This window comes from Phytophthora cinnamomi (assembly GCF_018691715.1).
Source record: "Phytophthora cinnamomi strain GKB4 chromosome Unknown Contig59, whole genome shotgun sequence".
Lineage (NCBI taxonomy): Eukaryota > Oomycota > Peronosporomycetes > Peronosporales > Peronosporaceae > Phytophthora > Phytophthora cinnamomi.
Window position 1 is genome coordinate 217266 of NW_027150992.1, and position 70039 is coordinate 287304.

The window sequence follows — 70039 nt, forward strand, 5'->3', positions numbered from 1 at the left end:
GCCTCTAGAGCTACCACTCGATGATTGCGTGTTCGCTTGCTCGATCTCGCCATTGTTGTCGTAGATCTTCAGCGACGTAGGAGCGGACTGCGCACTTGTGCCCGCCTTTTGGTAATATGTCGACTTTGACGTGGAAGACTTGCTAGACTCGCTGCTGGCCTCGTTGCTCGCTCGCTGTTCGACTTGCTGGTTACCTCGCTGCCAGACTCGTCCCCCACATCGACGTTGTTTAAGCTGAAAGTCTCGTTGTGAGTGTCAACATGACTCGCTCAAGAACGAGGTCGCCGCTATGAAAAGAAGGCAGCGGTCAGCACGACGCTAATGCACGACATCGCACAGGAGAATAAACGACTATCAGAGCCAGGCTGCTCGATCCTGGAGGTGGAGCATCTGAGGCACGAGCTCAAGGACGAACAGAAGGACAAACGCTCGCTGCGGAATGCCAAGGCGCGGTTGCTGCATCTCGCGCAACGAGTGCACAATCTCAAGCAGCGACAAGCTGATCTCACAATGAAGTACCGCACCATGGTGTCGGATCGCAACGCTCTCTATGACACCTTCGAGCACACTGTCCAGACCATCTACAAGAAGGGCGAGTGCACGAACCTCATCCTGTAGCGGAGTCTCGTCGCAATGGACGACCAACATGCCCGGAAAGGTACACAACTACACGAGATGTTGCTCGCTGCAAACCTTGATCCAGTACAGACACGTCGTGTGATCGAGACGCTCGGCACTTTGTTGGACTCGAAGAACACCAAGATCCGCAACCTGTAATATAGCGTGACTAAGGTGAGCTCTCGGCTTCAAACCGCTGACCTCCAACGTGAACGTGAACCCGGCTGGGCTTGTAGCGGTTTATTAGGTGGACAGTTGTTTAGATTCCCTTTAAGAAATAAATGTGTCACCGGGAGCTTGTTCATACCGATGTCCTTCCGGTCGAACTGCACGTTGACGACTCCGTTCTGGCAGTTGGTCTCCCACAACAGCGAGATCATCCACAGGTCGAACATCTTGATGTCGCCGTTGTCGTACCCGCCCACGACGCAGCGCTCCAGGTCGTCGTATGAGTTGCCGAAGCACACGGTTCACCGGTCGCGGGCCGTGTCCGTCCCCTTGGTCTCCAGCGTCACCACCGGCTCGGGCACGGGCACGTCCCAGACGCGAATGCAGCCATCGCGCCCGCCCGGCACGATTATCGGGTGCCGCACTTGATGCCGTGCGGCTTCTCGAACACCGCGTGCGTCTTGAGCTGCCCCTGGTTAAGCCTGTAAACGATCGGTACTCCCGTGGCCTTGAGGTAGATGCCCATGGCCAGCAGAGTCGTTGGGCGTGAAGCTGACGCTCTGGTTCATGTGCTCGATGAGCTCGACATTCGTGATACCGTGAGTTGATGAAGGTACACGTCCTGTAGGTGACGCTAAGCACTCATTTGGGTGGTTCTACCCCTCCTCATGGGTGGATACTCCAAATCGGTACATAGTGTGCTTTACCCATGTAATTTTGGTGTTTCGAGAATTATTTTTAGTGGTACTTCTCGTTTGTTTAGTGTTGAAACACCACCCTCTTCCTTGTGGAGTCTGTGCAGGGCACAGACTTGTTCTTGTTGTTCTTGTTGTTTGAGGAGTCTGCGCCCTCTGCCGCCCTGTGCGTCTTGTTCCTTGTTAATGCAGAAGGCACTATGCAGGTGTCAGTGACTTTTTGCGGCGGCTGCGCTGCAGTCACAGATCCTCCCCCACTTAAAGTGGGAGCCACCACTCCGAGTAAACTCGGCAGACGGGGATGCCGCATGGCATTCACATAAAACGGTGTATGCCCGGTCGAGGCATGCACCGAGTTGTTGATGGCGAATTCCGCCATCGACAAACACTCCATCCAGTTTTGGAACGAGTGAGCGTAGCTCTTCAGAATGTCGACGAGCGCGCGGTTCACGCGCTCGGTTTGGCCGTCCGTCTGCGGATGGTCCGCAGTCGACATTGAAAGCTGGCTCTCAAGAAGTGTAAACACTTCTTTCCACAGGTGCGCTGTGAAGCACGGGTCTCTGTCCGACGCGATGTCGGTCGGGATGCCACGGTGTTTGAACACCATGTCAACGAACAGATGGACCGTCTGCTTTGAGGTCACTTCTGCCGGCACCGCAGCAAGATGCACCATGTTGCTGGAGAGGTCGACGAAGGCCATAACACCGGTATTCCCTCCGCTGTCCAGGGGAATACCAAAGATGAAGTCCAAAGACGTGGACTTCCAGCACTCCGACGGAGTCGGGAGTGATTGCAGCGGAACCGGTGCCAACGGCGCAGGCTTTACGCGTTGGCACACCTCGCAAGCACGAATGTACTTGCGCACCTACTTGTACTGGTGGTGCCAGTAGAAGTTGCGCGTGAGAAGAACGTATGTCTTCTCACGTCCGAGATGTCCCACAGACGGGGCATCGTGATACTCGTACATGATCCTGAGTCGCAGGTCACGGTCGTTCGCACGACAACGCGGTCCGCATTCGACCGCATTATAAAGAAGCAGTCCGCCTTGCACCCGATATCGGTGTGCACTCGCACGAAGGTGCTTGGGCAGCTTCTGACGGGACTTGTCAGAAGGCGCTGTGCCATAGGCCAGCAAGAGCTTCGCGTCCGCGTCGTGCGCGTACGCGGCCTTCACGTCGTCCAACAGAGACGACGTGGGTGTGCTCGTTCGCATGGCGTCAATGGCATTGACGTCAGCAGCTTCTGCATAATCCGGTCGACGTGATAACGCGTCGGCCACCACATTCAATCTTCCGGGTTTGTATTCGACTCGGAAGTTATATTCTGCAAAGAATGAGAGCCATCTCGCCATTCTTTGGGATATGTGTGGCGACTTCACTGCGGTGCGCAGTGAAGCATGGTCGGTGTAGACCACAAATGGTCTACTCCCAAGCAAGTACACTCGGAACTTTGCGAGTGCATACTTCATGGCAAGGAGTTCCTTGTCATGCACCGGATAGTTGCGCTCAGCTGGCTTCAGCTGACGCGATTGGTGGTAGACGACACGATCACGGCCCTCGTGATCGTGCTGCATCAAAGCACAACCGATCGCGAAATCGGATGCGTCACACACTACGTGAAATGGGCGATCTTGGTCAGCCACTGCCAAGATCGGTGCCTCAGTCAAGCCCCGCTTGACTGCATCGAATGCCTTTTGGCAATCGGTTGTCCAATTCCACACAGCTTCTTTCTTAAGAAGCTGTGACAGCGGGCGGATCTTGCCCGCATAGTCCTCCACGTACTTGCACAAGTACGTGGCCAAGCCAAGGAACTGCCTCAGTTCCTTGACACTTGAAGGCGTTGGCCATTCATTGATCACTCTGACCTTTTCCGGGTCAGGGCGAACACCATTCTTCCCTACGAGACACCCGAGGACGGGTATCTCGCTCGCCCCGAAGATACACTTCTTCAGGTTCGCGTAGAGCTTATGCTTTCGCATAAGCTCAAGTAGCTTCCGGAGATGCACCCTGTGCATCTCTACGTCGGTCTTCCCGTCCACAGCCTGGCTGTAGATGAACACATCATCGAAGTAGCTCGGTGCGAAGTCGCGCACCGAGCGCAACAAGTGCGTCCCGCACCTGTTGAGGGTCGCAGGGGCGTTCTTAAGCCCCTGCGGCATTACCAGCCATTCCCAGAGCATGCCGCTTGGCGTGCTCACTGCCGTGAGAGGGATGTCGCTCTCACGCATTAGGATCTGATCGAATCCGTCTCGCAAGTCGAGAGCACTGTAAACGGTGCTCCCGGCCATCGAATCGATGATAACATCTTTTCGTGGTATCGGCGCCTATGCCGGTACCGTCGCATCGTTCAGCTTGTTGTAGGCATGAACGATGCGCCATCCGCCCTGTGGCTTCTTGACACAGAACGTCGGAGCACTGTGCGGGGACTTTGATTCCCGCACTTCTCCTGCTTTACGACGACTTTCAAAGAAGTCGTCGATCGCTTTCACTTGCTCTCGCGGCAGTGGCCACTGCCGCGTGACACAGTACTTCGTGCCCGGCACGAGATCAATCTCGTGCTGAATGCCCTTATCCTGCGGAAGCTCCGCAGGAATGTCTTCCGGGAGTACGTCTTTGTACTCCTCAACAATTCGTAATAGGGACTCGACTTCAGCGAGTCCCAACCTTGTTCCTCGAAGCGCTCTCGCTTCGTCTTCGCACTGAGAGTGTCTTCACTCTCAGTGGTACTTCCCATGAAGAGCTGCCTCAGCTCGTCCCTCTCGCTCGCCGTTCTTTCGCTGTCCGAAAGAACGCAGACTTGCTCGATGCGTCCATCGTGCAAGTCGCGCGTGAAGCGCTTCCAGCTCATGGCTGGAAGCGAAGTCAACTCCGACGCCGTCGTCGGAGGACTAGCGAGTTCCATGTCACGATACTGGAATCCAGTATCGGTGCGCGTCAAGACGCTTAGCGTCTTGACATTCGGTGTCACCGCCGCAGTCTGCCCAGCAGACTGCTCTTGTTGCGTCTCGGTCCCGGACCGAGACTTGCGCAGCGTTTTTCGCTTGCGCCGTCTTCTTGTTGTGCGGAGCCCGGCTCCGCACGGTGGTTCTTCTGGTCCAGGCCCGGCCATGGACGGTTGTTCGCCGGCGGACCCTGTCCGCGGGCGCGCGGTATCAAGCCCGGCTTGACCGCATGGCGCTTCGTCGTGCAGCCCGGCTGCATGACAGCATATAAATTGCGTCAATACGGGACGTTTGCAACCGTCCGTACTGTTTGCAGCGTCAACCCCCGGAGTTGACACGCCTTTGTCACCTCGCCATTCATTGGCGGAGCCCCTCATGACCGAGGGTGCGTCGACTCCCGGAGTCGACGCGTCGTCATCGACCTAACCACTTAGGGTCAGGGACTGTCCCATGCGTACTAGAACGCGAGTGTTGGTTCCCGGAACCGACACATCTTTTCCTTCCGACATCGGCAGCATTGCCGACGTGGATCCCACTTGTGCGCATTCCCGCGCACCCCTTGGACACCCCGGGACAGCGGCATTAAGCGCTGTCTCGACTGGTGAGCCGCGCGCACCTGCTGGTGCGTGCGCTGCGGTAACAGGGCCATCGCTCTCTGTTTCGCAGTCGCGACCGATGCGCACAAGCGCGCACGTCTTTCAGTCTATCACCGGATCATGACGGGCAAGCCACGGCCTGCCCCTTACAATGTCGAACTTATCGTCCAGGTCCAGGACGATAAAGTGTTCGACAAACACCCGTTGTTTGTACGAGAAGCGCACGTTCACGACGCGCTTCTCGGTCTTCACGATGGCACCTGTTGCCAATCGAACTTCCAGAAGACTTCGAGATACCTTTACCTCCTCGAAGTCGAGACTCGGTAAACTCCGCAGTCGAACAAAGTTGTTCGACGCGCCCGAATCTATCAATGCTCGAAGAGAGTCGCTCGCTCTCTTCGACGTTACCTTCAAGACGACCAGGTTCGGGCTGTCATCTTGCTTCTTGCAGCGAGATCTGGTCTCACTGGGGGCTGCAGTCCTCAGTGTAGTGGGTCTAACTTGACTCACTACTTTAGCTTACACGTTGCGCAACGTGTATGAGGAAGCGTAAGTACTTAGTAATTACTTAGGTTAATTATATTTGAGTACACAAATATAAGTTAACTTAGACAAGACTCCAAGTAGCTAGTTTAAGGTAAAATGAGAACTGTATTGCTTGTAGATTGATCTTCCTCTAAAATCTGCTAAAAACTGTTTATCATCTATGAAAGGGTTGACAGCGGCTGGCTGTCAGAGCCCCGCGAATATGCATGTCTCTGATTGGTAGAAAGATGCTGCTTTCTACCAATAGGATCTTTGGGTATGTGTGGACCACTCACTGTGGTGGTCCACTTCAATGTATCCATCGGTGTGTCTTACACCAATGTGAGGAAGTATCCAAAACGTTTAACAGATAACCTATCTGTTAAATTCACAAATGGCTTGCAGCCACTTGTACGTGTAACCCCGTTACACCATCCCCCCTTATAGGTTAGACGCGCGGGGTCCCCGCACGTCAATCTTTGGAATTGACCATTCGTCAATTCTCCGCGTTTGGAGAAGAAACCCGCGCTCATTCAACGATGAGCGCGCCTCAGAAGAAGTCCGCAAAGTCGGTGGGGAGTCATCTCTCCATCGACGACTACTTCGAACGCCAGCAGGCGAAGTACGGCGACGTCGTTGACTTCGACGACGACGATGAAGACATGGAGGGCGAGGAGGACTCGCCCTCAAAGCGTAAAGACTCAGTGTCGAGCGAATCGCTCGACCCTCACGCCAAGAACGTTCGCCCGCGTGAAGGGGACGAATCGGACGCTTCGAGTTCGAAGCGTTCGCGTACTGAGAGCGATACCCCACTCGCTTCAGCTGGGGCTCTCAGTACTCCGCGCGCTGCTGCTGCAGCGCGTGATGTTAAAGCTCAAGGCTCTCCGCGCGCTACGCCTGCAGCGCGCGATCCATGGATACCGTCCGCGTCCGAGATCGCGGACCGGTTTGGGAACTCGGTACCTCCGAATGAGGTCCCGCTGTACGTATGCAGCGCCATCAAAGGTGACGCTGTGGCTGCCGAGCTGCACTTTGATGCGGAAACGCATCAAAGGCGCGATTACTACATCGGACTCTTTCATGAGCTCCGATGGTTTCAAAGCAAGAAGACCTCTTCTCGCAGCAAAGTGCCCGAATGGCAGGCACTTTGTCAAAGCTGGAACGCCTTTGTTGAGAACTTCAACAAGAGGCCGAGTGCTTACCGTGATCGGATTAAGCAAGCGCGTGATCGCTTCGAGACGTACTCGAAGCGTGGAAAGCTGGAGCAACTTCATGTTGCTGCTGAGGAGGCAAATGTGCCGTGCGCTGTGCCCGAGGGCTTTCAGTGCACGAAGTGCTTCCCGGGCGCGGTCCGCTTGAGCGACCGCGACTTGAACGGGTACACGTCGTTCCGTGTGCCCGAGAGTCTCAAAGAGCTCCGTGCTAAGTTCTTAGCACGTCAGGGTTCTGGCGGTAGCGATGACCGCAGCGCTCGTGCTACTTCCGCTGTGCCAGTGCGTACTGCTCCTCGTACACCCTCACCATTTCCGGAACGTCCTCCAGCAAGACGTTCCGCGGCTCCCATGTATCTCGATGGGGAGGAAATCCTCTCCAACGAATACGAAAACGAGCCCCTTGAGGGTTCGTTTTCGGGATACTATGGTCAACAATCCGCTAAAAATCCAGCGGGTTGAGCCGCGGGCGTCACGGATCGGCGGTGGCGGGGGTGGGAACACGCCCCGGGTATGATCAGCCCCGGGCTGATCAGTATGCGCCTCTCCACGACCGGGTGGCCGTCGTGGAGCGTCTGCAGGGCGCTGAGTTCGCCGCCCTGAAGCAGGAGCTGGCGAACCAGAAGGCCCAAGTCGCGGCGGTCTCGCAGACCGCCTCGAATATCCAGGTCGAATTGGGGAGGGGTTGCTCTAGCGCGTCCGCGCGCTGGAGGAGAGGCTGCTCGTCGCCGAGGCCAAGGCTTCCGCTTCTGCCTCGGCTCCTGCCGAGGCTTCGGGTCAGCCGAGCTAGATGGCTCGTGCTGCCGGTATGGTTTCAGTCGTCCGACGTAAAAGGTCGGATGGAGGCGCATGCTAGACGGTATGTCTAGCGTGTATGCGTTGCCGTGCCGTGCCAACACAGCGAACGGCCCGATGAAGCGCGCAGCAAGCTTGCTTGCTCCGAAGTCCGAAACTGCATGTTTAGGCAGGTTTTGAGTAGCTAACAAAACCAATGAACTAACTTTGAATTCATCTGTGTTGCCTCTGCCCACATTGTCTGCGTTCAGCTTCTGTTGATCAACAGAAGCTGCTATTGTGTCTTGGACAAACCGAATTACGGCTTGTCGTTTGGTGATGAAACTGATTGCATCCGGGCTGAAGTCATTCAGCTCGCTCTCCGCTAGAGGCCCGGCCTCTGTGTGGTTCTTTGCGGTGGCTGCGCCCTGCGCAGACCCGTGGTCCTTGCCCTTGTTGTTGGAGGTGTCTGCGCCCTGCGCAGACTCATGTGGTTTGTCCATTGTTGCAGCTGACACTGTGCAAGTGTCAGCGGTTTTCTGCTGCTGCTGTTTTGCAGTCGTAGATCCTCCCCCACTTAAAGTGGGAGCCATCACTCCGAGTAAACTCGGTAGACGTGGATGCCGCATGGCATTCACGTAGAACGGTGTGTGCCCGGTCGAGGCACGCACTGAGTTATTGATGGCAAACTCTGCCATCGATAAGCACTCGCTCCAGTATTGGAACGAGTGAGCGTAGCTTTTCAGCATATCGACGAGCACGCGATTCACGCGCTCGGTTTGACCGTCCGTCTGCGGATGATCCGCAGTCGACATGGAAAGCTGGCTCCCAAGAAGTGTAAACACTTCTTGCCATAGGTGCGCTGTGAAGCGCGGGTCTCTGTCCAACACGATGTCGGACGGCATGCCATGGTGTTTGAACACCATGTCGACGAGCAGACGGGCCGTCTGCTTCGCGGTCACCTCTGCTGGCACCGCAGCAAGATGTACCATCTTGCTGAAACGGTCTACAAAGACCACAACACCGGTGTTCCCTCCGCTGTCCGGGGGAAGACCAAAGATGAAGTCCAAGGACATGGACTTCCAACACTCCGACGGAGTCGGGAGTGATTGCAGTGGAGCCTGCGCGAATGGCGCAGGCTTTACGCGTTGGCATACCTCGCAAGCACGAATGTACTTGCGCACCTACTTGTACTGGTGGTGCCAGTAGAAGTCACGCGTGAGAAGGACGTATGTCTTCTCACGTCCAAGATGTCCCGCAGTCGGGGCATCGTGATACTCGTACATGATCCTGAGTCGCAGGTCATGGTCATTTGGCACGACAACGCGATCCGCGTTGTCGTCGACTGCGTTGTAAAGTAGTAGTCCTTCGTGCACACGAAAGCGGTGTGCACGCGCTCGAAGGTGCTTGGGCAGCTTCTGACGGGACTTGTCAGAAGGCGCTGTGCCATAGGCCAGCAAGAGCTTCGCGTCCGCGTCGTGCGCGTACGCGGCCTTCACATCATCCAACAGAGATGATGTGGGTTTGCTCGATCGCATGGCGTCAATGGCATTGACGTCAACAGCTTCTGCATAGTCCGGCCGACGTGATAACGCGTCGGCCACCACATTCAATCTTCCGGGTTTGTATTCGACCCGGAAGTTATACTCCGCAAAGAATGAGAGCCATCTCGCCATTCTTTGTGAAATGTGTGGCGACTTCACTGCGGTGCGCAGTGAAGCATGGTCGGTGTAGACCACAAATGGTCTACTCCCAAGCAAGTACACTCGGAACTTTGCGAGTGCATACTTCATGGCAAGGAGTTCCTTGTCATGCACCGGATAGTTGCGCTCAGCTGGCTTCAGCTGACGCGATTGGTAGTAGACGACACGATCACGGCCCTCGTGATCGTGCTGCATCAAAGCACAACCGATCGCGAAATCGGATGCGTCACACACTACGTGAAATGGGCGATCTTGGTCAGCCACTGCCAAGATCGGTGCCTCAGTCAAGCCCCGCTTGACTGCATCGAATGTTTTTGGCAATCGGTTGTCCACTTCCACACAGCTTCTTTCTTAAGAAGCTGTGACAGCGGGCGGATCTTGCCCGCATAGTCCTCCACGTACTTGCACAAGTACGTGGCCAAGGTACTGCCTCAGTTCCTTGACACTTGAAGGCGTTGGCCATTCATTGATCACTCTGACCTTTTCCGGGTCAGGGCGAACACCATTCTTCCCTACGAGACACCCGAGGACGGTATCTAGCTCGCCCCGAAGATACACTTCTTCAGGTTCGCGTAGAGCTTATGCTTTCGCATAAGCTCGCGAAGCTTCCGGAGATGCACCCTGTGCATCTCTACGTCGGTCTTCCCGTCCACAGCCTGGCTGTAGATGAACACATCATCGAAGTAGCTCGGTGCGAAGTCGCGCACCGAGCGCAACAAGTGCGTCCCGCACCTGTTGAGGGTCGCAGGGGCGTTCTTAAGCCCCTGCGGCATTACCAGCCATTCCCAGAGCATGCCGCTTGGCGTGCTCACTGCCGTGAGAGGGATGTCGCTCTCACGCATTAGGATCTGATCGAATCCGTCTCGCAAGTCGAGAGCACTGTAAACGGTGCTCCCGGCCATCGAATCGATGATAACATCTTTTCGTGGTATCGGCGCCTATGCCGGTACCGTCGCATCGTTCAGCTTGTTGTAGGCATGAACGATGCGCCATCCGCCCTGTGGCTTCTTGACACAGAACGTCGGAGCACTGTGCGGGACTTTGATTCCCGCACTTGTCCTGTTTTACGACGACTTTCAAAGAAGTCGTCGATCGCTTTCACTTGCTCTCGCGGCAGTGGCCACTGCCGCGTGACACAGTACTTCGTGCCCGGCACGAGATCAATCTCGTGCTGAATGCCCTTATCCTGCGGAAGCTCCGCAGGAATGTCTTCCGGGAGTACGTCTTTGTACTCCCTCAACAATTCGTAATAGGGACTCGACTTCAGCGAGTCCCAACCTTGTTCCTCGAAGCGCTCTCGCTTCGTCTTCGCACTGAGAGTGTCTTCACTCTCAGTGGTACTTCCCATGAAGAGCTGCCTCAGCTCGTCCCTCTCGCTCGCCGTTCTTTCGCTGTCCGAAAGAACGCAGACTTGCTCGATGCGTCCATCGTGCAAGTCGCGCGTGAAGCGCTTCCAGCTCATGGCTGGAAGTGAAGTCAACTCCGACGCCGTCGTCGGAGGACTAGCGAGTTCCATGTCACGATACTGGAATCCAGTATCGGTGCGCGTCAAGACGCTTAGCGTCTTGACATTCGGTGTCACCGCCGCAGTCTGCCCAGCAGACTGCTCTTGTTGCGTCTCGGTCCCGGACCGAGACTTGCGCAGCGTTTTTCGCTTGCGCCGTCTTCTTGTTGTGCGGAGCCCGGCTCCGCATAGTCGTTCTCCTTGTCCAGGCCCGGCCGTGGACAGTCGTTCGCCGGCGGACCCTGTCCGCGGGCGCGCGGTATCAAGCCCGTCTGCACGGTAATGTGTCCCTTCGCCGGCAGACCCTGTCTGCGGGCGCGCGATATCAAGCCCGGCTTGGTCGCATGGCGCTTCGTCGTGCAGCCCGGCTGCACGACAGCATGCAAATTGCGTCAGTGCGGTACGTTTGCAACTGTCCGCACTGTTTGCAGCGTCAACTCCCGGAGTTGACACGCCTTCGTCACCTCGACGCCATTCATTGGCGGAGCCCCTCATGACCGAGGGTGCGTCGGCTCCCGGAGCCGACGCGTCGTTGTCGACTTGACCGCTTCGGGTCAGGGACTGTCCCTTGCACGCTTGAACGTGGGTGTTGGTTCCCGGAACAAAGTTGTTCGACGCGCCTGAATCTACCAAAGCTCGAAGAGAGTCACTCGCTCTCTTCGAGTAAACCTTCAAGATGACTAGGTTTGGCCTGTCATCTTGTTTCTTGCAGTGAGAGCTGGTCTCACTGGGGGCTGCAGTCCTCAGTGTCGCGTGCCCGATGTCGGCACGCGCGACTGCATTACCAGTAGGACGCCCCGCGCCTACTGGATGTTCGTGTTTTTTGTTGGTCCGCGGCGATGCCTAGCATCGCCACGACGGCCATCTCCAGGGGGCATGGGAGCTGTGCACTCCCGTGCAAAGTGACCGATCCTTCCGCAACGGAAGCATCGCACGTTACCTCCCTGCTGCTGGTAACCAGCAGTTGTTGCATTCGAGAGGTCCATTGGTTCCGGACCCCCCGACCTCGCTACCGGGCGCGGTTGCGGCCTCGGCACGTTCACATGCAGTTTAGCCTGCCGCAGGCTAAACTCTTCTTGCATGGCAAGAGTGATCGCAGCTTCGAGAGTACTCGGGTACTCTCGGAAGAGATAGGTCTTCACAGGCCCATCTCTAAGCCCTTTCATGAACGTGACGACCTTGGTCGCCTCGTCAATTGCGTTAGTCACGATATTTGATACCAAATATCGTGCACGCTGCGCGTAAGCATGGACGTCATGCTTACCCTGCTGAAGGTCGAGGAACTCCGCCCTCGACCGGAACTCGTTTTGCGGGGGCTCAAACGCTTGTTTGAGCTCCTCTTTGAACACTTCGTACGTGCTGAAGCACGTAGGATCTGAGAGTCGGTGTCCGCACGCCCAACTCCTCGCTCGTCCGCCAAGCCATGACATAGCGAACGCAACCTTTGACAGCGGGTCGACGATGCGTCGAGCCGCTATGGCTGTGTCGAGTTCGACAAGCCATCGGAGGAGAGGTTCGCCCTCTCTTCCCACGTAATTGCTTACGCTCAACTTTAATGGTTGAGCACGCGGTGTCGTCCCTGACGACGCCGTCACTGAGGAAGCAGCGTCACGCTGCTCCTTCATGATGAACCCCAGAGCAACACCATGTTGCTCCGTCGGCGATAGCGTACGCAGCATCGTAGCTATCGCCGCCTCCCCAATGACTGTTGACAGTCGTTGGAGGGCCTCCCACTCTGGGTCAGACAGGTGGGGGCAGTCAGCGCGTGCAACATGCGTTGCAGGCATATTGGAGCTCTCCATGGGCACCTCCGTGCTCATGGGGTTCTCGACTCCGCGTTCGTACACCGCGTACGAACGTCAAGTAGTCGGTCGTTGGACGGACTACAAAGTGCTACCAGGTGTAGTGGGTCTAACTTGACTCACTACTTTAGCTTACACGTTGCGCAACGTGTATGAGGAAGCGTAAGTACTTAGTAATTACTTAGGTTAATTATATTTGAGTACACAAATATAAGTTAACTTAGACAAGACTCCAAGTAGCTAGTTTAAGGTAAAATGAGAACTGTATTGCTTGTAGATTGATCTTCCTCTAAAATCTGCTAAAAACTGTTTATCATCTATGAAAGGGTTGACAGCGGCTGGCTGTCAGAGCCCCGCGAATATGCATATTCTGATTGGTAGAAAGATGCTGCTTTCTACCAATAGGATCTTTAGTATGTGTGGACCACTCACTGTGGTGGTCCACTTCAATGTATCCATCGGTGTGTCTTACACCAATGTGAGGAAGTATCCAAAACGTTTAACAGATAACCTATCTGTTAAATTCACAAGTGGCTTGCAGCCACTTGTACGTGTAACCCCGTTACACTCAGTGTCGCGTGCCCAATGTCGGCACGCGTAACTGCATTACCAGTGGGCGCCCCGCGCCTACTGGATGTTCACGTTTTTTGTTTGTTGGCGGCGATGCCCGGCATCGCCACGACGGTCACCATTGTAGTGCACGGGAGCCGTGCACTCCCGTGCAAAGTGACCGATCCTTCCGCAACGGAAGCATCGCACATTACTTCCGTGCTGCTGGTGGCCAGCAGCCGTTGCATTCGAGAGGTCCATTGGTTCCGGACCCCCCGTGCTCACTACCGGGCGCGGTTGCGACCTCGGCACGTTCGCATGCAGTTTAGCCTGCCGCAGGCTAAACGCTTCTTGCATTGCGAGAGTAATCGCAGCTTCGAGAGTACTCGGGTACTCTCGGAAGAGATAGGTCTTCACAGGCCCATCTCTAAGCCCTTTCATGAACGTGACGACCTTGGTCGCCTCGTCAATCGGGTTAGTCACGATATTTGATACCAAATATCGTGCACGCTGCGCGTAAGCATGGACGTCATGCTTACCCTGCTGAAGGTCGAGGAACTCCGCCCTCGACCGGAACTCGTTTTGCGGGGGCTCAAACGCTTGTTTGAGCTCCTCTTTGAACACTTCGTACGTGCTGAAGCACGTAGGATCTGAGAGTCGGTGTCCGCACGCCCAACTCCTCGCTCGTCCGCCAAGCCATGACATAGCGAACGCAACCTTTGACAGCGGGTCGACGATGCGTCGAGCCGCTATGGCTGTGTCGAGTTCGACAAGCCATCGGAGGAGAGGTTCGCCCTCTCTTCCCACGTAATTGCTTACGCTCAACTTTAATGGTTGAGCACGCGGTGTCGTCCCTGACGACGCCGTCACTGAGGAAGCAGCGTCACGCTGCTCCTTCATGATGAACCCCAGAGCAACACCATGTTGCTCTGTCGGCGATAGCGTACGCAGCATCGTAGCTATCGCCGCCTCCCCCATCACTGTTGGCAGTCGTTGGAGGGCCTCCCACTCTGGATCTGACAGGTGGGGGCAGTCAGCGCGTGCAACATGCGTTGCAGGCATATTGGAGCTCTCCATGGGCACCTCCGTGCTCATGGGGTTCTCGACTCCGCGTTCGTACACCCTGTACGAACGTCAAGTAGTCGGTCGTTGGACGGACTACAAAGTGCTACCAGGTGTAGTGGGCCTACTTTGGCTCACTACTTTAGCTTAACCGTCTCGCTACGTGTATGAGGAAGCGTAGGAGTTTATTATTAATTTGAATTAATTATACTTGAGTCCACAAGTATAATATAAATCAAATAAAACACCAAATAGCTAGTTAAGGTAAAATGAGAACTGTATTGTTTGTGAATTGATCTTCCTCCTAAATCTGCTAAACGGTTTATCATCTATGAAAGGGTTGACAGCGGCTGGCTGTCAGAGCCCCGCTAATATGCATGTCTCTGATTGGTAGAAAGATGCTGCTTTCTACCAATAGGATCTTTGGGTAGGTGTGGACCACTCATTGTGGTGACCCACTTCAATGTATCCATTGGTGTGCCTTACACCAATGTGAGGAAGTATCTAAAACCTTTAAAAGATATAATCTGTTAAACCACAAGTGAGAAATGTCATGCACAAGTGACAGTTGTCACTTGTGACCGTTGTTATGCACAAGTGACTGTTGTCACTTGTGTGTGTAACCCCGTTACATAGGATCTTTGGGTAGGTGTGGACCACTCATTGTGGTGGCCCACTTCACTGTATCCATTGGTGTGCCTTACACCAATGTGAGGAAGTATCTAAAACCTTTAAAAGATATTTATCTGTTAAACTATAAGTGACGATTGTCATGCACAAGTGACAGTTGTCACTTGTGACCGTTGTCATGCACAAGTGACTGTTGTCACTTGTGTGTGTGTAACCCCGTTACAGCGAACGCCACCTTCGACAACGGGTCGACGATACGTCGAGCCGCACTGGCTGTGTCGAGTTGGAGAGCAAGCAGAAGGAGGGAGGGGAAGCTAATGGCGACGATTCTACTGCTTCTGGATCCGCTGCGCAGTGGGTAAAAACAAGCCAATGGAGGAAAGGCTCGTCCTCTCTTCCTACGTAATAGCGTACGATCAGTTTCATGACAGAGCACTTGGTGTCGTCCCCGACGACTGAGGAAGCAACATCCCGCTACTCCTTCATGATGAACCCCAGATCAACACCATGTTGCTCTGTCGCCGATGGTGTTCACAGCATCGTAGCTACCACTGCCTCCCCAATGACTGTTAACAGTCGTTAGAGGGCCTCCCACCCTGGATCTGACAGGTGGGGGCAGTCAGCGCGTGCAACATGCGTTACAGGCGCATTGGAGCTCTCCATAGTCACCTCCGTACTCATGGGGTTCTCGGCTCCGCGTTCGTACACCCTGTACGAACGTCAAGTAGTCGGTAGTTGGGCGGACTACAAAGACCTATCAGGTGTAGTGGGCCTACGTTGGCTCACTACTACGGCTAACACGTGTGCGAACGTGTTTGAGGAAGCGTAAGGTTTGTCTTTAACGTGAAGTAATTATACTCGAGTCCACGAGTATAATTTAAATCAAACAAAGACACCAAATAGCTAGTTAAGGTAAAATGAGAACTGTATTGTTTGTGAATTGATCTTCCTCCTAAATCTGCTAAACGGTTTATCATCTATGAAAGGGGTTGACAGCGGCTGGCTGACAGATCCCCATTGACATGTATGCCAATATTCGGTAGAAAGGTGCTTCTTTCAATAGAACCATTGGGTGTGTGTGGACCATCCATCGTGACGGTCGATCGTTGTATGCAGCCATTGGTGTACCTTACACCAAGGCGAGGAAATATTTAACCTTCGAACAGACAGAATGTCCAAACAACTGCCACGTGTGCTGCAGGATCGATCGGAGTCATGGTCCAGCCCACCATCCTCGGTCCCGAGCTACCGCCATGGATGGAAGCCTCACTTGATCCAGGTAATGTGATCGGAGAGCAACAGAATGAACAAGCAACGCATGGCGAGCCGCGCAGTCAAATCTGCAGTCAAGACCCTATGGTGGCAGAAACGCTACCTCCTCAAGAGGAACAGAGCGGAGGTCCAGAGGTGGAGTGTCAAATATTGAAGAGGTAGCCCTCGTGACGCGATTCAATGAAAACTAGTTTCACCAATTAAACCAGCGAACGAGACGAAGCAACAGACGGTCGCACTATCCAACGGGTCACGTCCGAAGCCAGAAGAGACCATCGGCCCGGAGAAAATATTTCTGTCGGAGGTAAAGGATATGAACCAACTCTGAGAGGGGAACTTGTCGACCCATGGATATTAACACTGGGGGAACTGTTTGCCGACCCGTTCAACAAGGTTAAAGCCGACAAAGACCGTGTACTGACATGGAAGAAGAGGCACCCCAAGCTTAAGAGAGACGAATCTGTGCAACTGCTGCGGTTCTTCAAAGAGGCCTTCATCAAGGACAAAGGCACATACGGTGATTGGGCGAAGTATGCTTCGGTCATGTCGCATGATATCTACAACACGAGTTGGAACTTCAAAACCATCGTGCGAAGTATGCTTAGTAAGATGGAGTGGGCGCGAGCACCCGTGCTCAATCAGTGGGTGGATAACGTCAATCAGGGCTAGCAAAGCGAGGGCCAATTACCTCAGAGCGTGTACAAAGCAAGTTTAAACAGTTCATGTTCAACCCAGCAGTCTTCTCTCCGGCGGATATCGAACACCTCACGAGGATATGTCTGCAGCGAGACGCCTCAAGTGTGGGGCGTAGAATCCGTGAGTGTACAGAAGATGAGTGGTGGACTGGTAGAGGGGAGTGTTGTCGGCAGGAAAATGCCAGAGTTCGTCAAGAGCATTCTTCACTCGGTGGGGAGATTGAGGCTGTATCGCACGATTCCAGCTCAAGTTGAGGACGAACTTATGCTTAAACTCGTCGGATATGGAGATATTCCGACCAGTAGGCACAACACGATGGCGCTGGACGAAGATATTCTCTTGGCGGCCGAGTTAAAGTCAATTTAGCGGAGCTCCACACGCTGCTCAGTCACACTAAATCCATCGGTTACTATCGGGCCCAGAAGTCGTTTCTTTTGTTCATTTTCAATAGGGAGACGGCTTTGAAGCACCAGATGACCGTTGTATAGGGGAAGCGCGTACCGGCTAGGGAATGCGCACGAACCGACCTCGGGATCGGTAGAGGCAGCTAGGAAAAGACTAGCACCACGGGTGGAGTACGATATGAGACTGTATAAGGTCACAAGGTTCCTTGATATTGGTCGATTAACGGCCTTCTTTCGGTAGCATCTGGAAGCAGAATTCGACTTCAATAACTTGGATATCTGCAACACCAACTCCAGAACGTCGAAGGTGTGGCGATTAACAGTCAAGCAACATGGGTGTCCTGACTTTCTAAAAGGGATCGTGCTGTTACTCTGGATTGGAATGAATATCATCCTCAGCCACCCCGATGTTGGGTGGCACCTGGAATGTCGCGCGCTACGCGTATGCCGACATGCACTTTCAAGGCCCCAGGAGCCTGGTGGCACGTGAGCAGGATGTGGTGCATTTGGTGTGTCGTCCGTGGTTTTCATCAAGAATGGTTTGATCTTGGTTTTTTGCCGGCATCGCTCGCGCGGATTCAGAGATTGGGGGTTCCTTTTTGCACGACGCTTGCGTTCCGTGGGAGCTTGACTGTGGTTGAATGGTCGAATTACCGGTAGCTTCTTGCACTTGATCGAGGTGTCCGAGGTGTCACCAGAATTTTCATCAGAGTCGGACTGCGGCTTGAGGGAGCCTCGCTTTCTTACTTGTAGTCCATCGCATCCGAGCCGAGATCGACACTCTCCAACGGCTGGACCGTCGGTGAACCGTCGGTGTTGAACATGTCGCTCTCGCTTTCGTCTTCTAGTTTCTCAGAGATACCATCGCAGTCGTGCTTCATCATGTACCCGAGTAGATGCTTGCCGTCGATGGTCGCATACGGGGTCTTCCACGTAACGGAGTTCTCAGCATCGATGAGGCGTGGGAAGTCGCCGTTTGAGGCTTGGCTTGGGCTCATAATCTATGAAGATTAGAGTAAGAGCGTAGGAACGTAGGGAACACGAAGTAAAAGAGGGGAAGCTGTCAAAAAACCAAGTGAGCTTTATTAAAGACTAAGAATTCCTGCATGAGTGTAAGAGATGGCTGGGGTCGAGGCCAAGTGAACCTAATGCTATGGTTCAGTGTATATCATAGTAAATACCAGTCTAACAGCTTTAGCCTGGTCTAAGATGACTGGTCATCGGCGTTAGGATACAGGGTACCATCGGTCAGAGATGTGAAGTATTGGGGCGCGGCAGTTGGCTTCTGGCGTGTCCCTATTCCTCGTCGCAGTTGAAGTAGGGCTTAAAGGCCTCGAGATCTCTTAAGTTTTGTATAGCCTACTCTAGCCTATATGTAATAGAGGCTACGCCTGGGCGCAGTTCTCTCCCAAATACGCTCAGTGGGCGATCAGTGTTTTTGATCGGTCTTCTACGTTCAATCAACAAGAGGGGCTATTTCAACACCCAGGACCAACATCAGACACACACGTTGGCCGTCTCTTCAAACATTCGGTGCGCATCAGCGCAGCCCGGTTGCACCGGAAAAATACGCCCGCGACGTACCCAAATAAAACGACGTCTGTCAGCTTAACCTGGCCATCCGTACGCGCCAGCCTGTTACTCAGCTTGAGGTCATCATGCACGATGCCCTTCTTGTAAATGTAGTCCAACCCGATCGCAGCCTGGTGGAGCTTTCCCCACGCGTACCGCCGTTCGTTGTCTTCCAAGCGAGCGAGAAAGAGGGTCAATTTGCCACTTGCAATATTTTCATACACAATGAACGGCGCCAAGTTGGCATGCGATGCACCGAACATGTTCAGAAGGGTTGGGTGTTATGGATATCAAAGTGAAAATGAGTTTACCTTAGCTTGCCACACCTCGCTACTACTTACAACTATTGGTTGTCGTTGCCAAGGGCAATGTTTACTCTATTCTTAACCGTTGGTAGTAAACATGCCCTTTTATCATATGGTGCCCTTTAACGGTAAGTGTTGTTCTTCTGCTGTAAAGAGTCATAACGTGTATCACTTCGGATATGCTCTTATATCCGTTACACGACCCCGTTTCAAAAGCTTCGTTACCTTGCTTGTGAAGACAGTCAGGTGCAATGTGCCCTACCTCCTTGCAACGGTGACACGTCGCCGATTTAGTCCACGTGCGGTCGACATCGTCGCTGCCCGCTCGTACATGGTGCGATCTCAAACAGGGAGCCCCAGTCAATGGCTTCTTCTAGGGTTCCCGGACACTTCTCATTGATGAATCAGCACGTATCGCCGCGCAGACCCTGCTGAAAGTAGAACCGCTTCTTAAGAGGTGAGATTGGCTCTATGCACTAGATTAGCAAGTTCTGGAACTCGGACATGTAGTCGTGGTAGGTGTCGTGTAGGAATTCACGAATTTACGAGCCCTTGTCCCATCGGCTTCGACAAATGCGACGAGTCCTACCAACAACACACGCTTCCCTCGAAAGGTAGGCGAAAATATTGTCGGGATAAAACCAGAAGACCAGATCTGATCCCTTGCACCGGGCTGAAGTTGTGCCGGTGTCGAAGTCTCGGTCAGGTAGGAAGAGTCCACACAAAGGCACCGCCAACGGGGGGATGCGTAATATAAATTCTTTCACGCTTAACCCATTGTAGTCCCTCAGAAAAGAAGGATACCGGGTCGTTCAAGGCCTATTACAAGGGTACCAAGGTGGATCCTCGGTGAGAAATCAATACACTGGGAGCACCGCCACACACCCAGGAACACGTAACACGTACAGGGAGGACTCTTTACCTCCCAACACTCGGCCACTACTCACTCTTGACCTTATCAGGGCGAACGCTCGGTTAGTATGCCTTAAGTTCACCGGCAGAGATACCCCGCGTCGGCCGATTGTATCCAGACTCCACGGAGAAGCTAGCTAGACTTGCCGTGGACGGACTTAACCTTGTGTGGCTTGGGGAGAATATCATGCTCTGATTTAATAGTTAGTGGCGGTGAGGCCTCGACTATAACTAATCCATAATGTCTATACAAATATATAATGCTAACCGAGCTTTCGGTCTGATCCTACATCCGGACAAGTTTCGCCTTAAGTACGGATTCCTAATATGAGGCAAGATGTGTAAGCTCTATGACTATCTGGAGAGCTTGATGGGGATTTATTAGGGTCCACAGTCACTAACTAGCCCCCGTCACCCTAGAGCGGTAAATGAGTGCAGCCGATAGGAGATCTCGGTAAAATTTCTCGCAAAACCTCGATACCGTTAGTCCTCAGCGCGGAGCTCTTGCTCCACATCCAAAACTCAACATCACATAGGAGCCGTGTTGGCGCAGCTTGCACACACGACGCCTGAAATCAAACTCGAAATCGCGGGAGCGGAAATGCTTCCGGATATCGGTTTTACACAGACCCCCGTCCGTGGGAGTCCGTGCGCCTGGTAGTGCTTGCTGAAAGCCCTATACCAGTTCATAGCCAACAAGCCCAGATTGCCCGCGACGATGGACACGAAGGTGTCATCTTCCGGGTCTTGCGGGATGCCGTAAATTTCTTCTATGGCAAGCAGGCACCAGTCGAGGTCCTTGTTAAGATTAATTTGGTAAGTAAGTTGGGGTCCATGTGCTGGACGGGATATTTCTTTGGGAATTTCTCCATGCGCCTCGTGCCTCCGTCATTTGCGCGGCAAAGCTCTCTTCCTGGGCTTACATTGATTGGACGATGTGCTCGATAGACACAGGGTGTTCGATAACATGAGTAATCGAAGGCGGGAAACAGCGCGACGGCGAAAGCGGGCTCAAAGACTCGATCGGGAACTTGGTGTGCGCGATGGCGATGGAGAGCCTGAAGGCTGGGCATGCGGGATCTTGGGCTTGGACGCAAGTGCTTCTATGTTATGGATATCAAAGTGAAAGGTGAGTTTGCCTTAGCTTACCACACCTCGCCGCTACTTACAACTGACGGAAATTACGGAATAATACCCCGGGCACTATTTAATAGTACCTCTCACAAAATCTCAAAAGGTTACTCTGTATTACCAAAAGGTTACATCGCTACCTTAGCTTACTCGTCGATCAGCGCAACATCATCAAGAGCGTCGTGCAGCTCGTCCAGGTTAAAGTCGTCCATATCCTCGTGGTCCTCGTCAGCGGCTTCCCAGCTTGTACAGAATTGCTCACCATACACGTCGTGCTTCGCAACGTGCCAGTCCAGGTAGCTGTCTGCAAACCCAGCAGCAGAGACTGAGTTAATGACAGTGTTGCTGTCAGTGTCGCGCCATGCCTTCCTTACCCACTCACAAACCACAGCCACCGCCGGCATGCGCGGGTTGCCGAAGCGAGTGTACTCGACCTTGTCGCTCTCCTTCCAGGCGTTGATCTCCATGTAGAGTAGATCCTTGAACGTTTTGTAGATACCAATATCGCCTGCTTGTAGATAGGGCGTGAGGCCCCAGGAATGACGAACATGTTGATCTTGCGAGTCGCGCATTTCGCTTTCACATCCTTGGAGATGTGAGCGCGCATCGAATCCCAAACCAGATGTTTTCTTTCGCGCATGTCGACCAGCGGAAAAGCCAGATCAATCCAGCGCTTGAGCAACGTGCTGTCAACCCATGCGCGCGGCTGATGAGCCACGTACACCCCACCAATTTTAGCAAAAGTGGGTGAGGCTTTGCCTTTCCAAATCAATTGAGGTGGAAGTTTTCTGCCTGTGGCCGATACAGCCAGCACCGCCGTAATGCGCATGGACGAAAACCCCGTGGAGCGTACCACAACGTGGCGACTGCCGGTTATGTCCACAGTCTGGTTGCGCGCATCTTCGAAGTACACGGCCGTTTCATCCATCAGGATGGTGCGGTTCAAGCCCATGGCAGGGACAGCGCTGCGTAGGAACTTCATGTAGGAAACCGCGCGCTCCACGAGCGTCTCGTCCGTCAGGGTGGTGAGGTTCGTGTGTCGCCGCAAGGAGAGGCCGTAGCGGCGCATGAAGCCGGTGATCCAGTGTGGGGAGGCTGCAAAGCCACCGAACATAGCATCGTCATCGTGGTGAGAGGCATATGTCACCCTGGCCATGTGACCAATCCAGGCGCGCGTAACCTTTTCCTTCCGTAGCCGCTTGGCGACGATCTCGTCGTACAGGGCGTCCTCCATGGCAACCGAAAGGGGACGCCGACCACCACCTGGAAGCCGGCGCATGCTTGGGTCTGCTGCTAGCAGCTTCTCACGATCGCGCCACCACCGTCGCACGCTGCCACCGTCCAGCTTCAAACCCTGCGCACGGAAGTGCCTGATGGCTCGGGTAGGAACTTGGCCGCTTTCGCTCTCGATCCAGCGGAGAACCTGCTGCTTGCGCCAATTGCTGATGGAGATTCTTGATGGCATTTTGCCGAATGAGGCGGTGTTGGGGTGCTGCGAACGTGTGCAGGCAGCGCTAGTGAATGGCTGGGGCTGCGTTCTATAGTGAAGTGAGGTGTAACAAGATGACTGGTCATCAGAGCAGGGTAGGGTACGTGAGTTACTGTAGGGTTACTACCGGGTTACTCTGAGAGGGTACTATTTGGGTAGAGGGTATTAATCGGGAATTTCCGTTACTGGTTGTCGTTGCCAAGGGCAATGTTTACTCCGTCCATGACCGTTACTAGTAAACATGTTCTTTCACCGTATGGTGCCCTTCAACTGTAAGTGTTGCTCTTCTGCAGTAAAGAGTCAGAAAGTGTATCACTTCGGACATGCTCTTATATCCGTTACGTCGGGTGGCTCATTTCGTACAGCAAACTCAACTCCTGCTTCATCTTCAGTAGGATGCCTTCGTCCGCAACCACATCATCACGACGAAAAAACTTGACTAAGCTTACCACCGGAGTAGATGTCAGCATCAGCACTCCACGAAAAACAGAGCCGAGGGACCCGCGACCAAATGGTTTCGTCTCAACGGTGAATTCTGTGGCGGGCAGGAACCATGAGGGTAGTGGACCTAATGTTATCGTTGATATCGCATCGATAGTCTTCAACATCGAGCTCATTTGCTTCATTGACTCCTCACAGTGCTGGTCACTCCGTCGCTCGATTTCAAACTTTAGGGCCAGCCAAGCTTCGACTTGGGCTCGTGGCTCTTGAAGCTCCTGATGAACAGCAGCGTTGTCGCTTGTCATGACAGAGAGCAATTCTCTATCTTGCTCCAGTTGCTCTTCCCAGTCTGTATGCGATTCCACACCAATCGAACGGAATAGCCCAGAGATTTCTTCTGCGTTCAGCACGCGCGGCTCGTCGACTAAAAATTGGTGGGTAATGACCCGATGAACGAAATCCTTCGTACGATGACAGTCAAGAAAACGCAGATACCGGAACACTATTTCAGCGTACTTATCAACCAGATCCTTGGAGGAAAGCGGCCCCGTCAAGAGAGTTAGGTGAAAAGGGTCTGCAGTTTGCCGTACAAACGTTCGCACGAAGTTTGGCCTTCTTCCATTTGACTGCAGAGCTGCGGGATAGTTGAAAGCACTCGCTCAACCGAGGTGACTTCGCGGGCAAGCTGTGTGCGCGCCTCGCTCATGACTTGGGTGGAAAATATTTGCTCAACGGTAGCGCTTAAGCTTACGAGAAAAAACCGATTTGGCTTTCAAGGACAATGCCAACTGGAAATGTGGGATGCGTCGTGCTAACGGTTCAAACTGTAAGTAGCCATCCATTCATCGTGATGCAATCCTTACCCTTAACATGCAACAGAACTTACAGCCACCGCTTGTATTTGAAAAACAGCACGATGAGCCCCGCCAACACGATCATCACTGCCCACCAGATGAAGTACCCGTAGTGATACCTGGTCTCGGGAATATAGGGGAAGTTCATTCCATAGACACCAGTGAAGAACTGCGCCGGCAGGAAGATCGCTGCAATGAGCGCCAAGATGTAGCTCACGTCATTCTGCTTCGACGATCGGTCGTTGTTGAAGTCATCCACGAGGCTCCGGCAGCGATCTAGGTTGTGCTCGCACTCCTCTTCGATCGACGCGAGATCCTCCTGCACGTCGGTGAAGTACTGCAACGTCTCGCCTTGGTAGTCGTTGGACGCGATCAGCTTGGAAATGACATCTCGCATGGGTTTGCAGTGCTTCTGAAGGCCCTTGATCTGCTTCGAGCAATCTGCGATGCGGCTCAAATCAAAGTATCGCTGGTCCAGCGACATCAAACGCTCAAGCATGAGTAGCTTGGCGCCGAACGTTTGCGAGATCGGCGACAGCTCGTGCACACAAACGTCCATGATCGTGTACACGAGGAACGCAGTGCTGTGCTGACGCACTTTTGAGTAGGACACGTGCAGCCGCTGCTTCAGAGCCGACCACAGAGTATCTCCTGAGCCCTGGACACTGATGAGGACGCCTTCCATCACGTACAGACTGAGCTGCTCCGGTGGAGTCATCACTTTGCCGACATCCAGCTCCTTGAGTCTCGTTTCGAGCTCGGATTGACTCATATTATCGAAAGGCGAGTCATCCTCGGGCAGCACGAACTGCGAGGCGCGGTACATGTTCTGGTACGTCTTGACCACGGACCAGTGGCACGGGTACAGTATCTGGAGGATGAGGAACGAGTGCTCGTCGTACTTGACGTACTTGGGGCGCTTGAAGGCGGGGCCGAGCGTGTCTTCAATTGCCAGCGGATGCAGTCGATAGCGGACGGAGAGTCGACGCATAAGCAGCGTGTTGATCCCTTCGACATTGATCCAGCGGACCGTAGCCCAGTCCGGTTTGGTGGAGTAGATGAAACCTTTGACCTGGTTGATCGGATACACGCTGCGGATCCGGTCCGGAGAGTACTCGATCGAGCCCAGCTTCACGGGAGACTTCAAGCTGTCGTGCAGAGCTGGCATCGAGCGCAGAAACGAATCGTTGAAGAGCTGAGCCAGCTTGATCTCCTGGATGGCGCACACGAACTCTTCGTACGAGATATCGCCGCTCTTGTCTTCGTCCACCACGTCCACGAAAGCTTGGAACTGTCTGTCGTTGTCACAAGCGATGCCCATTGCCTCCAAACCACACCGGAAGCCTTCGTACGATAGTTTTCCCTGATCTACATGTAGAAGTACAAACGTCAGCGATGGGCACTTGAATGAAAAAATTGATCTTCTTTTCACGTACCATTGGGTTTGGACAGCGAGAAGAGCTTGGTGATCTTGGCATTGGTGAGGTCGAAGTGCGGGTCGCGGATGGAGAAGTCGTCTTCGGTGTCCACTGCGCCGAGAGTATCGGACCACTTCACTGGGTCTGCAGCAGACTCGGTACTGCCAAACGGGAAGATGTGGAGGATGTCCTTGCCGTAGAGCGTGAGTGGGTGCACCGTCGTGTTCGCTGGTGGAGTGGCCGGTGTGTCTGTCGATTTCCCGGGCGAGACGTCCGGCTTGGCACCGGAAGTGCTGCGAAAGCTGTTGCCGCCTCCAGTGCTGCCAAGCAGAGGAGTCAACTCCGAGTCTCTGGTGTTGGCGACACTGTCACCGGTCAAATTGATGGCGACACGTCGTGCACTGCCGTCCACCCGAGCCCCATCGTCCGAGCCCCAGTTTGTTGGCTGGTAGGTGGTGGGGATGTCAGATGCTGCGCTTCTCAATGGATTAGGCTGACGAGAATTGGCCGACGATTCTTCCTGCGCTACGATGGCGATCGTGTCGGTGTCTGCGGAGTTGCTACGCTGCAGCAACGCACTTTTCATCTTGGGGGATGCTGGGCTTGAGCTGGTACTTTGGCGAGTGCGATGTGGCAAGCGCCGACCATGTTACTGGATACCCTCGGATTCTTCTGCCATGATTCACACGATTTTCATTTTGCTCTTTCGTTGTGCTATGCGCACAGGCGTGCAGTCCTCGATGCAGGAGCCTCGCCTTCGTCTATCTGTTGCCTTAGCGCTGACATGGGGCAAGATCCCACACAAATGGGCTGAGAGACTTTGGGTGGATGGCAGATCGTCGAACAGCACACTTGTGTATCGGATAGCAGTCACTATGATAGCAGTCACAGTGACTCACACAGTGAGTCATCCGTAGCGCGCGACTACTCGAGGCTGCAAGCACTTGAGCACGAACAGCCGATGATCTCGAGGCGCTCCATGGCGTCTGCGTGAACAGCTCCGAAAGCAACTGGGAAAGCATTGCGAGCTGTTCGCGGTCGTGCTTGGTGGTTGGAGACTCCAACTACGGAGTCCAAGCACCAAGTGAACCGGAAGCAGACACGCTGGTGCATTATTGGCATCGACTTCAACGTGCTGGAGACCAGCGGCCCTGATTCTTCCGTTGCCCAGGCCAACTGGGACCAGGAATTTGCTGCTGTGCAACCCGTTGCTTGCAAGCAGGACGCGTGCCCCAACGGCGAGGCGACCGAAACGATTTATGTGCGGTCCGCCTGCAATCACCTGCTGAGTCCTCGAGCCTTTGCGTGGCACGGTGACACCATTGCGTGGTGGCCGACAGGTGCACGAATCACACTTGATACCTGGGCCCAAGATCGCGTTTCGCACCGAAGATCGTTGAGCATGAGCTGAGCACGCTGGCAAGTTGCAGTGCGGGGCCAGCACGACGAGCAGAAGGCAATCGCAGGCATTGTCCTGGCAGTGCCATAACGTCGGAGAGCTCGTGCATGCTGCAGGCAGCTCTGCTGTTGCTCAGACGCGGTACTCGATGGGACATGAGTCACGTGGTCGGCCTGACCTGCTTGAAGTGTTCATCGCCGTGATGACCGAACTCGAACAGCCCGACGACTGGCCTTCGCACGTGACTCCACCCTTCAACCGGGACACTTCACGTTCCCCTCAACGGAACCAAGAAAAAAAAAGCTGGTATACTGTACAATTCCGTTCGCTGTCAAGGCTGACGAGCTGCTTCTTGTGCCCACGACAGAGTTGCCGACCGCCACCAAACGCCCTCGCCTCCAATGGAGGTATGGAGGCTCCCTATCTCGTAAACAACAACCAAAATTCTCCCAGAGAATTCTGGTTGTTTGTATGTAGACCTCCAGCCATCTACCGACATGAACACCGCCGCTCAAAAACACCAAACGTTGGCGACGACACCAATTACTGCAGGCAGACGGCGAAGCCGGCCGAACACCAAACAGCACGAGAAAACGCACTCGGTTTCACTTACGTATAGAGCAGTCGGTAAGCCATCGATCGACACGATGTGGCTCAACTAGACTCCACGTGACGCCCGCATCTTTGCCACCCCATCTCTTTCCGCAGGATATCCTCTCTTGCATCCATTTTCATCTGCAATCACTATAAACCCTTGTGTGGCTATGTGGCACGCACACATCGCCGGGTATGCGTTTCACTAGATCTTCACCAACCGTCTCCTCCTCCCTTCCATACCCTTCTCAAATCGATCATCTCAATCGATCCTCACAGGTTTGCATTGACTTCCGCACGAACGGCTTCCTCTCAAATTTTATCTGAACCCGTGCATTACTGCGTCCAGTTGGAAAGTTCGGAGCCTCCCACCGTTTTTCATGTCACTCGTGAATTCGCCTCACACTTAACACGCCGCCTCCATGACGCGCATGGGCGTCGAGGCGTCGTCTTCGGCGAGCGATTGCGCGGGCTCCAGGGCTCCTCCGCCTTCGCCGCCACCTGCATCGTACACAGCTGATCCCGCTCTGTCGCCCGGTATCTCTCGTTCGTCCTCAAGTTCCTCCTCGGGCGCCACAGTCGACCTCGAAGTCATGCATCAATCCTCGACGTCCCAGCACGCGTCGCAGGCCCCCAGCGCCGCCTCCAGCGGCAGTTCGGCGCCCCTGCGACTGGTGAGTGTGGGCGACGCCAAGAGCAGCTCCTCCGCCGGCTCCGTGGGCTCGGACGGCAGCTGCAGCGACGACGCCGTGGAGATCGAGCCCGTGACGCCCGCGCCCACGGACTGGACGGCCAGCGACCGCTGCCGCTACTACCCGGTGCGCAGCGACGGCTGCACGGAGCCGCGCAGCTGCCGCGACTGCCTGAACATCGAGTCGGGCGACGACGTGACGTGCATGGTGAACCAGTACGGCCGCTGCGTGCAGAAGACGCGGGCCTCGTTCGTGCGGGCGCTGGACTTCCGCTTCCAGGAGCCGTCCAACGGCGGCGCGCAGTGCGACGACCAGAAGGTGCAGTTCCCGGCCGACGAGGTGGACTACTGTCCGTACGGGGACCGCCAGTGCAAGGCGTGCAAGGACTCGGTGTTCGGCGACGTGATGCAGGGCCGCATCAACGGCTCGCTCACCAAGTTCTGCTACGGACAGGGCGGCTGCGTCTGCATCGCCGTGTGCGAGGCCCCCATCTGGAAGAGCACGGTGGGCCAGACCGTGTGCAACGGCACCGTGGTGAACAAGGACTTCGACAGCCAGCACGCCAACACGTACGGCGGCTCCAATGGGGCCGACGGACACGGAGGACAGCCGCTCGCCAACCTCCTGGTCGAGGTCGTGGGCGCCATCGCCGCCGTGGCGGTCGTCGTGGCCGCCGTGCACTTCGCCCGCAAGCGGCGCCGGACGAACGACGACGCGGCAGCCAGTGGCTCCAGCTCCGGCTCCAGTGGACAGACTGCCGGCTCGCAGGAAGCAGGGGAGGACGCTGACGGAGCTGTACCCATGGCGGTGCCCGTGGCGCCCCAGTTGAGCCTCTTCGGATGGCAGGCCATGAGATCCGAGCTCATTGAGCGCGAGCAGCTGCTGCTCGCAGGCGTCGAGGACTTCTCCAACGTGCGCACGGGATACCTGCAGCTGCTGGACGTGGACGCCTCGGCGCCTCCGCCAGAGGAGGACGACAGCTCTGCACCTGTGCTTTTGGTGCCGCTGGCAGGGGCGTCCGCGCCGTCCTTTTCACCTAGAGGAGTTGCGGCTTTTGCATCAGCGCCGTCAGCTCCGCCGGTGTCGCCGTCGGCCCCGCCGGCTTCCCCCACCCTCCTTGAAGAAGAACTATTGTGAAGTGTAAGTGCTGTGGATAGTATTTATTAAAATGCCACTTACTTTACTATGTATGCCGGGGTTGCTGCGGTGTTTCCAGCGGTGAATCGACCACCGACTTGCCGTCCGACGTTTGTTCGCTGTTCGTGGTTTCTGATGTGGGCATTTCGGAGCTCTTCGATTCCACGCGCGGCGGCTAACGGAAAGCTTACTCCCCCCGCAGGATTACATGTATGTACCGGTACACGTCGCGATTTATCAGCTGGAGTCGCAAATACGGCTGGCTTTCGCTCTTCGGATGTGGAGACTCAGCAGAAATGGGCCATCCGGCACATCGGGGGAGCTTTCCTGCGCGCCAGCGGTCTGGACGTAACATGCGCTCTTCCCAAGGTCTCCCATGTCTCGAGGTCGAGCGCTGCGCTGCTGTGCCCATAGTCAAATCCCGTGTACTTGCCCCGCGCATCGGAAGCAGAGCAGAACGGAAAACATCGGCTGACGCCCCAACGCTCCCTCTCTCCAGTGAAGACCGGCGCGCTGCGTGTCTGGAATGGCTCGCCTCCACTTCTCGAGGTACAGCGAGGACGCAGAGAGCAATCAGAGCGACAATGACAACGCGAGCAGCACAGGTTTCAATCAGAGCCGCGGACTGCCGACCTTGAACCGGAGCGCGTTCGAGCACAGTTTAAACCGCAGCGGCGTCGATCAGGGCTTGAACCGCAGTGGGTTCGAGCGCGGACTACGGATCGACAGTGTGCAGGTCTCGGCGATCCCGATCCTCAGTCGAGCGGACAACCCCTTTATGAGCTCAGTTGTGATAATGAATGGAGCAGAGTCAGGTTTTGACAGTCCCGGATGGAGGAAGGCGGAGGCAGAGAATGAAAGAGGAGCAAGGCTGCCGTTTCCAGCTCTGTCCAGGAAGTTTGAGGTCAATTTGTTCTCCCGCTGGCATATCGGGTTGCTGGTGTCCACACACTTTGCTGGCATCCTGATGATGTGCTTGAAACGCGGCGTTATACCGCTGCTTGAGCACGAATTGAGGATGAAGCCGTACCAGTCGGACGCGGTTACGGTGCTGGTCATGCTGCCGTGGTCGTACAGCTTCATGTGGGGCTTTATATCGGACGCAGTGCCTATTCTCGAGTCCAGACGCAAGGCGTACATTATTCTAGCGTGGATGCTAACGATGTTGGCGTGTTTCGGTATGGCTCTACTCGACCAGTTTGTTTCGTACCGAGCGGAGGAAAACGATGTCACCACCGCGGATATTCTGAAGCATTCCGACTCGCTCATGGACCTGTACATGCTTTTCCTCATGCTCGCGAACTTCGGGTGCATTGTAGCGCTGGTTGTCGGGGAGACATACGTCATTGCGCAGTCTCGACGCGAGCGCATGACTGTCCGAGGAACAGCACTTGCGACGCTGCTTATTACTCAATTTACTGGCGAGTTGGTCGGTCAGTTGATTTCAGACTACGCCATCTTCGACATCTCGAAGCGTGAGTCCACGGCGAAGGTGACAATCCGCCAGACCATGCTGTTTTGCGTGTTCTACACGGTCGTGCCACTGATAGCGCTCTGCACCGGCTTCTTCGAGAAGGCCGACCCGCCACCGATTAACATCGCGCGTGACCGCTACAACCGCGCCACGGTCGGGAACTTGGAGACGTCAGCGTCCGAGCTGCAGCGAGCGTACATGACCGCAGCCAATTCCTATCAGCGTTTGAAGCTTGCGATGCGTGGACACTGGATTAGGTTGCGGAGTGCCCTGGGCAGGGAGTCGACGTCACGCGTTACAAATTTCTTGATCGGCTTTATTTTCCTGGCAGAGTTTTCGCTGACATACCCGACGAATCGACTGGAGGACTGGTGCGGCATGACGCCCAAATATGATTCGATAAGCCGCACGTGGATGGAAGTGTTCTCGCTACTGCCCGCTATTCTGTGGAAGTACTGCTTCCTCAACTTCGACTGGCGTTGGAGCGTTTTTGGCAGCTTTGTGATCATTACATTAACGCCTCAGCTCGTGTTTTACCTAATGGCGACGCTCAACCCCGCCGCGAGAAACATCTCCATCTACGCTGTTGTGTCGGCGCTCACAGGCTTCATTCGCAGCTCGCTCGTGATTCTTGAGCTGGCTATCGCCGTGGAAATTGCGCCAGTTGGCGGTGAAGGTGCCTTCGTTGGTATCATCGTGTCGATAGCCTCGAGCATGCGTCTCCTGGCCAATACGTTCTCGAACGCCATCGGCTTCATGTTCAAGGACGTCCAAACCTCAGCCAACGGCAGAATCGACCCGGACAGGATGCAAGTGGCGTTTGCGTTGGTGCTTTCGCACATTATTGAGATCCTAGGTCTAGTCGCCCTCGTCTTCCTCCCCAAGCAAAAGCGTCATCTTCAGCGACTGCATCGCTTCGGCACCAAGGACGACAAGCGAACGGTGTGGTGGATCCTCGGGTGTCTGGTCTGCTCCTTCATCGTCAGCACGGTATTCAACGGGCTGGCGCTCGCACCCAGCACCTCGTGCATGGTCATCGTGGGAGGAAGTGGGTGTTGATAGAGAGGTAAATAGCATTAAATATCATAATGAATATATACAATACGCGGCAAATGCTTGGCAGGTTTCAAGGTGAACATGTTGGCAAACTTAACTTAGTCGGTCATTGCACGACGTTATCCCGCTGCGCAGATTGACATCTCCAGTGCGTCTTTCACGTATCCGCTCCAGAACTGCTCGTCGTTATTCGTGATTTGAGCGTCATCAGTGAACTCACGGTTAAACGCGCAAAATGCCCCAAACTCGAAGCCATGAAAGGTAACGAAGGAGTCACGCTCCGCCATTAGATTTGCTGGGACGTAAGCAACCAGCGCTTCTGGCTTGGTCTGCACAATAATGTGTTTGTAGAGTAGATCGCACGTGGTCGTCTTCCCAGAAAGCGGAGGCGCACGGATGAATAAAACCGATAAGCGATCTAAATTCCTTTTTACGGTGGTCTCTCGCATTGTCCTGAACGTCGATGGAACTCCTTCTTTGGTCTTCAAGACGGAATACACCACTGATGCGTTGAACCCCTGCAAGTCTCCTCGGCTTGCGCTGACGGACTCAGAAGCCGTAGAACCCCAGCGCATCAACATGGTAACGTACTTAACTCGTGTTTATATTAGAGCGTCAATTCACTAATTCGAAGTACTACTTAGTTCTATGGGATTCTAAGCTAACTACAGCCACCACCGCCGACGATAGCCAGGCACGCTGTGCTGGGGATAATTGCCAGCAAATTGAACACAGCACTAATCAGGAAGGCGAATCCGAGCGAGCCAAAGACCCACCAAGTCGTGCTTTTGTCACCCTGGGCACCAAACCGGTTCAATCGCTGGAGTTCCTGCTTCTGTCTGGGTAGGAAGATGAGAGCCACGATGCTGATCAATCGGATCGAGTAGCACAAACCGAGTCCGAAAACCACTTGCCCACTCTGCTCTGCCGAGTCGAACAGGCTAGGAGTGTCGAACATGTATCCCAGCACGTTGGAGAACGTTGTGGCGAGCAGTCTCATGATGCTGCTCATTGACACGATAACACCTACGAAAGCTCCTTCACCACCGACCGGGGCGATTTCAGCTGCGATGGCGGCCTCCAGGATGACCAAAGCACCGCGGGGGAAGCCTCGAAGTGCCGTGATGACCAGGAACGCTTCTTGGCTACGCATATCGGGTTCCATTGCCGCCATGAAGAAGAAAATGACTTGAGGCAGCATCATAACCAGCAGCAAGCTGGTGGAGATGCACCACCGCCACTTGCAGTTCAACGCGCAGTACTTCCACGCTGCTGCCGCTAGCACGTACATCGCCTCCATCGTGATGTTGCTCGATGACTTCGCCTTGTCCGTGAAGTTGCACCAAATCTCCAGCTGAGCGTGAGGGTACGTGAGCGTGAACTCGGACAGGAGCACGAAGATCATGAAGAACCGGATGACCCGCGTTGAAGCCTCTTTCGCCAGAGCAGTCCGCAGTCGAATCCAATGAACACGCAGTTTTTGGAAACAACTGGAAGACGTGCGTCTGATCTCCTCTTGAATGAAGATGTGCGATTCATCCACGACGTAGTTTGTTTCTCCATCGTCGATCGGCGGCGGGTCCGGGTCTTCGTAGAATAAGGAGATCAGCATGAACAGCGGCACCAGCGAGTAGAACATGAAAAAGAGCGCCGTCTCTCGGAACGAAACCAGCGGGGTGAGCCCCAACTCGGTGATGTTGAAGATGGCCATGTCGGACGCCAACTGCCCCGCCAGGTTGCCCATGAATTGCGTCAATATCAACGTCCCTAGCGCTCTTCCTCTCTCCTCGAGCGGCTCACGCCGAGTCTGCGCGACAACATAAACCTCTGCGATCACTAACGACAAAATACTCCCGAAACTGGCCAACATGAAGAGTGCAACGTAGCCGTCGATCAACGCCACGCGATGTTCGAGCGCCGCCTCCGTCGCCTCCAGATCAGTCGCCGAATTATATTCGAGCGTGTAGTTGAGAATCGCCATGGAGAAACACGCCACAAGAATCATTGCCCAGCCCGCGATAATGTACGCCTTCCGTCGAGAACCTAACAAGGGCATCGAGTCGGAAAAGAACCCCCATGCGAACGTGTACGACCACGGCAGCAGCATGAGCACGTTTGTTGACTCCACCTGATAAGTCTCGAGCTCCAACTCTGCCTGCAGCAGCGGCAGCAGTCCTCCTGTCAAGCACGTATGGAAAGCTCCAGCGAACAGCGTCGACACTAAAAGCCCCGCGTGGCGATACGAAATGAAGTTTATCGAGCCTTTCGTGACTGCCCCGTCCTCCGAGGGCACCGAGCTGGTCGCTCCATTGATCGAGATCCCCTCGCCACCGAGCCTTATGGTCTTGGAGTTGATCATGGCTCCGTCGTAGTCAACCACCGCACAGGTGCTGTCGAGCGGGTCGTTCTGCCTGGAACTACTGATGATGGGGATGTCGAATGCGTTGTCGCCTCTCCTGGTACTGCCGGGCACCGTGGTCGCGTACGAGTCGTCCATTGCGGTATTCCTCCTCACGTCATAGTTGAACCGTTCGCGACGATGCCGTCTACCGGTGGGTGGTTGATGTCTGTGTGGGGTGGGGGCTTCCAGACTCTTTTTACTGCTCGGAGGTCTTCGGAGGCTTGTTCTAGCGGGTTTGGAAAACGAGTCGCCGTTGCTGCTGCCACTGCCACCGCTAAATAACATCCGCCGAACCATTTTCGACGTTGGCTCGTTGCAGTTCTGCCACGCCGGACTCGTTCAGCCGGAACCCTGGCGATTGCAGACTGCAGCAAGTCGGAATGTGGTCAACAGGACACTCGGTGCGCTAGAAGAGACCAACGGCTGCTGCAGATGCTCAAGCCAACGTTCGGTCCGTAATCCCGCCACCAGCGTGGGCTCATCGTTTCTACATCCCGAGCTACCGGCTTGCGATTTGAAACCCGACACCGGCCAATGTGCACGCTGGTCACCCCTTCATCTGTTGCGGCGGCAATTACGCCAATCGAGACTGGAAGCTGCCGTGAAACCAGGTGCCTGCCCCACGACGCATTGAACCGCAGCGCTGGGAGTGCAACTTGGGGCCACCGAAGTGGTCGTGACGCCCGTGGCACAGTGATGTAATGCGGCACGGGCTGTTGTGTGCCGCATTACATCGAGAGTTAAAACGTGGCTTTGGTGGTCGTCCGGGTGAACGGTGAACCACGCGAGGGCAACCGCTTCGGAGACCGATACCCCCGACGGCGTCAGCGACGTAAACTTTCTCGGCACCAAAGGTTCATTCAATGCCCGCTCCATGGCCAAAGTCGACCGAGGCATTTGGACTCCGGCTCGCGTTCGTCTTTCGTCGATCCAGACCGTATCACGAGCATAGGTAAAGCCTCCCGGCTCCGGCCGGAGATTCGCTGATCTTTCAACAGGTACATGTGCGCGTCGTGAAAGACTTTCTTATGATGACCGTAGTGTCGTCCTATTCGTCGTTGTGGATGACAACGGGCAACCCCTGACTCACTGCAGGACACGATGGTAAATTTTTGATCTGCTTTGGATACATACCTACCAGGCTGCCATTCAGCGCTGTAGCTCAGCAACACTGGAGATGTGAGCTCATCGGTGTGTATTTCAATCATACTAGCTTGTTGAGTTCGTTTCTGTATGTGTCTAGAAAGAGACTGCCTCTTCTTGGTCAGTAGGTGGATGTACGCCGGCATCTCGATCGATGCCAGGCGCTTATAAGTTAGGTAGGTTGTTGATACGGTAAGCATGGACTACCGTTCTTCGAGCACCGCGTAGTTGAAGCCGCGCTCGATGGACATGCTGGAACTGGCGATGCTGCTGCTGTAGACGCTGGCCAGGTCCTCTCGGGTACCTAGGAACGAGTTCTGGTCGCTGATGCTCACGTCGTCGCCAATATCGCTGACTCGGCGCTCGCGCTCCAGCATCGCTCGCAGTCTGTCGGCGACCTGCGCTGCCGTGGGTCGCAGCGTCGGCTCCAGCGTCAAACACTCGTGCATGAGCATCGCGATGCCGCGCGGACATCGATCCGACAGCGACGGGTTGATCGCTCCGGTTCGCAGCAGCTCGAGCACTGCGCTCTCGGGCAGCGGCTTGCCGTTCGACAGCGTCACCTCGGAGAACGGCAGCTCGTGGCTGTCCAGCTCCGACAGGATGACGCCGAACGAGTACACGTCCACTGCCGTCGAGTACTGCGCGTCTCCGGACAGCACTTCGGGCGCGATCCAGCGGTTGGTGCCGATGGAGCCCGTCATGGCAAACTGCTCGACCGGGTCTTCGTCGTCATCCTCGCCTTCCGATGAGTGAGCGATGCCGTAGCGACTGACGCCGAAGTCCGCCACCTTGGCCGTGTACGTCGAGTCCAGCAGCACGTTGCGAGACTTGAGGTCGCGGTGCAGCACCGGTTTCGGCTGCCGCGAGTGCAGGTAGGCGAGCGCCTCCGCGATGTCCAGCGCCATGGACAATTTCCTGGACCCCCACGCGCGCGCGCGGACGTCGCTGCGTGTGCGCGCCAGGTATTGGCGCAGGTCGCCGGCACTCATGAACTCGAGCACCATCTGCAGATCGGACGCGTTGCCCGAGGCCCCGCCGCTCGACTCGAGCTTGGACGGGGTCGACCACGCCACGCCGTAGAATGCAACGATCTTGGGGTGGTTGAGCGCGGCGAGGAAGCGGATCTCGGCCACGAAGCGCTTCATGGCGTTGCGCACCGGCGACCCCTTCGACTTGGACTTGGAGCGCGTCCGCGTGGTCGACGCGTTGGTGACCACGGTGTTCCCGAGGCTCAGGCGACTGTGGCGGCTGGTCTTGCGCCACGACTTGGTGCGGGGCAGCGCTGCCGGCATGGGGGGCGACAGCTTCTTGACCACGACGGTGTCGCCCATGTACGTCGCGAGCCACACGGTTCCGTAGGCGCCGGCGCCTAGCGGGCGGATGGGGGCGATGTTCTCGGCGTCGATCCGCCAGGACGTCAGCGCTTCCTCGTCCTCCTTGGTGAGCGTGGCGCAGGCGCCGGGGCCGCCTTTGCGTCTCGAGATGTGCTGGTAGTTCGGCATGGCCGCAACGCCGGACTCGAGGTCGGTGCCGTCCTGCAACTGCTTCCTCTTCTGGCGCTTGCAGCAGAAGAACATGACGACGGCGAACGCCAGCAGCAGGATGAGCGGGATGCTGATGCTCAGCCACAGCTCCAAGGCCCTGTCGTCGCTCGATTCGGAGGCGCCGCTGGAATTGCCACTGGATAACGCCGACGAGCTCGACGAGCCGGACGAGCCGGACGAGCTGGACGAGCTGGACGCCGTCAAGTCCAGCACGTCGTCGATCTGAGCTTCGGCCTCACCTCCTTCCAGCCATCTGCGCATCGCTCGGGGATTTCGGCTATGGCAAGTGGACAGGTGGACAGGTTGGTGGGTACTGTACTTTTGGTACGGAGGCAGGATGGACGCTCCTGGTCAACTGAAGCTGAAGCTGCCTGTACTGTGCGTACTGTTTCTTATTTGCGGTCTTATTCGCGCGTGGTGGTGGTGGAGGTGGAGTGGTGTCAGTCAGTTGTTTGCTGTTTGTGCGGTCGTTGGCTTCCGTCGGCCAGCGGCCCAAAGCCCGAGTGCGCCGGTCGGCTTTCTCACCAGGCGAGTGCACATACTGTACGTACGGCTCGAGCAGAGACCGACCGCGGAGACTTGACCAAGCGACATGTGCACCGTAGGGATTCGCGGAGGAGCATGAGGATTGGCCCCGTTACATACGGATAAAGTGAATCGCGGCGTTGCACGGGCGTCCGTTCCAAAATTCAGGAACTTGTTTTATGTCATAGAACTGTGATACTGACTTTAATCGAATAGATAGAACATATAATGAGAGTGCTATAGAAGGTAGTTAGAGGCATATTGCCTGCGCTGCGGCATATTTTGGAGTCCAACGATTTTTTCGTGCCGACGACTGCACAACTTCTCGAGTCCATCGTCTTTGACAGCACCCGCGGGGTCCGAATATGACGGCGGCGGGGCCGTGGCGGTCTGGCGCGAGTCTGTGTTGGCGCTTTGCGCATTCTTATCGTCGATCTCGTCCACGAGGTGCATTTTGTCACATGCGCAGCGTGGGTTGCATCGGGCTCCGGATCCGGCTTCGAGGGGATGGAAATCAAGATTTTAGTCGAGCAGCCACGCTTCTTCTGTGATTCAAGTCGCGGGTTTCGCCGCTCCATCTCGTGGCTCAAGTGGATAGAACCCCACTGCAAGAGTGGGTTTGAAAACGGAGGCAAATTTTTTTTTCGGACGACAACACCACACAGCGTCGTTCAGCGCGGGTGATTGATTCCGGTCATATCTTGTACATGTACTCCTGTCGTGGACAGCAGGTCGTTCGTGGCCGGAGGAGCCTGGAAGGTAATCCGAGCGCAAGTACACGCCCAGCTGGTTGCAGCTATGGAGCGCTGGGAGGACGAGCAGGCTCACACAGCCCCCTGGAAGATACTTGTTGGGGTTGGTGTTGCCGGCTCAGCGTGCAGCATGCGTGCACGTACCGTGTGCTCACATCGACGACGTGACATCGTGTAGATTCCGGTAGTGTGCGTCGCGATAGTCGGAGGAAAAGCGAGACGTTGCCCCCAATTTCGCAACGCGTAGAGAGGTTTTCAACTTGAACTGGGGCGGATCCATTTTTTCGACGTCGACCACCTCGCCGTCCACACCGCGTGGACGGACACCGCTGCCATAGAGTTCATCACTTCGCCGTCACCCGCCAAACCGAAGGGCGTGAAAATGACGGAGACCTGGTAACAGCATTCGCACGCGGCTTTGCGGGGGTCTCTTTGTGTGTGTGGAAAATCCGAGCACGCACTGTGCTCTCTCGGTGGGGAAGGAGCGAGATCCTGGACAGCGAAGACCAAGTCGAGCTGTCGCGCTGTCAGGGCGTGGCATTGCTAGCGAAACGTTCTCTCTTGTCCCCCCCAGCGACTGACAACGTGTTGTCGCCGAGTCCAAAGCCGTGAAGTCTGTGCACTGTACAGTTCGTGCGTTGTGGTCTCTCCTGGACAATTTAATTGTCCTTCGTGTGCAAGATTTGCCTTCGCTTCGCTTTCTTCATGGGTGGAGGGAGTCATTGCTAGATGTAGTGCCGCAGCGCTGTGATGACTGCGGTGCTGGACGTGGCGTGTAGTCATTTCGCTGGTGGGCAAAAGTTAACCTACGTCTTGAGATACGCCGGCTCGACCAGTGCCTGCAACGCAACGTTCCTGTCCTGGTATGATATCTCAAGTCGTGTGGTTCAAGTTCGCGCGGCGGTCAAGTGTAGACGCAGGAGAGCGATGACTCAAAGACCCTGCAACGCGGGACTCGCGCACCTGTGACACGAAGAAGTGTGCAAGATAAAGGTTGGTGTACGAGCGAAAGATCAGATTGAAGGACATCCAGCGCGTCCAGTAAACGACAGAGGAGACCACAGTCTTCATTCGCCAAGTCTTCACTCGCCAAGTTGCGGCTCAAGCACAAGAACCAATCCCCGACCAGTTCGACACCAATTTCAATGGACAGTGCGCTGCTACCGCACAGCGACTCGGGCGATGAGGACACGATCTCCATTGTGGCTTACGGTGCGACTCCTCCGCAGTCCGAAGCTCCCCGACCGGCGAACGAGAGTCGCAATTCGTGGAGAAGTTCTCCGTCAAACATCCAGACGAACTACCAACCACCGGACTGGGCCTCGGACGATGGATCTGTCGTCGACGGCAGTGCCAGACGCATCGCTCTCAGTGCGGGGACTGATGCCAACAGCGGTGCCAACTCCGTATCGGGACCGACTCCACCTCTGCCCGGAGACAATAGCTTTCGGAGCAACTCGGAGGCAAGACCAGATCCGACGGCGTCCACGAGGTCACCGGAACCTGCAACGACGCCACCAGCAGCAAGCACGACCATGCGCCCACTCACGCTGTACGGCAAGGATATCCTCCACATCATCCCATTCGGCTCTACGGCACACGAGGTGAACCCCGTCACATGGTCCGATACCCTCGGTGCTATCGATACCGAGGACGACTACTCAATTCGCGACCCGCACTTCGACCTCACTAACGGAAAAATCTCCAAGCTCTTCTCGCTCTCCAATCCCGATGGTAAGTGCCGAACGTGATCAGTTTGTATATCACTTTTCAGGATTTACTGACTTGTGTTGTGGATTTTAGAGAATGGGATGCTGTCTTACGAAGGTTTCCGCTGCGGGTTGGAAGCTATGGGCATCGCGTGTGATAGCGACAGACAGTTCAAGGCTTTTGTCGATGTCGTCGATGAAAACAAAAGTGGCGACATTTCGTACGAAGAGTTCCTGACTGCCATCCAGGAGATCAAGCTGGCTCAACTCTTTAACGACCCGTTCATCGGGACGATGCCAGCTCTGCAAGCCAGCTTGAAGTCGCCTGTGGCCTTAGGATCGATCGAGTACTCGCCCGACCGTATTCGGAGCGTGTGCCCGATCAACCAGGTAAAAAGCTTCATCTACTCGACCAAACCGAACTGGGCTGCCGTTCGTTGGATCAACGTGCAAGGGATCAACACGCTCCTCATGCGTCGGCTCTCCGTCCGCTATCGACTGCACCCGCTAGCGATCGAAGACACACTGGGACCGGACGTCAAGCGCCCGAAGTACGTGAAGTTCGACGAGCACTCGTTCCTGATTCTCCAGACACTGCACCCGCGCAACATGTCGACAGTCAAGAGCTACCAGCACATGTACCGCGCTTCGCAGTTCGTGCTGCCTGAGGACGACTCACCTTTCGACAACATGAGCGCCGGCGAGCTTGAGTCGCGACTGAAGGAGCTCAACGTGGGTCACGTCATGTCTCCACCACAGCAGCTCAGCCTGTACGTCATGGAGGGCGTGCTCATCAGCGTTCAGGGTGAAAACACGCTCTGGTCATCCTTGAAGCAGCGGCTACACGTGTCTTACTCCAAGGTTCGACAACACAGCACGGCGTTCCTGATGTACACGATCATGGACGTGTGCGTGAACGAGCTGTCGCCGATCTCACAGACGTTTGGCGCCAAGTTGCTCATGCTCGAGCGCTTGATGATGTTGCAACCTCGATATTTCGACTTGGGTCGAATCGCTGCCTGCTCAAAGCAGATCAAGGGGCTGCAAGTGCACTGCAAACCCATGCGCGAAGTCATCTCCAAGCTGATCACATCGGATGACTACCAGGGCGAAACTTTGCAGTACTTCGCCGACGTCCAGGAGCACCTCACGACGATCGAGGAGGAGTGCGAACGCAACCTCGATCGCTGTAACGGCCTCGTGGACGAGTTCAACAACGCCCGTGCCTCGCAGCAGAATGACGTGAGCTACATCTTGGCTCTCATTGCAGCAATTTTCCTGCCGGCACAGTTCCTCACGGGTGTCTACGGAATGAACTTCCCCTATATTCCCGAGCAAAAGTATCACTACGGTTACTTCGTCTGGTGGGCAGTGATGATCGTGTTGGCGGGGATCATCGTGCTGTTTTTCAAATACAAGAGGTGGCTGTAAGCTCTTCAGAGAAGATCCACATCCAAGCAAACGTATTACTGTATATCACTATGGCTACCTTGTCTGATGTGCAGGTTCTGGTCGTCGCCAGGTTCATCGTGCTGTCCTTTAAGTTTAAGTGGTGGTGGATACAGTCAGCGTTGCGTTAATTTACATTGAAAAAATGATTGAGATTATGTGTTGCAGTCCTTTGAGATAGTACTCGAAGGACTCATAGTTCAGGGCTGCTTTCAGCTCGTCCTCTTCCAAACCCTTCAGACCCGAGGAGTACTTTACATACTCCTCGCACTGGTCCAGATTTGAGACTTTACGTGCAGCTCATTTACAGAGGCTCTCTGACTGATGATGTTCGGGACATCGAACTCATCCTTCGTGATCTTGAGAATGTAGTCGTCTACCATGTTGACGTAGTCCTCGTAGATATCGAACAAGGGGGATTGCCTTAGCTGCGTTGGATGCACTCGGTTTAGCTCCAGCTTGCGCCACATATCGGACGTAGGTTTGGGTTGTTCATCAAGGCAGCGTCTGCCAGGTTTTCAAGACCCAATTCTGCCCTCACCTCCGTAGGTGGAAGCTGCTTCTTGGCCCATACTGGGGGTTGTGGAACTCACACAGTCGTCGTAGTACTTGAAGTTGGGGGCCGCTTGGAAGGCAGCTTCAGACAAGTGCTCCATTCCCAACTGCATCTTGACGAGGTGCGGCTTTTCATTCTTGATCCACACCTGGATCCTCGATTTCATCGGCAGCATTAGCGATACATGCTCGCTAAGCTTCTTTGTGGCTCGTGTCACGATCCGCTTTAGCGACCTGAATGTGTTGAGAGACTTGATTGACTCGGGCAGTACTCGCACCGTCGAATCTCCCCCATTGTTGTCGTCGCCAGCAGGGCCCTTGAAGGAGCCCTTGCAGAAATGCTGAGTGTGCCGTGTTCGTCACAAAATAGCCCGTGTAAGCCAACGCGCTAGCCGAAATGGTTGTCTTTGCCCCATTCCAGTCGCCTTTTCTTCTTGGCCGTCCCTCTTCCTGGGTCTTCTTCGTAAATGTGTGACAACGCATTCCACGCTTTAGTCCGTTGTCCGAAGGTGCCGGAGCGCTTGAGATTCTCTCACACCTCCTTCCGCCTCGATCTGCCTCTTGTTGTCGTCGTTATTAATCGCCAGCTGACCCAACACGACCGCCGCTTCTTCTTTTTGTCCATTTGTCCCTGTTGTCAGCAGACCGACAAAAGGAGCAATGGCCCCAGCGTTGGCGATCAACTTCCTCTTGGCGCTCGTGTTGGCTAGACGACCTAACACTGTCGCTGAAAACTCCCTTTGCATGTGCGTTCCTGAGCGAACAAGCAAGATGAGACTGGGGACGATGCCTCCCTCGACGATGGCCCTGACATTGGATCGACTGTTCCACGTGAGGCCCTCCGACGCGATCACGGCGTGCCCATGCTGCTCGGTTTTGCCCGTTCTAAGCAGATTCGCCAGCAATACAATCGCCCCGGTGTAGCGGATGACCATGCTGTGCTCTTTGCTGGCACCGCCGATGTAGCCCAATGTCGCCGCTGCGAAAGACTTTTGTACGCGAGACCCCAGCCGAAGAAGCTCCACGAGAGGCGAGATAGCTCCCGTTTTCGCAATGGCCAAACTGTCCTGTTTGCTGGCAGCACCCAGTTTTGCCAGGGCGCGCACCGCATAATCCTTTTGGGGTTGAGTTCTAGACTGAAGAAGCACCACAAGGGGAGAAATGGCTTCGTGACGCACAATTACCACATTGTTTGACTTGTTCTCGGCCAGAAACGATATTAACGCTGCGGCGCCTTCTTTCTGGCTATCGGTTCCACCTTGCAAGAGCGTCACCAAGTCTTGGATAATGTCTTCGTTAGCAATTGCTACGCAGTTGGAGCAATGTTTTCTTTTCTTGTAATCGTCGTAATGTTTGTCTCCGAACCTACGCTCACGCGACCTAGCACATAAGCAGCCAGACCTTTTTGATCTCCCGTCCCCACCTGCAGCAGCTTCAACAGGTAAGAAATCGTTCCGTCATGTGCGATACTACTCGTCGTAGCGAGATCGTCAGCAAGATTGCCCAGAGCGTCCATGGCCCAAATCTTCAATGCCTCGTTGCCAGTTTGAAGCTGCTTAACCAGAGGATCAAGGAATAAGCCTGTCTGGAGCAACTTGCTGCCGCACACTTCTGCAATGCACGCGCAATGCATGGCTGGAGTTTCTCTCGGTCAGTTCCATGAAGTAGTGACTCGACGAGCGAGGAGCATTGCTCGCGTGTGGCGGTAGGAACACAGGTCTGCAGTGCATTACATTCAATCTCATCGAGCTTTGCATCCAACTCGGTGATCCAAGCTAAGCACCCCAAGGCGCAAGCTTGGGATAAAATGCGAGCGGCCATGCTTCACTTTTTCGATCAAAAGGGGAACCCCGTTAGCCTCATAAATCATTTTACGACGCTCGTCATCGAGACACGCATGGAGGAGAAACTCGAGGCGTTCCTCATGATCATCAGGCGTCGCTGTCGCGAAGTACACGCACGAGATCAATAACGCTGGAGTTGATAGTGAAGAGTGGCGAGATATACCGAGATACATGTACAGGACTAGGAGGCTGGAATTTGCGTTCAAATCCTTGCTCAGTGGCTTGAACTTGAGCTCCGCACTGCGAGCAGAACCGAGATCCGCAGGAGATCATTGAGAAACACACCTTGCAATCTCTGCCCCCACTTTCCGACCCACCGTTCGATTCTCGGCTTGCAAGGCTATTCAGCGTGTCAATGACATGCTGGAGTGTAACTCGCATGTCTGGATCCATACTCGTCATGAGGATCACCAGCTCCCATGCGTCGTCACTCAAGTGATCTGGCTGAGCTGGAATCGCCCCCTTCCTGCTGGTATCGGGGATATCATCATCACTTAGATGAGCAAAGGGAGGCCCACCAATTATGCACATTGCGAGTGAATACACATCCGAAGCCACAGTCGGCGGCTGTTTCAAGCACTCAGGCACCATCGTAAACCTCTCGTTGCCAAACTATTCTGTTCCAGCTCGGAGAGAGAGGCACAGGCGCACATACCGCTCAGACCGACGTCAGACAACTTTGTGTGTCCATCCCCACCAGGATGTTGTTCAACTTCAGGTCGCCGTGGACGATGCCTTTCTCATGGATGTAGCCCAAACCGAGTGCTGCCTCTCCACATTCTCTTTTTATTCTCTTCCGAGCGTGCGAGGAACGAACCAAGGTCTCCATTAGCCGCGTCTTCACGCACAATACGGCGGAGAGCTAACGTGTGAAGCTCCGAATATCTTGACGACATTGGAGCGGCTGAGCTGATGAAGAAAGGTTAGTTCCTTTTCCATTCCAAGCAGCGCGCGCTCATTTACCACCATTTCATCCATAAAAACACATTTCACCACAATTTTCGTCCCTGACCCCCCCAAACCGCGATGTACCGATCCAAATGATCCACGAGCGAAAGGTTTGTCTTGGAGCTCCACTACAAAGCTGGGAAGAAACAAATTCGGTAAACCTCTCCGAGTAATTCGGGTCTCGATAGCAATCGTTTCCATCATCGATCGCATCCTCTCCACTGATTCCGTGTCATTCCTCGCTCTTTTCTGCTCAATCTCAAACTTGAGCGTCAACAACGCTTCGGCTTGAGCTCGTGGACTCTGAAATTCGCTAAGAACCACAGCGTCGTCTTCAATAGTAGCACGCATAAACTTTTCAAGAAGTCGACTGTCTTCAGTCCATTGCTCGCTCCAATTGGCCGGAGCTGCCACGTCGAGCGCCTCGAACACTCTTGCAACCTCCTCATTGATGCGACGAAGGTCCTTCATCACTTTAGCATGTTCCACAACACGGAATAGTAGTATTTTATTGCTGGAGCGTTGCAAGAATCGGAGAAATTACGTGACGACCTCCACGAAACTGGTTCAATTGCTGCCTGGACGGCGGGCGGCCTTCTCGTTCCATTGCACCGAGTTCGTGGAGGAGGTTCTCCAGACGATTGTGGACACGCTGGCAGGCAGGTAGCAGCTCGTGCATTTCAAGACATCGCTCCTGTATTTTGGAGAGGGCTCTCGAGACTGGACCCACGCCAGGGACGAACAACTCGACAAGCGGGCTCATTTTATCTGAACGGGGGGAGACTTGGGGATTTCACGCTTGGGGAATTGCGATCATCGAATCGCACTTTTTGTGCTGGGACTGAAGCATCAACATCCATGACATTGGCTTTATGCCTCTCCACATCTGAGCCCTCAGCAAAATGCGCAAATACATGTGCTGCCAAAAGATTTTGATTGTCGTCTCCAGTTGTCAACAGTGTGATAATCGGTGGAATAGCGCCCACCACATTGAGTGTCTCGTGGTCGTCTGCTGCAGCAATACGCGCATGCTAAGCCACTGCATTCAGTCACAGGCGTAGAGTACAAATCGGAGGGGGCGGTCGGTACTTCCAGCACACATTCCGCGGCACGCCATCGTACATCGTCCTCTGTTGTTGCTCACTTCTCGGAGAGCGTGGATCATCTGTGCATGACTTTTAGACCGAAATCCGCGAGCTTCGCTTGGCCAGCGGCTCCGTCGAGAATGTTGCTCAATTTCAGGTGGCCGTGAGCGAAACTTTTCTTGTGAAGGTAGTCCAAACCTAACGCAGCATCTTCCACATATTCTTCTAGTTGTCATGCGAGCGCACCAGAAAGCAGCCCAGGTTCCCATTGGTCGTACCTTCATAGACGACAAAAGGTGGTGTGCTGACATGCGATCCGCCCAGCTTCTTCACCACATTGGGAATGCTTGTCTCAAGTTGGGCAGGTTGCGTCGGCTCAAGCCTTGAGCCGGTACAACCTGCCCAACTCCTCCACCTGAACCTACACATCACCAAATGTTCCACCGAGAAGAACTCCACCACCACCACTCTCCCCAGTCTCCATCATCACACCTCGATGCACTTTTCCAAAGTGTCCTCCAAGAAGTGGCTCGGACTCAAATTACACTCCATGAAGCGGCAAGAACCACGGCGGCAACGTCACGTCCGTCCTTTTCACGCCTGCACTAGTTTTCCCCACCAACGAACTCATGTGACCCTTCAGCATGTCTCAAAATTCAGCGCGCAGACCTCGAATTAGCATCTAAAACTTGACCCTGGAACTGGCAATCGATCTGCCAGCTTGTGTTCCAATCCCACGTCCAGTGCCTGACGAACACTCGGGCCAATTGGTCGTTAAGTTGCTGCAATCGTGTCGTCACTTTCTGATTTTCAGCGACCCGGAAAACGAGGCGCTTATTGTGATATTTTGTCAAAACTCCGATCTGGGCCCCTTCTCGCCCGTCGTGCGCAGCTCGAATTCCAGGTTCTGTAAACAGGTGAACATGCGCGTGTACAATGGTCGCGCCTCCTTCATACGGATGCATAGGCGCTGGATGGCAGGCAGTGTTTCGACGCTTGGCACCGCCAGATCGATGTCACCCAGCCCGCTATTGAAATCTGACTAGCAAATCCCTCTTTTAGTTGCTGCCGTAATACTACAGTACGTATGTACAGTAGCACAACAATGTCAAAACATTCGATGCAGTACTAGCTTGAGATTACCTCAATGAGATATTTCACGACAGTACATTTTTAGAGGAGTTACTGGTGGCAGACTAGCCGACAAATACAATACCTGGAACATTGTGTGGATTATTTATGTTAGACGTCCGGTGGATGAATTATGCTGGCAGAAGAAGCAAAGATGTTTGATGAGATTTGAGCGGACGGTTGTATAGACAAACGAATGTATACTAAATGATGTAGGTTACTGTACTGTACTAGAGGTAGATACAGAAAAAACGAGAGTGTAGTTGAGCTTTGCAGATATTTCTGCGAGTCTGATTTTGCATGCATCGTTTTCTAAGCATGCGGAAGTTCACGGAATCATAGATGTGTACCTCGAGAGAGAAGGTACCGCTAGTCTATCGAATTACAGTAGTTAGGTAAATTAATTTAAAGAACCATACCAGAAGTTATGTACATGTACCTCATTATGAAATATGTATATGTGGCAAAGTTTCAGTACATGTTCTTTCAAAGAACCTCTTTGCCATGAACTTCTCCGGATCGTGATTCCCAGGCTGAGGATATTCATGGGAGTTCCGGCCATCTAGAACCTTACCTTCACTATGAGAGACTAAGGGGTTTCCCACGAAAGAGAGTAGTTCCAGGTCTATGTGATGATGATTTTGTACATCTGTTACTTCGATCCTTTCTTGAGCTTTGCATTAGCGCCATTGCACAAGTTGACGACTTCAGTGGTTGGCGTGGCAGCACAGGATCGAGCGCTGCCTCGACCAGTCTCAAAATTATGCTGTGGTACCGCGTTCTGTTCGCCGTGGCGGTTACTCTTCTCACCAGCAGCGAAGCTCTCGCAGGCTTGGTTGAGGTGCCTGCGGCCATTGCGGTCAGCCCCAGGAGGTCCTTGCGAGCAGACAAACGAGCTGACGTGGATAACATCGCGAGTCACGACGACAACGGGGGAGTTGCTGATGACAACACGGAGGAGAGGGTGATACCCGAGTCCCTCAAGTCGCTCAAAACGTTCAAGACGATCAAGTCGCTCAAAACGTTGAAGACAATCAAACAGACTATGTCGCAAGCTTCCAAAACGTTTAATGAACAGATATCACCACTGTTGTCGATGAAGGCAAGAGTAAAGATCTGGTCTAAGAATGAGAAGCCGCTCGACTTCGTCAAGAAGCAGTTGGGAATTGAGCACTTGTCTGAAGCTGCCTTCCTAGCGGCCCCCAACTTCAAGTACTACGACGACTTTGTGACTTCCCAACGTCCAGTTTGGACCAAGAAGCAGCTTACACCTACCGAGGTGAAGGCTGAATTGGGTCTTGAAAACCTGGCAGACGCCGCCTTGACGAGCAACCCAAATTTCAAGTACTACGATGAATATTTGAACGGCCAAGTGTTGGTGTGGGGAAAGGAGGATCTCGGCGTGGACGTTGTTCTGGGTCGGCTGGGGTTGAGCACGCTGGCAGGAACTGCGCGTACAGAAGCTGCGAACTACAAGTACTATGAGGAGTTTGTGGCCAACCAGATAAGGACATGGCTGAAGGACGATGAGTCTGTGTTTGAGGTGATGGCGAAGTTGAATTTGAACCGCCTGTCTGGAGAAGCTCTGCTGTCCCACCCGAACTACCCGTTCTACAAGTACTTTGTGAAGAGCAAGTTGAAAATTTGGGCAGCCAACTGGGTCTCCTACGATGCAGTTGCTGCACGGTTGGGCCTTGAGAATTTGGCTGGACCAGCGCTCAAAATGCACCCTAACTACATATTCTACGAGAAGTACTTGGTCAAGGGTAGAGACTACCAATTTGACGGTTGGCTGAAACAACGCCGTTCCACATACAACCTCTGGCAACAGTTAGGGCTTGAACGGTATCACCCTACAGTTATCAGGCGAACGGTTCAATTCGAGGCATACAAGGAGTATGTCAACATGGTGGACGACTACGTCCTCAATCTGAGAGAAAATGGTGCCAAGGTACCACAAAACCTGATCACCACGGGTGTTTCCGACAGAGAGCTGCGGATGAAGACGCAGATTTGGACCAGTGCGAAGAGACCGGAGGAATACATCAAGTACTCACTCGGGCTGAAGGGTTTGGAAGGGGATGCACTGAAAGCTGCTCCAACCTACAAGTTCTTTGAGTACTACCTCGACGCCCGAAAGCATATTAAATAAAGGCCGGGGACTTCATGACGTTCTTCAGATGGCGGTGGATTGGAGCCATATACACCTGCAAGAGCGTTTCGCAGTGCTCAGTAGAACAGATCAATATAATTGGCGACGAAATTGGCGTGACAACTTGAATACTATTGAGCCCCTCCTGCCCATAACGATTAAATGACGGATGATTTACCAAGGACGGTCTGTCTAGCTGGTGGCACAAATATATGCGTTGTAATACGGTAATACTGTAACCAAAACCTGCAGGTCGACTTGGATTTTAATCTCCAGACTCCACGCATCAAGAAAACAACATACGGAATTTGCTGCACGGACAGTATTCATGTATTCCGAGACCAAGACACCGAAGGGAAGTTGTGTCCTAAGCGTAAAAAATTACTTCCATTTAACCGCGGCGCATTCGTTTCGAGGATGGCACCTCCATTTTTCCCAAGGCTTCCTGCGCGTTTCGCTTCAGCTGTTGGTCACCAGTCCGACACAATTCCTCTATTGTAGTAATGCCATTGCGCCTAGATTAGTCAGTTTGACTTTGTTGCCAGGGTTGCTAGCAGCAGGATTGCTCACTGCACGAGCTGCATGTCCTTTTCCAACGTCAGTTCCATCTCGAAGAAGTGCAATGAGCGGTTCTCCCACCTGAATGTCGATTTGTTCGCGTAATTGGAAGTCATGTTTAACATGCGTGTGCCGAATACTTCTTTGTGGCACCTTCTCCATCTGTAAGAATTCTCAACAGAGGCGGGATTAACCCTGCGCGTGCAATAATATTGTATTATAATACATAGGATCGCAGATAGCTGGGTTTATGGAGATGTTAATAAGCATTGTTGTCTTTCGTAAATGGTCCCAGATCGGACAAGTCCCAAAAGATACCCGAATTCGCAATTTCACCCTGAAATTTGGTATCGCTGGCCAAATTTGCAAGAGCTTGAGAAACGTTTTTTTTGTTGCTATCTTCTTTAAAGGGATCGACAAGAGCTGGATTAACTCCTTCTTGAGAGAAAGTAGGAACATGATGTATAAGTTTGCCACGCCCTGCGATGCGTAATATTTCATGCTCGCGACGCCTGATTCTTCTGGTCGTCAGTACCAAACTGAAGAAGCACGACAAGAGGCTTGATCGAATACGCAAGCAAGTTGCAGTTTCCGCCATCAACAGCCAAATTGGCTACCACCCGCGCTCTACAGGAAAGCTGCATACGGCCAAAGCTAGTGCCTTTTCACAAGGTTCTACAGAGAAAGAGACGTGAGGGCTGATTAATACCAATGACAACAAAGAGAAAGACGGCCGGCCAAAACCAACCGCAACGAGAAAACGGAAAGAAGAAGGCCCATTTGCCTTTCACGCTGCCTGAGGACCTACACACCTACGCTGATACAGATCTACCGTGTCTTGAGCGTGACCGCTTCGACGGCACAGTAGACCCCACTTCTTTGCGCTATATTCGGTGTTGGGGCGTAGAGCAAGCTGCCAGACATCCACTACAATTTTTTTCCTACGTCTATTTCGCGCAACGTACGAGTGCACAAATTGAGCGGACCATAGAACTTTTCATTTGACCAACCAGACTCAAAAGTCACTACTTTCGTGCATTAACATGCGGGAAGGTGCACCAGCGTGTCAGCATCTCCGTTTTTGCTTGGTGGCCATCTTCGACGTCCTCTAAAAAAGCAGCTTACTACTACTATTCGCCTCCGTTGTATCGAGAATTGCGTGTTTTCTCGGGCATTACGGAGGACGCTCACTGGTCATCCACGTCGTCAAGCATCTGAACGTGGAATAAAAGCGTTCTACGGACAGGAACAGAGATTGAAAAAGGCATCGCTGCATGTCTACTACCTATTTGTAATGAAGAAGTCACGAAGCGACTTCTTCAGCTTCTTGGAACTGCCTCTTATCAACCATGAGAGCAAGCGATGAGAGCGGTGTGTTCTCACAAAAAAAAGGGATGAAGATATACAGGGTAGGCTATTATTCCGAATTTGATTAAGAATTTGGACCTTAGATGGTCGAGTCACGAGTCTTGTAATGTCACGCTGCTCAGTTGATTTGCCAGCGATGAAGTCTTCAGGACACTATTAGGCAACATGGGCGAAATACCGCCCCTCGCAGAGCTATTGCGGTATGGAAGAACTGCAATGAAAGACAAGGCGGCTATTACGTTGGGTCATCTTGCGGCGGGAAACCCCATGAATAAGCTCGAGATGGTACGTTTGGGGCGGTCACGCTGGTGAGAACTCTTCGAAGCGCTGGATCACGGCAGCAGAAACGCAGTGCGAAAATGCATTGGCCGATATTGAAGACGACGTCGATCCATCTCCAAGACAAACACGTCGCTGTGTGAGGAATTGAACTAGACCGCTATGTAGTATGTTCTTGTGGAGGCATCTTTGCTACAGTCTGTGGTAACCAAAAACGAACGCGACGATCAAATTATTTCTTATTGAAGCTTGACGGTCGCATGAAGTTCACTAGGCTATCTCAACATCCGTGCCTGCCAGGTCAATGTAACTTCAGCGCTATTCCGTCTTCAATACTGGGGAGTGAATAAATGTGTATCAAGCCCTTTCGAACTGTCAAGTATGCACTTTTGAGGTAAGTTTTGCTACGTGAACTGCGAGGATTCTGCAGCCAAATGCCGTAAATGTGTCTCTAATCCGAAAAACTCGAGATCCGCAACTTCCTGCACTTCGAAGTGTGAACTACTGTAAACGTCACGACGGCCATAACACCTATGACTCTTCTGGAAGCTCAGATCCGCCGAAAACCCTTCAACAACGTATTCTCGTAGATTGGATCCCTTTCGAAAGCTGACCATGTGCGTCCAAATCCCTGGGTCAGGGTAGGTGTCTTCAGGAGACTCAGTAGTAATATTGCTGTCACTGGCTTGAGCCTGAGCGCTTGGGCTCAGCTTCCCGCCAACCAGTTTCTGGTGGTTTCGATGCAAGAACAACAACGTTCCGTTCGTATCATACTGAGCCATTGTCATCCCGCAGAAGTCAACGCCCCCTCCCTTCTTGACAAGCACGCCAACCATTCCCGGCGGAGTTTGAATCATGTGAAAAGGAATCCCCAGCTTCAGCCAAGCCAGCCGATAGAGGTCTTTGTCGCCCCAGACCAGCTTCATCTCAGAGAATAGATCGGGTCTATGGAAAGCGTAAAACCGAACGAGCTCCAGCGCCGCGGCATGTCGCCTTCGGTCCACGAGCAACTGTCCGCTCTCCTGCTCGAACATGTCTACAAACGGAGTGTCGAGCAGCTGCCACAACAGCGAATCTTTGTGAATGTTGAACATGGTGTTGCTGGGATGCCAGAAATCCGGCCAGAAAATCGCGCCGGTCTTCACGAACTCAGGATCCTCGAACAGATAACTGGGATCTCGCGTTGGAACGTTGTCTGCATCGAGGAACAGTACGCGGTCGAATGCGCTGTGGTAGATGGCATACACTTTCGACACGAATCGCCTCGCCAGCGGGTCCTGAATCTCTTGAAACGTGATGTCGTCGCCTAACGCCGATAAATGTCGCAGTGGTGCTAGAACCGCATTGTCCGGCAGCATTTCGTCGGGGCGGAACCAGATCTCGATGGGCAATCGACACCCCATGACGTCGCGCAGGACGCGGATCGTAGCGTACGCACTCGGCAGCAGCTTCGGGTACACCACCATCACGATCCCGTCACGCGCAACGCTCTTGGATCTATTCACATTGGGCAACGAGAAGTTCGGAGCAAGAGCGGCTTCAATGGTTTTGTGCGTCTGCACTTGGAAGTCGACGAAGTTGAGAGCATCTGAGCAGCGGAAGCGTCCGCCGTTGCGAATGCTGTTGCAGTGACGCTGCATCACCCGGAAGTGCTCGCCCGTGTGGACGTCTTCCACCTCACAGTAGCCCGACGCACCACTCGGTACAATGTCGGAGCAGTTGCGGTCCTTGAGAGGCTCTCGTTGTCCATTTGGGCTGCAGCCGCCGGTGTTGCGCCACGCAATGCAATTGAGCTTGCGGGGCGTCGACCCTACGGCTGGGAAGTCAGGGATCTCAATGTGACGAGTGCTAGCTGACTCCCAACGGCCCTTTGAGCGGCTACTGCTGCTGGCCCAAGAGGATCCGTCGAAGCGCAGAGTCCCCACGCTCTCAGCCGACCACAGGAAAAACATGGACGCCTGGATCACTGTTCCGAGCAGCAGGATCCGTGGCAGCCAGCACCACCAGCTACGGGATGTAGCCACCCTATCTTTTGGTGTCATGTGGAGACTTGGTTCGTCTCAGGCTGCAAAAGCTGGAATGGACCGACATCATGCGGCCACAGGTCCGACTCAGGTGGAATCTGGAATTAAGGCGACCGTTGCCGCATCCTTTTGATCTTTCGAGCTGTCCAGCAGGCAGGGAGTGGTAGTAAAATCAATATTAGTACTTCACAATACTAATACTAACACTAATAGTACAAATTCCAAGAATAGTCATTAGTACCAACATAAACTTAGTAGAAAAAACGATGTTAGTACTACAAAAACTACTAGAAAACCTACTGAATTCCAGGATGAAGTTTCAGGTCGATATCTTCAGAGGACACGCGCAATGAACGGTAAACGGGTGGCTGCCGAGCTGCTTTGTTGTGTCCTCCCGCTCATTTTGCGTTTTCCACCCTGAAGATCGCAACCGGGTCCGATGGGGTGCTCCAAGGCCGATTGCTATTTGCATGATGTGACGGAAACGGCGCCGTCATTCTGTTCATCATGTCTCCAGCAATGAACTCTGGGGTGAGGATGATCTTTCCTAACGGTACGGCTAGCAATACTTGGGTCCATAGTTTGCTAGCATCTAACCGCGGTCACCTCTATGCGTTGAATTTTGTAACCAAGAATAGCGATCAATCGGAGGGTGAGCCCTCCCCACCTAACAGTAAAGGGATATCTGTGTCGAGGCTACGGAGGTGGATGAAGCTACTCTCGCGGAATCTGACAACCTTACTCAAGCAACAGCGAATCGTATATCTGGTGTTGGCTGATATTAGCCATCACAAACCCTCCCGAGCTCGGGACGCCGTGCGGAGAAACACCAGTACGCGATGCCCAAGAGCGTCGAGCAGTGCTTTGTAAGTTGTCAATGGCTCCCCTAATGGCAAGGGAGTCTGGAACATGAAGCATCTGTATCAATTCACCGACGTTCGTCGATGCTTCGTTGACACTGGTGAACAGACCTTTCCTATCGTAGCTCTGCTCGCTCGAGTTGGCCGGAGCGTGCTCCTCAACAGCTTTTCAAGAGTCTTTTCGACAGGTTCGTTTGTAATGAGCCCTCTCCACACAAGTACATGTACGAGGAATGAGCGAGCCCAGCACCAGCTAATTCTTCATCACGACGTCGAAGAGATTGAGTGGATGAGGAAATGCGGTGGTAAGGCCGTTTTAGTAGTCTGGTTTTACTATTAGTAGCTCGTTTTAGTAATGCTACATTTTCACGCACCCAAATAGTAATATTAATGAAGTTAGTAAAGAAAATTGTCGTTCGAATTATTAATTTTAGATAAGGGGAGAAATCGATGTCGCTACGAAAATCAATTCAGGCTTATCCAGTTGTAAGTATTCATAGTAAATAATCTTGTTCTTCCATAACCCACAATTTTGATCATCCTCAACAACTGGACGATTGTATACGCCGAAGCGTCATATGTTCTTCTATAACAGTGTATCACTGAGGTTGACGGTATAGAACATGTCCTTCTGCTGCAGCAGAAGTTCTGCATACAATCGTCAGATTCATTCAACCGGCCCTCGACGTTATTTAGTTCTTCAGAAGGCTATTCATGCATGCATGCGTTCATTCACCAACCTCGGCAGCAAGTTTTGCGCCACGGAGAGTGGGTTTAGATTGAGCTCTTTTGAGGGTACGGCGTGCGCTCAATTGATGCCCCTCTGGGTCCTATCTTCATTTTGGTGTCTAATCGCTGTGCTCAACTTGGTTTCGAAGTAATGCCATTTTTGCGCAATTCAAACGAAACCCCCGTCAAATCGTTCTCTAATAGATACTGTAAAACCTGTAATAGTGCCCCATCTCTTTAATAGTACACCACCCCAAAATTCATCGAGTTATCACTGTGCTCAGGCCGGAACAGCCCTGCGCCGAGCCTCAACACACTCGATCAGAGATGCTGGCAGCACACGAGTGCGTAACCGTAGCAATGACTCCGCATCCTCATGTGTTGGGGTGAAATGGCCGCGTTCATCTAGCAGCGGAACGTACTCACTGAACGCTTGAATCGAACCAATTAAATGCTGCGAGGCGAGGACTGTTGAGTCGAGGAACTCCTAAATAATGCCAACCACGCTATTTTCACATCGATTTTATAATATACGTACTGCCGTACGTACTATGAATACATTTTCAACCACAAGATACGGTACATATACAGTACCATAACGTAACGTAGACACAGTTGAGGTAATCCTGCGTAAACACCTCATCCCAAGATGCCTCTGGGTACAAGTCTTGTACACAGAAATGGAGAGTAGGGCGATTTTTGGCCAATCTAATTGGGGCGAAGCCCCCCTATAATCATGGACTCTGTTTTATGGATTTGTGTGTGGTACATTACTCTGATTTACATTCTGATTTACGTTTTTACGAAGGGACTTATCAGTTTTGAGAATGGGTTAGGTGTACAATTTAGAATCTTGTCTACTAGAGGCCGTTTTTTGCAAAACAACCTCTGTTTACGAACATTGTGGAGTGGGACACTTTGCTGAAGATGTTGTACCCTTGCGCCAGCTGAACCGTCGACAGTGACCAAATGACGTTAACGCAAGGTACGAAGTTAATAAACAGGAAAAAACGCCTTCACTATAGGGGTCCGCGGAAATGGCTTAAATCGCTAAGTTTAGCACAATTGAAGGTCTGTTAAGAACGCTTAATAGGACCTGATTTAGCGGGGAAAACTGCAATCCTAATATATCTCGTGAAAACGGCGCAGCGTAAGAAGTAGGTGTAAAAAGTCTGCGGCTTGCACGCTGGGCACTACGACTGAGGATCGCCACTGTGCAACCTGCTCCAGGGAGGAGAGGTTGCGGCGGAGTACTGCCTGTGCGTGTAGTAGTAAACGTGGTCTCGCGTTCATTACGCTAGTTAAGAGTCAACTTATTGAGCCTCCTGGCTAGTGTAGCGTTCGCATACGTCAGATCTCTCTCTTCTGAAGGTGTGTAGGAGAGGAAGGACTGGATAAGTCGTCTCCAATTCCTTCGGGTCTTGTGCGTGACAGCGTAATAGATAAAGATCGGCAGCTCGTCGAAGGTGGTAGTTGTTGGGAAGGGTTCGGAGGTCGGCATCGAGGACCAAAGGGAGCGTGGTGCGTTGACGGCCGCGGAACCTGCGGGTTTGGCTTGGCGCGAAGTATGCCTGTGCGTGTAGGCCTGCCATTTCCACCGCAACAGCACCCTGCTTCAGCAAATGATTAGACCCATCAGAAAATGGGGAATTTTATCCAAATAGTCGGTGTTTGGGATCGCGACTTTTCATTGGAGGAAATACATTCCTCGACTGGTACTGAGATTCACAGCAGAGGTAACCACCGCCTTCATGTTCACTGATACCACACGTGTTGTCTGTTCCGCTGATCTAGCTATCGAAGGGATGGACAACAGGACATGAGGGTGAACGCGGTGCTAAGGGTGGGAAGGTGCTGCTTTCTGGTGTTCGAAGAGGTAGGATCCCGCTGTCAGATTGAAGACTAACTACATGCTTCCTTCGATACTGGTGGGGCCACCACTAACTTTTTACGATGTCGCCAAACATCGTATAGGTGGCTGACAATCATATGAAGGGTAGTACGCGCGTCGTAGCTAACTTGCTACTGTTACGCAGCGGTGGCTAGCGTAATTGCTGCTGTATTTGAGCAGGCGGAAACAAGAGCGTGGTTGCAGAGTATATAGCGCTGTGTTGCAATTGAGAGTGTGCGAATGAGGCTTGGTAGTCGAGTGAGTAGTTGGAAGGAAATCCGAAAGTGAGCTCGATTTAGGTTAGTGTGTTTGCCAGCTAGCAGTCCCTACTGTATGCAATGTTCCCTAGTAGGTGAGGCTTGTAGATGTGGTCCAAACGATCTCGGCTGCGGTCCAAACGAAGTTGCCAGTCGTAAGACTGATCCGCCTAGTCACGGCTGCGGCTCAAAACGGTTGACTCAACACATGCAAATCATAAGCACCCAAATTGAAGTTGTCGTCCAATCACATTCCAGTATCAGAGATAGTCCAGCCGATCAGGTTGCGAGATTTTCCCATCTTCAACCACAGACCCCGGTGGCACGTGCCAGCACGCGCAGGCCGTCTGCCTCGCGGTAGGGATCCAGTCGATCAGACAGCGAAGTGCAACCTCAACAGTTGCGAACCGAGGTGAGGTACTATCGTACAAAAAGGTTGCTTGCTACTGTTATTGAAGGATGACTACCCTTTTTGGTTGATAGATTATATCGATGACAGTGGCGATTACTTCCTGGTACAGATAGCTGCCTGTAACATGCTGCCGAGACGTGGACAGCCATGAACGAGTTGCATGATCATGAGTATATAGTTTGAAATATGCTTTACGAAAACATAATAAAAACCTGTTTTTTTCGATGTGCAACGTTGCATGCTGCAAAAGGACGGCTTCCTACAACATACTCTCCGGGTTGGATATCTGCATTCGAACCTTCAACGTCGTATGTGGTCCGGGTGCAACGGGTAGCATTGTGGTCGGTGCGGTTGCAAATACTACCATGGTCATTCTCTAGTGGCAAACTAATCCTTATCTGTCGGGATGTCTGTTCGTACGTGTTTAATGTATATGCCAGATAGAAAAAACGACTCGGTGCTGGGTTTAACGATGCCGAGTTGTGTCACCACTAGATGGTTATGTAGTATGGATAGCTTTCGGTCACCAACATTGGAAACGATGGCAGGCCGTGTAGCGCATTAACAATGATCTCGTTTGCAATTGTATCTACAGCATCCGAAGATCACCGTACAACTTGTCATCCGGGGCTCGGACTCGGACGGAGCTGCACGTCACGAAAATTCAAGCACCCCAATCAGCGGCAAGTAGGTGTCGGCATGGAATCAATATATGCTCTCGAACCCTGTATCGGGTTCCGGTTTTAGACATGTCGATGGTCCTGGAACTCATCCCCCAGCAGTACGTGTCTCGCAGTTGCTAGCGTCTGAAGTAGTTGCAATTCCGAATGTTTTTTAATAGCTTACCTTTGCTGTGAATCTCAGTACCAGTCGGGGAATGTATTTCCTCCAATGAAAAGTCACGATCCCAAACACCAACTATTTGGATAAATTGTGATGCAAACACTGACTATTTGGATAAACTTCCTAGAGAATGGTATATGGCTTGAGCGACGAGAGTAACTCGATAGCAGCCGCGGTAGATCCCGAGTGCTCTTGCGTCACGCGACACCGTATCACGCTACAGCCACATATTACAAAACGCGCACCGCTAAGCTGTCCGCTGCCCCCTCGTTTGACAGACCGTTGCTTGCTTCCGCCTGTGGGTGTCGTCATCATTTTCGCCATGGCGGCGATGATGTGTCGCCAAAAATATGTGTCCACATATTTTGAGGTGTCGCCCCATCAAGCAACACGTATTCGTGATGCTCCACTAGATTATAATAATAAATACGGGCAACAACCTGGTGTGCTTGGTCACCTTTTGGTCAACAGGACTTGCATCACAGCGCGGCGATTGTCCGTTCGAGTGCGCCGGTTGCTCATCATGATCCCACCAATCGAGAAGACGCGTTCTTGAAACGCGCTGGAGGGGGCCCTCCCCAACCAAATACGAGCTAGCGCGTCTTGCTGTATGGTAGTTTCAAGCGATGAGCAACATCCCACGCGTAATGGGGGGAATACAACTGGCGATAATGGTACATCTCAAGATGGATCCCGAAAGGATCGACTCCTGACTACGATGACAGATGACAAGGCGAACTCGGGGATGCAGCGGAAGCCACCGCCATGTCACCACCGTCGAAAGGTTTCTCAGTTTTCTAAAACTATTTTAGAAACGTGCAAATTCCAGAGTTCAAAGTCTGCCAAACTACCGGGTTCACGCCAGAAACCTAACGCTGCTACACATACTGTATTAATACCATGTATTTTCTTGTTTAAAAAGGAGAATTTTATCGTGTTGAAGCGAACTCAGACATTTAGTTGTGTTCGTGTGCGTGGCTCTTGAATGCTAGCCTCCCTAAGGAGTACGCCGCCCATTTCTTCTGTGCTTCGTTCCCTGTTCGTTCCAGATTCACCAGCAGGCCGATGACGCCTTCCTTCACAATTTGAGAGTGGATGTTCCTGTGGTTTGCGGCGAGGTTCACCAAAGCCATAGTCGCGTACGCCTTTTGCTTGTCGTTTCCGGACCGCAACAGAGACATCAGAACGGAGATGCCCCCGTTGTTCGCAACGATCTCGGCACTCGAGTCGCTTTTTAGAGCGATATGACCCAACGCGAAAGCTGCTTCCTCTTTCTGGGCCTCAGTACTCGATTGCAATAGTACAACGAGCGGTGTCACCGCATCTTCTAGTGCAGACACGATCGACACCTCGGAGCTGTAGGCGGCGAGACGACCCAGTGTGAATGCTGCGTTTTCCTTGTGTCGATCCAAACTCGATCGAAGGAGCAAAATCAGCGGCGGAATCGCACCTTCGCGTTCGATAACACGACAATTCGCGTCATCTTTAACCGCTAGAGACCCCAGTGCCAACGCAGCCCACCGTTTGTGTGGGTCGGATCCAGATTGTAGCAGTAAAACTAGAGGTGATATGGCTCCAGCTCTTGATATAGCGACGCGATGTTCGGCAAGTTCGTCTTCCCCGCAGATAAAACTCAGTGACATGGCCGCGTACTCTTTCTGTTTGTCGGTACCGACACGTAGTACCTCCACAAGAGGAGCGATTCCTCCGTCTTGAACGATCTGGGTGCAGTTTTCGTAGCTCTTATCGGCAAATTCGCTCAACGCATATGCCGCTTGCTCTTTTTGACGATCATTTCCCGATTGCAACAGCTCAATAAGGCAAGCGACAGCTCCATCGTGCACCAAGAGCATGGCATTCGTCTCGTTAACTGCTAGCCGAGCCACCGCAAACGCTGCTGTCTCTTTCAGCACCTCCGTTCCAGATCGAAGGAGGGTCATTAATAGAGGTAAAACTCCACTGTTCGCGAGCACAATGCTGTTCGAGTTACTTGAAGCTGCGAGGTTACCAACCGCCAGCGCAGCATATCGTTTCTGTTTCTCCGTTCCGTGTGCTAGCAGTGAGTTAAATAGCGGGATAGCTCCTGCTTGTACGATCTCGGCGCAATTTACTGCGTTATTAAGAGCAAGGTTTCCCAATCCAAGTGCTGCATGCTCTTTTATCGAGTCACCTCCAGCCTGGAGCAGCGAAGTGAACACCGAGATAACACCTTCTCCAGCGATAGCTGAGCGACAAGTATCACTCATCCCAGCGAGATGGCTAAGCGCGAATGAAGCTTGTTCCCGGGGTCCTTTTGCACCGTCTCGTAGTAGCGAAACCAGAGGAGTAATTGCTAGTTCCAACATGACCGCTATTACACTCACATTCGTGCCAACAGAAAACGTGCCTAGTGTCAACGCAGCAATCTCCATTTGAGCACTGCTACCTGTTGTTAAGAGGGAGATCAGATACGAAGTCGCTTCTTCAAGCTCAGTCACGTTGCTCTTTACGTCACCTCGGGCCACAAATGTGCCTAACGCAAACGCTGCAGACTCCTTTTGAGCGTCCGCACCGTGCAGCAGTAGTGCTACAAGAAGCTCAACGCCTCCATCCACTTCAAATCGCGGTACAGTTGTCGATACTGCGGCTCATGAGGCTGCCAAGAGCGAATCCAGCTCGTTCTTTCTGCCTTCCACAGCCAGATCGCAACAGCGAGATGAGAAGAGCGATTCCTCCAGCATTTGCAATCATCGCACAGCTATTATCGCTGGCAAAAGCGAGATGACCCAAAGCTAATGCCGCAAACTCTTTTTGACGACCCGTACCGTCTTGAAGAAGTTGCATGAGAAGTGGAATAGCGCCGGCATTTGCGATGCCGACACTGTTCGATTCGTTATCTTGGCAGAGCTTGGCCAAAGCATAGGATGCCCACAGCCTTTGCGACTGAGTTCCAGCCTGAAGAAGAACCAGAAGGGGAACGATCACCCCTTTACTGGCGATTACTGAGCGATCCACATCGTTGTTGGCAAGTCTACTCACTGCAACCGTGGCCCAGAATTTCACAGTGTCATTTCCACTCCTCAGCAGATCAACAAGTGCTACTACAAGTCCTGGATCTTGTAGATATTTCCCTTTCATCAGTGTACCAACACCCGCACAATATATCGCGGCTTTGACCCTGTCTTTATCGCTGCCACCCCGTAGAATAACTGTCGTATCATGAAGTTCTTTCGCTATCGGGGCTCGAATAACCTTGCGATGCGCGTCGATTTCTTGCTTTGGTAGATTGAAATCCAAGTTGGCAATACAGCTAAGAAGCAGCACTGCACACACCTGTGTAAAGTGTGACCCACCAACTTTTACCAGTTCTTCGAGAACGACAACTCCATCCAATTGATAAAGTTGACTCCGCTGTTCATCGTCGATGCATTCCTCAATCAGTTGCGCCATCAAGTCTTCCTGATCCTCTCCACTGCCGGAACGAATAGCCATGATGAGGTCTGACACGGGTCTTCGCCCAACCATTGTACTCGGAAAAACTGCGCGATTCACTGTTGCTGCGTTTTCCTCTTTTCCAGCATACCTCTTTAAGTGTTCAAGAACAACGTCCATTCCTACACGCTTCGCAGGGTCGAAGCTCGTCATGGAGACCACCAGTTCCCACATTTCATCGGCCATCTCGTCAGGTTTGTCGGGGATCTCCCCCATCCTCAAATGGTCTCGGACGTCATCGTCCGTCAGAAAAGCGAACGGTGGCTCACCAAGCGTGGCTTCTATAATGCACATCGCGAACGAATAGATGTCGGAGGAGAAAGTTGGTCGTCGCTTGAGACACTCGGGCGCACGCCAACGTAAATTACCCGACATCGGGCTTTCGTGTTTTCTTCGGGAAAGAATTGAACACGTGCGCATCCTGATCAGCCCAACATCTGAGAGCTTCGCGTGACCGCCGGCATCGACAAGGATGTTGCTGAGCTTAAGGTTGCCGTGGACAATATTTTCCTTGTGAATATATTCCAACCCCAGTGCAGCCTCATACAAAATTCTCCACATCTGCGCTTTGTTTTTATCGGAACGAGTGAGAAAGGAACCGAGGTCCCCGTTCGCTGCATATTCGTACACCATGAAAGGAGGCAAGCAGATGTGCGAGGCGCCAAGTATTCCAATGACGTTGGGATGGCTCAGTGGAAAAATATCACCGAGCTCTTTCTCCAATTGCTTTTGCATCCGCTCATCCAGCACTTCGTCATCAACGTGAAAGAACTTGATCGCCACGTCCGTTTGATCACCCCAGACGCCATGGTGCAGACTCCCAGTCGGCCTGCGAGCAAACGGTTTGGGCTCGTATTCTAGTTCGTACAGGGGCAAGAACCATGCTGGCAAACTCCCTTCCGCCGTCTTTGAAGCCATCAGGACTGTGGCCAGCATTGACTTCATGAGACCCAACACGTCATCATCATTTCGCTCTCCTCTCTGCTCGATCTCGAATTTCAGCAACAAGAGAGCTTCTGCTCGAGAGCGAGGGTCTTGGAGCTCGCTACGGACTACAGCAGCGCTTTTCACTGCGGCAGCCAGCACCTGCTTCTGTTGACGATGGTCTTCTTCCCATTCTTCACCCCAGCTACTGGTAGGCGCGATGTTCAGCAACTCGAAGAGTTCCGCTACTTCTTCGTGTAAATAGCGGAGCTGGTCCATTATCGTGCTGTGCTCCACTACACGGTTCACTAGCTCCTTCCCACGGTAGCGTTCCAGAAATTGGAGGTACTTGGAAACGACTTGCACACTTCTCTCACGAGCTTCTTTAGGGGCATCTACCTTGGCATTCTGAAGTGTCTTGAAGACGACTTCCACTCGACCATGAAGGCGCCTGCATACTCGTCTGGTTTCTTTCATCTCAGTGCTCAACTTCTTGATCACTGGAAGCACCTCCGCCATGGAACCAGCGCCAGGAACCACGAAAGCGCAAGAGGATGTCATGACCTCCTGACTGGACTGTCAATCAACACAGTGGATCACAAAGTGATCAAGGAAGTGGTTGGAAACCAGTCGTTTGCCAAGAATATGCTGCTGGGATGAAGACGCAATTGCATTTTTAGGTTAGCCTTCCATCTTTGGTTTTGGTGATCAGCACTGCGACGCACCACTGAGGAGGAATTCCAGCATTTTTTTTATATACATGATGAATTCATGGAGGATGCTGAGCAACTTATCTCCCTGCGGTTTACGTTTCTCCATCACTGGTAGGCTAGATAGTCTGTCTGAGAGACGCTTGATCACAGAATTCTGGAGTCCGCTTCCTGTACGAAGTGCATGAAAAGCGGTCGCACGCCGTCGCGGACATTTTGAAACGCGCTGTGAGCAACTTCGGCCGTCACCTGTTGCGCGCTAACTCCGTCTTGGAAGAATTTCATCACCGATGAGACGAGTTGATCTCCCAAAAACCCGCTGTCACCATTACTCTCGCCTTCAAGATGATGGAGAGCATGCCCAGCGTGCAGCTTTTGCTCGTCTGTCCCAACTTGTAGCAAAACCTCCAGTGGTTCGGCGGCTCCTTCATCCAAAATCGCCGATCGGTTCGCGTCGTTGCTGACAGCAAGGTACCCGAGCGTGTACGCTGCACAGGCCTTCTGGTCCGCGGTTCCAGTTATGAGCATAGCCACTAGCGGTGCAATAGCTCCTACCTGGCCAATTTGAATACAGAGATCCTGGCTGCTGCTTGCAAGATTACCCAGGCTGTAAGCGGCCGACTGTTTTTGCTGATCGGATCCGGTGGCCACAAGGTACACGAGGGGCTTGATCGCTGCCTTCAACTGGGCTATCGCGTCGGTCTCGTCGTCACTGCACGCCAAATTTCCCAAAGTAAATGAAGCCCACCGCTTCTGCGCCTCTGTTCCCGATGACAGAGAGGCGGCTAGCAGATTAATCGCTCCTTCCAGCGTGATCTTCACTCGATTCACGTCGTCAAGAGCAAGGTGTCCGAGCGTGTATGCAGCCCACTGCTTTTGGGCCTTTGTGCCGACGCGTAAAAAATCAACTAGCGGCGGAATTGCGTCCTCTGCGGCTATCGCGGTGCGGTTGGCCTCGTTGTTCAAGCACAAACACCCGAGTGCATACACCGCCCACTGGTTTTGAGCTGTGGTCACTGCCTTCACGAATGCTACCATCGGGGGGATGGCTCCTTCACGGGCAATTTTGCTGCGGTTTTCATCCCTATCTGCCGCCAGAATCCCCAGAGCGTATGCCGCCTCCTGCTTGTGCATGTCAGACCCATATCGCAGCAGCATAACAAGAGGCGGGATGGCCCCCTCGCGAGCAATTTGACCACAGTTTTCGTCGTTGTTGCTAGCGAGAGATGCCAGCGCCTCCGCTGCCCATAGTTTTTGGTTATCCGTTCCATCCGAGAGGAGACCAACTAGCCGTGGCAACACCCCGACAACCCGCAAGGTATCAATCTCTCCCCGAGTTGCCATACACGAACATGTTAGAGCTGCAATTTCTTTCTCCTCGTCATTGTCGAGCTGGAGATGACTTACCAGCTCCATCATTTCGTGGCGAGTTGCGTCTCGAACCAAGCCCCGCAGCCCCTCGAATTCAGATTCGCGAAGCTTCGAGTAGACAAACGTGAACCAACTCAAGCAGTGCAGCGCGTACAGCTGGACGAAGTAGTGTTCGTCATTTTCTCGAACCAAGCGCGAGAGGATTGGAATCCCACCGGCTTTGAAAATCTCCACCCGTTTGCTGCCATCAGCGCACTTGCGGATGAGAAACAACAAAGCTGCTTGCTTGTCTTTGGAACTCACGTGGTCGTCGTCCAGACAATTCAGGAGGTCTGGAACTGACAGAGGAGAGATCTTCTCATCCTTGGGTTCGTTGTCTGTTGGGTAAGTGTTTGCAAGCGCACGCTCTTGAACAACCGACACCTCGCCTCCATCCGCCGAATCTGGGATCAAACTCGCCTTCTCCTCGGCGATATCGTTAGGCTGTACCGACACACGTTCTTGGGCGACTAAAGCCGATTTCGTAGCCGCATACGGGACTTCACGAGCCATACTCTGTGACTTCCTCCGCTCTGCTCGCTTCTCAACCAGCGGCAGGATGGCAGCTTGAACGAGGTCGTGCGTGAGCTCGATGTCCGAGTGCATTTTCTCCAGCTTGGACAGAAACTTCGCAGCATTCCTTGCAGCAGAGGCCGTGCCTTGAATCACCGTCGCGCAAGTGGCAAGCCCGAGTGTTTGGAAGAGGTTGTCGATGTCGCTGACGATCTGCAGACGTGCTTCCTCCATCTCGTTGATCTTGAAAAGGCGGACGACTCGATTCATTTTCTTGTACTTTTGCAGGTAGTGGAGGAAGTTGAGTGCCGCCAGCTCGAATTTCTGGAAGGTGCGAGCACGATTAAACGTTGCATTGCTTGCGAATGCCTCGTCATACTGCAACACTTGGATCTCGACGTAGATCTCCGTCAAGCGCAGATAGGTCTGCTCATTGACACGTCGCTGGCGTCGAATGGCTTGTCGTAGCTCGAAAATCTGCTTGAGGCACTTGAGAACCGGTGAAACAACCTCCATTGGGCAGTCCCTAGCAGGAGCTGCCCCAGAGTGAGGACTTGGCGGCGAATTCCAAAATGAGCTCTTCGTCAACTGCAGTGCCGCACGAAAATTGATAGCAATGAGCTTGCAAACTTCGTTGAGGTTGCTATGTTTTGACGGTTGATGCCCGCAATCTTTAGCGGTTGGGATCCGTTCGTCTCCGTAAGATGATGCGCTTTTGGTGAAAAAAAATACAATACAATACAACACAATAAAATAGCGGGTTAGGCCGAATGAAGGTGAAAATCAAAGCCATTCGCACTGGAATTGACTTGGTATCCACGTGTCAATGTCGTTCGACGCCAAATGTGCCTGCTATCGACGCCAAATGCGTCCGTTATTAGGCGTACCAAAGGTTAGGCACACCTGGTGTGTCGAGACATGGCTAAGGCAAGTCGACTAGCGTTGTTAAACAAAGTAAAACTGTGGTTCTCAACGCAGCTTCTCATTGTTTTAAAAACATTTCGCCAGATCTATGTGTGAAAGGTGATAACGACGAGAACGAATATATGGTGTCTCGTCCAAAGTCTGGCGCTTCTCCTCTAGGTATTTGTTGAGAGTCGAATTCGGGTAAGTAGTGGTATCGATAAGAAGGAGCACGCCGTCTCTCCGGTGCAGAAATCCTTGGCAGCATAAAATGCGAAACCTACCGCGGGGATGCAGCGCAACGCGCCTCGGGCGTAGTCGCCACAACCGCAACAAATACAAATACAATACCATAAAATGCGAAACAAACATCCAGGTTTCAATGCTAGAACTTTTGTAAAAGGAAAAAAACTCGACACTGTAGATCTTGGCATCGCCGACCAAACAATTTTCGTGGATGTAGCCGTTGGGAACCAGTTACAACAAGAACGCTATGCCCGAACGTTCGTCAAGTGCGGTACATGCATACAGAGGAAACGACTCGAATCGGTTGGCTGGGGAGGGGGGTCTGAGTTGATACTGAGCTCCTCGAATCGGTTGGCTGGGGAGGGAGGTCTGAGTTGATACTGAGCTCCTTGATGCACAATACCGATAAATTTTTTCACGACGGGGATGTCCCTTGCCTATCGTGCCACTCGACGTCCTGATTTTTTAAGCGGTCAGAGCTATGGAGATCCAAAAGAATACATGTCTGGGTAAGGCCTTCATGCAGTATGTTTCTCCAAATAGTAAGGTGGCTCGCTTGTGGAGCAACCCAGGCAAACGGAGCGCTTATTTTTTTGTACTAGTAGCGATGATGGCATTATTGCCACGTGCAAGTTTGAACATATTTGGACATGCGTGGAATGTCTACATGGGACAGAAGCTTGGGGCCGTTTTCGGCATCAACGAATCCATCCATCCGATCCGATGATTTAGAAGCATCTCAGCGGGCACAAATATTATTGTACGCCTGTTGGCATTTTTCAGGGGATCACTCGCCTCGCAATTAGCTTTCGACACAAGTTCGGATGCGGTTGAACGCATTCGCTCCAGTGGACTTGTATCGGCCAGCTCAAGCCTACGCTACCCGAGGATAGCAGGTTGTGCTGTGACGTGTTCGCAAGCGAGACTTCGTAGCTTGTGCATGTACATGAAGTACATGTACTAGTATTTGAACGCTTACAGTTCACAATATTCAAACGTGAGAATATGCGAGCCCTAGCCTCCCACCATCCTTTCAAGCTGACGGCAGGCAACTGCGTTTCAAGTTCTGAAGCCACGCCTCCACGGTGGCACTGGACAGTGCCCTTCGAGATGCTGCCGTCGTTCGATGCCGTCGAGCTCAGTCTCACGTATCTTCCAGCTCGCACCGGACGAACGCGATGAAGCTTCAAAGTTAAGCCTCCTTGGGACAGCAGCTAATGGCCGTGCAATAGGTGGATGTTGGGCCACTGCCCTGCATCTTGCCGAACTCGTGGGTGGCGTGTACGACCACCTGTCTTCTCTGAGGTCGCGCTTTGCACTATTCATCAGACTCTCCGAAAAGGATAGCCTCCTCGCTCGTGACGATGTTGGCAGGGCGAAGCAAGGTCTTTAGTAGTCGTTAGTGATCGTATCCAATGTTAGCTAAGTGACAACAATTCAAAAACAAATCATTGTGGGGCGTAGTGTTTCCAATGCGTCCAAAACCGACCATTTTAGCGCATCAGCGCCTGTGTTCACGAGCATTTCCAGAAGAGGAATTGCTCCCTCGCTCACGATCAAATCCCGGTTGCCGTCGCTAACACTTGCCAGCTTCTTGAGTACAAGCACAGCGTTTGACTTCTGCAAGCTCGTCCCAACACGCAGGAATCCCACCAGCGAGACCACCACTTTCTCCGAAGGGAAGGAGGAATGGTCTTCGGCCAGGTTTCCAAGAGCCCGAACTGCTTGAGCTTGTTGGACTTCGGTTCCTCCGAGTACGAGCGTCAATAGCGGAGGTACTGCTCCTTCCTTCACAATAACGGCACGGTTTGCCTCATTGTTCTCGGCGAGACAAGCTAAAGCGTAGGCAGCCCATTGTTTCTGCTCACTCGTTCCGGTATGAAGAAGCCCTACCAGCGGGGCTATCGCTCCTTCTCGACCGATTTCGTCACTATTGCCATCATCACTCGCTGCCAGATTCCCTAGTGTATACGCTGCCTCTTGCTTTTGAGGATCGGATCCTGTTCGAACTAGTTCCACTAGCGGTAAGATGGCCTCGTCAAGCTCCATCGCTGCTTCACTATCGCAGGCGAGATTCCCCAATGCATACGCCGCCCACTGCTTCTGAGCATCGGTGCCAATTTCCAGAAGTGCCACCAGCGGCTTGACAGCTCCTTCAAGCGTGATCTCAGCTCGATTGGCGTCGTTGTAGGCAAGGTTCCCAATGGTATACGCTGCCCACTGCTTCTGAGCGCTGGCCCCCACTCGGAGCAGTTGAATCAGTGGCGCGATAGCCCCTTCTTGTGCAATAGCGACCCGGTTCGCTTCATTGCTCAATGAAAGCGTTCCCAAAGCGTACACGGCCCATTGGTTCTGAGCATCCGTCACAGCCTTCACAAAGCGACCATGGGAGGAATGACACCTTCACGCGCAATCGTAGCACGGTTCACGTCGTTGTTAGCAGCGAGATTTCCGAGCGCGTACGCCGCCTCCTGCTTCTGCATGTCCGTGCCGGATCGCAACAGCGCGATTACTGGCTGAATAGCTTTCTCACGAGCAATAGCCACGCAGTTTTCGTCGTTGTTGCTGGCGAGAGTCCCGAGTGCCTCTGCAGTCCACAGCTTCTGGTTTGGAGTTCCATGCTCCAGGATGTGGACAAGTGGGGCTAACACACCGACAGCCCGCAAAATATCTACGTCGCCTCGAGTGGCCATGCACGAGCATCGAATTGCGGCGTCCTCCTTCTCCTGGTCGGTGCCGAATTTGAGATCACAGATCAAAGACTGAATTTGCAGCGGTGCCGCCTCAGGGATGCACCCTCGTAGCGTTTCGAACTCCATCTCGGGCATCTTGGAGTAGATGAATGTGAACCAGCTCAGACAATGCAGAGCGTAGAGCTGCGTGAAGTAGCTCTCGTCTCCCTGCACCAAGCCAGCGAAAAGTTGAATCCCGTCGGCCTTGTAGACTTGCACTCGGCTGTTGCTGGTGACACACGTGCGGATAAGTGCCAACAACGTTTTGTCCTTGCTTGCAGTCTCACCAGACCCCAGCGATCCCATGAGCAACGATACCGACAAATTGTCCGCAGCGGGTGAGTGACTTCGCTTCAAGACGGGTTTTTGAGCGACCAGCTCCTGCTCGATCTCGTCGCTCTTTCGTTTCTCCGCAAGCCCCAACAAAGCTGCTTGAACTTGGTCGTGGGTAAGTTTGACGTCCGTGTGAATGTCTTGCAGCTTGGAGAGGAATTTGGCCGCGTTCTTGACCGCCGACGTGTTTCCGTTCATCACCGTCACGGAGGTGGACAGCCCGAGCATGCGGAAAAGCTGATCGATTTCAGCGACGATCTGCTGGCGCTCGGCCTCCATGTCGCTGCGTTTGAAGAAACGCAGGAAGCGGTTCATGTTGATGTACTTTTGCAGATACTTCACGAAGTTGTTTAACGCCGAGGCGAATTTCTTGACGCTGGCATTGCGCCGCAGCACGACGTTGTCTTGGAGATGCCCATTTCGATCCAGCAGTTGCAGTTCGACGTGGATCTCGGTCAACTGCAAGTAGATTTGCTTGTTGACGCGGCGTTGGTGGCGAATCACTTCTCGAAGATCTTGATGAGGCCTTGGACCACATTGATAGCGGTGGACATCGGTGCGGAATGTCGCTTGAGTTCTTGGTGGCGAATTCAAGAATGACCGAATTGAGACGTTTGGAAGAGTGTCGGACTGCGATCGACGCGTATCTCGGTGAGACTTGAGGTGATTTGGCGTACATGGATTTGAGGCTGTACACCCCTTCGCGGCCAG

At 53.2% G+C, this 70039-nt stretch overlaps 10 protein-coding genes across 10 annotated transcripts; 5 read left to right on the forward strand and 5 right to left on the reverse strand.

The window, feature by feature from the left end:
- Positions 1–321: 321 nt before the first annotated feature.
- On the forward strand, positions 322–618 carry IUM83_19214 (Sporangia Induced Dynein Regulatory Complex Protein; the record flags this gene model as incomplete). The annotated part of the gene is made up of 1 exon (XM_067944258.1): positions 322–618. One exon carries the CDS (start codon positions 322–324, stop codon positions 616–618), a length of 297 nt encoding a protein of 98 aa, XP_067787598.1.
- A 23264-nt stretch (positions 619–23882) lies between these two features.
- IUM83_19215 (CorA Metal Ion transporter (MIT) Family) lies at positions 23883–25858 on the reverse strand (the record flags this gene model as incomplete). Its single annotated transcript, XM_067944259.1, has 2 exons — positions 23883–25222; positions 25291–25858. 2 exons carry the CDS (start codon positions 25856–25858, stop codon positions 23883–23885), a joined length of 1908 nt encoding a protein of 635 aa, XP_067787591.1.
- A 1838-nt stretch (positions 25859–27696) lies between these two features.
- IUM83_19216 (uncharacterized protein) lies at positions 27697–29273 on the forward strand (the record flags this gene model as incomplete). Its single annotated transcript, XM_067944260.1, has 3 exons — positions 27697–28947; positions 29021–29097; positions 29174–29273. The coding sequence occupies 3 exons, from the start codon at positions 27697–27699 to the stop codon at positions 29271–29273; spliced, it is 1428 nt and encodes a 475-aa protein (XP_067787593.1).
- An 839-nt stretch (positions 29274–30112) lies between these two features.
- Positions 30113–31627, forward strand: IUM83_19217 (putative transmembrane protein; the record flags this gene model as incomplete). Its single annotated transcript, XM_067944261.1, has 1 exon — positions 30113–31627. One exon carries the CDS (start codon positions 30113–30115, stop codon positions 31625–31627), a length of 1515 nt encoding a protein of 504 aa, XP_067787592.1.
- Positions 31628–32285: 658 nt separating this feature from the next.
- On the reverse strand, positions 32286–34121 carry IUM83_19218 (putative transmembrane protein; the record flags this gene model as incomplete). The annotated part of the gene is made up of 1 exon (XM_067944262.1): positions 32286–34121. The coding sequence occupies one exon, from the start codon at positions 34119–34121 to the stop codon at positions 32286–32288; it is 1836 nt and encodes a 611-aa protein (XP_067787590.1).
- A 1250-nt stretch (positions 34122–35371) lies between these two features.
- IUM83_19219 (TKL protein kinase) lies at positions 35372–37163 on the reverse strand (the record flags this gene model as incomplete). Its single annotated transcript, XM_067944263.1, has 2 exons — positions 35372–36992; positions 37102–37163. The coding sequence occupies 2 exons, from the start codon at positions 37161–37163 to the stop codon at positions 35372–35374; spliced, it is 1683 nt and encodes a 560-aa protein (XP_067787596.1).
- Positions 37164–39137: 1974 nt separating this feature from the next.
- IUM83_19220 (CorA Metal Ion transporter (MIT) Family) lies at positions 39138–41132 on the forward strand (the record flags this gene model as incomplete). Its single annotated transcript, XM_067944264.1, has 2 exons — positions 39138–39726; positions 39796–41132. The coding sequence occupies 2 exons, from the start codon at positions 39138–39140 to the stop codon at positions 41130–41132; spliced, it is 1926 nt and encodes a 641-aa protein (XP_067787613.1).
- A 272-nt stretch (positions 41133–41404) lies between these two features.
- On the reverse strand, positions 41405–42640 carry IUM83_19221 (Serine/threonine protein kinase; the record flags this gene model as incomplete). Its single annotated transcript, XM_067944265.1, has 3 exons — positions 41405–41578; positions 41744–42046; positions 42242–42640. The coding sequence occupies 3 exons, from the start codon at positions 42638–42640 to the stop codon at positions 41405–41407; spliced, it is 876 nt and encodes a 291-aa protein (XP_067787614.1).
- Positions 42641–47476: 4836 nt separating this feature from the next.
- IUM83_19222 (putative secreted RxLR effector protein) lies at positions 47477–48865 on the forward strand (the record flags this gene model as incomplete). Its single annotated transcript, XM_067944266.1, has 1 exon — positions 47477–48865. One exon carries the CDS (start codon positions 47477–47479, stop codon positions 48863–48865), a length of 1389 nt encoding a protein of 462 aa, XP_067787615.1.
- Positions 48866–51474: 2609 nt separating this feature from the next.
- IUM83_19223 (Calcium/calmodulin-dependent protein kinase type II subunit alpha) lies at positions 51475–53022 on the reverse strand (the record flags this gene model as incomplete). Its single annotated transcript, XM_067944267.1, has 1 exon — positions 51475–53022. One exon carries the CDS (start codon positions 53020–53022, stop codon positions 51475–51477), a length of 1548 nt encoding a protein of 515 aa, XP_067787616.1.
- Positions 53023–70039: the final 17017 nt, after the last annotated feature.